Raw genomic sequence first — 58,212 nt, 5'->3', positions numbered from 1 at the left:
CTGTGTAAACACGGAGCCCCAAACATTAAAAGTAGCAACAGAAATTATGTGTTGTAACGTGCTTATGTATTAGAAAAAGTAAGAAATATCACAGTAGAGAGAAATCAGATCAAACGAGAGAGCTTCAAACACCAAACAATTTACCAACAGCGAAAACAGGAAGTGACGTTACCCAGAGCAACAGAGCATCCAATCAGCATCCAATCACAACACCCGGATCAGAGCCGGAATTAGCCTGTTTAGTTGTGCTCTTATCTGACCAGAGCAACCTCTTTACATTGCTTGTTGTGTCCCATGCATTACTTGTGGCAAACTGCAGAGAAAAATTATTTTAGCTTTCTTTCAATCGATTTCTTAATCTTGCTACTCTTCCATGGAGGCCTGAGTTGTCCTGTCAACAGATTCTCAAACCTGAGCTGAGGATCTTTGCAGCGCCTTCAGAGTGCCCAAAGATCTCTTGGTGACTTCTCTTACAGGTCCTTCTCAAAATATTAGCATATTGTGATAAAGTTCATTATTTTCCATAATGTCATGATGAAAATTTAACATTCATATATTTTAGATTCATTGCACACTAACTGAAATATTTCAGGTCTTTTATTGTCTTAATACGGATGATTTTGGCATACAGCTCATGAAATCCCAAAATTCCTATCTCACAAAATTAGCATATCATTAAAAGGGTCTCTAAACGAGCTATGAACCTAATCATCTGAATCAACGAGTTAACTCTAAACACCTGCAAAAGATTCCTGAGGCCTTTAAAACTCCCAGCCTGGTTCATCACTCAAAACCCCAATCATGGGTAAGACTGCCGACCTGACTGCTGTCCAGAAGGCCACTATTGACACCCTCAAGCAAGAGGGTAAGACACAGAAAGAAATTTCTGAACAAATAGGCTGTTCCCAGAGTGCTGTATCAAGGCACCTCAGTGGGAAGTCTGTGGGAAGGAAAAAGTGTGGCAGAAAACGCTGCACAACGAGAAGAGGTGACCGGACCCTGAGGAAGATTGTGGAGAAGGGCTGATTCCAGACCTCGGGGGACCTGCCGAAGCAGTGGACTGAGTCTGGAGTAGAAACATCCAGAGCCACCGTGCACAGGCGTGTGCAGGAAATGGGCTACAGGTGCCGCATTCCCCAGGTCAAGCCACTAATGAATGAACCAGAAACAGCGGCAGAAGCGCCTGACCTGGGCTACAGAGAAGCAGCACTGGACTGTTGCTTCCATCTGCTGAAAAGCTTTATGGAGATGAAGATTTCATTTTTCAGCACGACCTGGCACCTGCTCACAGTGCCAAAACCACTGGTAAATGGTTTACTGACCATGATATCACTGTGCTCAATTGGCCTGCCAACTCTCCTGACCTGAACCCCATAGAGAATCTGTGGGATATTGTGAAGAGAACGTTGAGAGACTCAAGACCCAACACTCTGGATGAGCTAATGGCCGCTATCAAAGCATCCTGGGCCTCCATAAGACCTCAGCAGTGCCACAGGCTGATTGCCTCCATGTCACGCCGCATTGAAGCAGTCATTTCTGCAAAAGGATTCCCGACCAAGTATTGAGTGCATAACTGTACATGATTATTTGAAGGTTGACATTTTTTGTAATAAAAACACTTTTCTTTTATTGGTCGGATGAAATATGCTAATTTTGTGAGATAGGAATTTTGGGTTTTCATGAGCTGTATGCCAAAATCATCCGTATTAAGACAATAAAAGACCTGAAATATTTCAGTTAGTGTGCAATGAATCTAAAATATATGAATGTTAAATTTTCATCATGACATTATGGAAAATAATTAACTTTATCACAATATGCTAATATTTTGAGAAGGACCTGTATTATGGTCCTCCTTGCCCCACCTGCCAATTTAGGGGGATGGCAATCTCTCGGTAGGTTTGCAGATGTGCCATACTCTCTCATTCTCAGGGGATGGATAGATCTTTATTTATCCCTGACCTGTTTGTTATGTTCCTTGGCCTTCACGGGTTAGGGTTCACTAAAGTTCACTATAAAACTTCAGACAAAAAGTTAAAACGTTCAAGGGGAAAGGCACTGTGTCTTGTCTTCCATTTGTGTTGGTTATGGTTGCATATTCCCAGTATTTAAAACCCCAAACACTTTACATATTGAGGATCCCCCAGTATGACCACAGCACACACCTGCAGACATCACAGTTCTGATGGAAGAACCTAAGGAGCCTTGACGGGTGCAACAATCAGTCAGATCTTAAACATGGCGGTGCTTGTGTGTGCAAGCATCTATGTACACCAGGAATAGGGTTCGGGTTGGGAAAACACTTACAGCTTAACACCATTCCTGCAAACCATCTGTCACCAACCCCCATAAACACACACAAATACACACTCTTGCACGCCACTCACATTCGCACACACGCTTGTTTGATGCATACCATGCACTGTCTGACTGCTTCAATGTTTGCCTCACTCTCTCTTGAACATACCGTGACATGCTCAGAAATGTTTATACTTATGTTTGCAAGGTCACATTGATATATTCTCTCACATGGCTGCTGTCACTGTCTTGTGATTACTGTGTGTGTCAACTCCGACAACTGCTTCTGTCAAACTGTGCTCAAAGACTGTTCAGAGGTGTGTATTTTTTCCTTTAAAAAGTCTCAGAAATGAAGTTTGTATTCTGTGATTTTCTGCGTACTTACTGAGAATAATAAATTAAAGTAGTCCACCTAAGTATCACGGTCTGAGGTTGTTTTGGACCAAAATGCAAACAGTCGCTTGGGCTCAGCATATTGAAAACAGATCTTCTTTAATTAAGGCTCGGAGATCAGCACTTACAAGGTCATAGGAGATTCACTGAAGAGAATTCACAAGTAGCATAATCCAAAGAGTTCGGGGAAAGACATGACAAACATGCTATGCATGAAATGAGGAACCAACGAAGAATAATTAGAGGAACCGAGTATATAAGCAGGGAGAGAAGGAGAGTGGACCAATGAGGGAGAAGCTGGGTTAATCAGAAGAGAAGTGGAAGCAGGTACGGGAACTGGCTGTGGAGACTGAGGGAATGAATGGTTACTATGGTGACAAGAACTAGGAAACACAGGGACACAAGGGAACAAAACTATAAGAAAACCACAGGGAAACTAGAATCTAAGTATAACATTATCTGATTAGGAAGAGCAGGGAAGCGAAGACCTAGAATTACTATAAACGACAACGTAAACAATAAGTGGAACTAAGCCTAGTGAGGAAACAAATAACTATAAATTATAACCTGTTGGAAGGAACTTAAACAGTAGAGACTAATACAGAGAACTATACTAGAAATAAGGCTGGGGAGAATTACTAATATAAAAGGGAAATGGACACTGAGTAAATAATAACTAAAGGGGATCTAAGGACAAGAGGAGGAACTACTAGCAAAGAGGAAAGGCAGAACAAAGTAAACAAAAGGAATCAATAAACACAGCTATTAAACCAATAGAAACATTAAACATACGCTAAACATAAATAGTAACTCTAGAGAGAACTAAATCTAAGGACATGTAAACAAGCACAAGAATCTAAGCAAATATAAACTTAATCAAGTAAACTACTAATCAAAGAAACAGGGATAACCTTTAACGGCAAAGTAAACAAAAACAAAGAACAAAATGGCAGATCCTGACATCAAGCAGGTAAATAAAAACAATGACAGTGATGACTCTGAACATCATAGTGCTCTCTTGCTTTCTATTGGCTGCTTTCTTCCATCTTGCTCAAAAACCCCTCCGTCATCCTGTCATCACTTCGTTTCTCCACCCTCTGCTGCACTTAGCTCACTCATGCTCAGCTCCGTATATGGAGGGGCCATCCAGCAGGGGAGCCAGAGGGTTAAACATACTCAGAATGTCAAACTACTACAACTAACCCACCAAAGGGTGTTGCACCGAGGCACAGAGGGCCACATATCGAGCGCATTTGTTCACCATCTCATTAACATAAGCATTTTTTTCTGACTGTTATAGCGTGAACTGAAATGACTGTCAGGTCTCTTTAATCAACAGTTTTAATACCAAATCTACAAAACATGTATGTGAACAGATGCTTGGAACATAGCGGTTGTGAAATACCAAAACATTTGAAATTAATATCTCGTGACCTCTGTGTTGGAATGGGGACCTGCCTCTTGCTTAAGGACGGCTGAGAGATATTTACCACCCACCCGCTACCCTGGATGGATGGATGGATGGATGGTAGTTTAATGGTCATAGTGGATTCCCAGGGCTTTTGGAAGAGAAATAGGCCCACAGCATCACTACTCTAGCATACATAACAGTGGACATGAGGTGCCTTTCCAAATATTCATCTTTTTTTCATGCCAAAACCACAGGGCGTGCTTCATACCAAAAGGCTCTAACTTTGTTTTATCTGACAAAAGCACAGAGTTCTAGTTAAAGTCCCTGTAGACCAGGGATGTCAAAGTCCAGTCCTCAAGGGTCGTTGCCCTGCAGTTTTTTCCCGGCTTTGCTCACAATCAACAGATTGGCATTTGTCAAACGGCTGTTGTGTGGACTCTTTAACCCCAAGATGACACTCTTTGTTGCAGTTAACAGTGATCTTTAGAGATTTATTTATCTTTCTTAACACCCTGCTCACTGAGTGGTAAAAAGAAAAATATGAGTCCCTTTCCAGTATTCCTTGTTACAGTTGTTTCAAACTAGTAAAACATGTACGTGAAAGGGCAGGTTTTGCCAAGTAGATATTTTTTTTTAGCTATTTCCTGACCTGCGATATCCCCTTGTCTTTTGTATTTTTTCATACCCCATAGAAACCAGAAGTCATTAGGTTTCTAGACGTTCTGATCAGTTTTACAAAAGTAGAGCATAGATTTAAAAATATCCCTTAATTGCGTACATTTTCTTGGACTTTTTAGGGGTGAAAAATTTGCTTTTTTTTTAACATTGGATATTTTCCTTCACAGAATAAATGTAATTAACATTGGATTTTTTAATTAGCAGGTGTTTTATGCACTAATTACTACTTAGTAGTCCTATAACCATTCCATCAAACCATATTAAAGATGTTATGGTCCAGTGATAACGTGCATGCATGTCTTGAGTCTTATTGGAACTGGTTCAATGCAAAGTCCAAGGATGTCATCGAAATTGGAAAAGGTTCCTCAGTAATTTATGATATCTTCTTGGACTGGAGGGAAGGATGACCAGGAGCACTCACCCAAGATCTGGTGACATAACAAGGCAACACGAGAGCATGGTGTGTGTCCTCAGTTTATGTTGTCAGAGACACACTTACTTCAAACACCCTTGGTTTGATTCCAACAGAGGATTTTTAGGGCATTTTGTGGGAAAAGGGATGAAGAGGTTGCACATGGTAGGTATTAAAGGTGGATGGAACAGGTAATAATTAGATTTAGGGGAATGTGTTTTAGGATGGCATGAGACTGTGTGAAGCTAGAGAGAACGGATTCAAGTGTCCATTCTATGGTTTTGGATTTGTAGATCAGAACTAAGAGCTGCCAGAAGGTTTGTGTTTACAGTGTGTGATGGAGAAGACCAAGGTGTTTATGGTCAAGTAAATACACCACCGAGAGACCACTGAAATATGTTGGTGTTTATGACATGGCTACAAGGAGAAAACCAGTGTTCTCCAACAAGAACACTACCAGCTGTCTGGTGTTTAATAAAGATGGGGTGGAAAAGCCAGAAGCACCCTGGAACATTATTTAGCAGTCAAAAAATTAGACTTTAAACCAACACAGACAGCATTTAGCAATGGTTTCATTAGTGTATCTAGTTGTGTATGATGGACTAAAGCACACAGTCATGCCCACAAAGACTACAAAGTACTGCATGAATGAGTATTTAGATGAGTGAATGCGTAAATATGAAGTAATTTTGATTATCAATCTGATTTAAATATCACTGTTCACATTCATCTACCATTTTTTCCATCGGTGCAACACGGTGGTAGTGTCATAGCTTGGGCAGCATCTGAATCCGATCAAAGCTGACATAGAAACGTCAATTTCTAAGTTCACAAAAAATAAATACAGTCAAATACACAAGAAAAAAGAAAGGGACACATTTCTAAGAGAGAGGCTCATTTGGAGAAACTGACCAGCATCTCTCCTTTATTGGCCTAGGTGACCTTTTCTGATTCTTAGAAAGGAAACAGAAATACCCAGAAGACAGTCAACAAATGCTTTTCTTATTCATGAAAAGATTAGCGTATAAAGGTGGATTAGTGAGACTACGACAGCACAATCATATCTGCAACTGGACATAACCTTCAAGCGTCAGAGCAACGTCTGCAGTGTTCCTCTCCTGCATGGTGTCACATTCTCAAAGCTTCCCGAAAGAACACCGAAGTTCTGCCGTTGTGTCATAGCTGTCTGACTACATGCCCGCTGCACTATTTATACCAGAGGAGCACAACTGCTGCTATAGGTACAGTTACAGTGAGGCACTTCATGCTGCAACTGCCCTGCCTCAGATAATTATACAGTACAATGCACACGCTATATCCTCACACACAAATATACTGATACTCATAGTGCTGATGCTATTGGCTCATTTTCCCTCCAAGTGCTTCCTGTATCGATCACACTGATGGCTGCCTCCCACAACAACCTGCCTGCCAACAAGCCCTCGCCTTTATTGGTTACATCAAGGGGAAACCATTCTACGTCCTGTTAGAAATCTTTTTGCAAAAACCAATTTCACAGTAAAAAGGAATGTGGAAAGTGTTTATCATGTAAAAACAAAGGAGGAAATAAGTCAAATGAGCCTCATAAGGAACAGAAACAAATGCTAAATATTTTTGGCTGCGGAGATCATATTAAGAAATAAAACTCATTTATTTTACCATCCTTAATTCAGTGTGAACCTAATTTTACTCAGTTTATCAATAAAATACAAGAGTTTGATGCCATGTCTTCCACTGAATGTGTTTAGTGATTTATGCAATTGGAAATACAGCAAAGAAAACCATGAAGTGGCAAATGGTTGGAATCCCTTTTCAGGCAAGAACATGAAAATAAAACTACATCAGTTCCTCTTAGGTGTTGCATCCTGATGGTAGAGAAAAAACAAAACAAAAGAGGGAGAGTTTAAAATGTTTGGATATTACAGTAATAACCATGTCCAAAATAAAATAAAATAAAAAGTTTCTGTATAATTTTAGATTTAAAAACATTTCATCTCACTGTTTCACTTTTAACTTAAACACAATACAACAGCTAAATATTCTGGGCAACAACGTTTCCTCTCTAACAGGAAAATTTTAATCTACACTGTAGTGTTTTGTTTTTGGTTTTTATGTTGTTTTTTTGAAGAATTACACCCATAAATACCATGTTCAATAACGCAATACAGTAGATAATTGGTCCTAAGTAGATGCACAATAGCAAGGAAACCATGCATAAAATCTGCCATAAGTAACAACCATTATAGACCTGTTTTAATACTGATGGGACCCTCCTCAATAATTAGTGGTAAAGATGTGGACAAAGCACTAAAAAAAATAAATTTTCATTGCAGTACATCATACTGATAATTTTTAGTAAACTGCATTTTATGAACAGTAATCTGCAAAATAATGAAACCCAACCCACCCTAAAAATAAATAAAACTGGACATTTTAAATTCAGATTTAAATTTTTACATTAATCATAGTGTCTAGCAACTTTTAATTATCTATGACTTGCTGTTCTGCTGTGATACAAAGTGACACAAATACCCTTATGTTTCTTGGCTCCTTTAGAAAATGAAAACGACCAGAGAACATCCCATTCAATTAAATGTTAGTAAATTGCTACAAGCAAATAACCACTCATTTAAACTTACTGATTAGGTTGATCAGTGCACCTAGAAACATTTTACAGTCTTTGACTTCCTGTTTCCCTGGGCTATAAATGTGACATGACACAGAGCCCTGTTTCTCTTAGCCAGTCTTCAAAATGGGAAAGATGAGAGATCATACCATTCAAGTTAGGGAAATGTGTGTTGATTTTCATAAGTCAGGAAATGGCAACAAGAAAACAGTTATTCATCCTACAATCCACAGTTAAATCAATAATTTAAATAATAAAAACAACTGGAACTGTGGCAAACACACCAGGATGATGGTCTTTTATTCCTGACACCACACACAGTGCAGTATGGTAAAGGAGGAGGAAAAGCAGCAAAGTTCACTATTAGAGAACTGTGGCATCTTGAGGTCCCTGATGTTCCATGACAACCATTAATAATTATCTACATGCCAACTATACTTTGGGAGGAATGCTTGGAAAAAGCCATTTCTGTCACACCATTATCAGCTTAAACCTGTGGAGTTTCCTAAACTCTACTAAGATTTTAAATGAAAATGTGTACATTGGTCAGATGAGCTAACATTGAGTTTTTAGCAACCTACACTCCAGGAGGGTCTGGTGTGAAATAAAATCATAAACATTTGGAAAATTACCTCATATGCCAAAACCCTTACAAAAATGATGTGAATCCCAATTATTATTTTTTCATCTGTGATTACTTTTTCTCCGACTCAACAATTGTACTAAAATTCTTTCTCCTTGAATTTTATCATTCTTACCACTTAAAGGTAAAGTGTACTTGGTACTGACTGGCATCACACCTCTACTGAGAAATTGACTAATATTTTTTTACCATGTTTAGCCTTTTGTATTTAAAATAATTAGCTGATGAAGTAAAAACATGATGTCTGAGCTTTCTGGTAAAGAAGGCATAGCTACAGATTGACATCCACAGGCCGCATTTATATTTGACCTTTGAATTAAATTATATAATGGGGTCAAACATTCCCCTGGGCAGGACGGTGGAGCTTGCGACCCATATAGGAGGCATTAGACGCCTACGTCCTGGGTTTGAGTCCCAACCCTGAATACCTGTGCTGCATGTCTTCCCCCTCTTTCCACCCCACTTCCTGTATGCCTACTTTGGAAAAATAACAAAAAAGCCCACTAGTGCTGAAAAAAACCAAAAAAAAACCTTGATGCTAGATGCTGAGGATCTTCTTGTGAAGAACCTTGAAGACCTTCAAGCTCCTGCAAGTGAATAAAACCATGTCATAGAAACATAAGAGTAAAAGCCCTTAATTCAAGACTAAAAGCAAAGCCACTACCAATGTTTACAACCTGGACCAGCAGCAAAGGCATGAAAGAGCTACTTAATAAAGGTCAAAATGAAGTCACTCATGTTAACCCAATTACTATTTAATAAAGGGTCTTGTTGGCTCATTTATTCTGCATTAAGGTTTCACCTCTTTCCATTCTTTCCAAGTAATCATTCCAAACTGTTTCAGGAACTGCCATCTGCTTGTACGCTGGCTCCAGTGGGTGCAACGTGTCCAGTGGCGGGTGGGCATGCATGCATTATCACTGCTTTGCTTTATTAGCATTAGAGCACAGCGCTCAGAACGAGCTGCAGCAACCCGATCTTTGCAGCGGATTGAGCGAAATGTCAGTGTGCCACCTTCATCTGTGCCGTCTAAGGACTGGGGCCTGTGACAGAACAATGGCTCAGAAAGTTAAGCAGGTTTAATGTGATCGTTAAATATGCAGTCATCTCCTATATTTTACCTTTCAAGGTTTAGTTGGTAATTGTCTGTAATAAATAAAGAGCTTCTAACAGTTTTGTTGACCCTGTAAGTTGTTGAGCTCTCCACAACAATCAGTCACTCAACCAGCATTAAGTTAATTGATCACAAAAGCCAAACTATACTCTCCAAGTGTCCGTTCTTGTCCTCTTGTGTGTTTGTGATTTGTGTAACCTTAAAGCTTCCTCTCTTTTCTCCAGCTGCTGAATTCACTAGAGCTGCCGTGGTACAACCTCTACTTATAAAATTGGACTGGATTCAACAAATTTAGCTAATTTTAGGCCCATTTCTAAACTTTCTTTTATGTCCAAAGCCCTTGAAAAGATAATGGAGTCAGTTAATCTTCTTTCTGGAGGAGCATTGCATTCTTGAGGTTTTTCAATCAAGTTTTAAAATTCTCCACAGCACTGAATTAGCTCTTTTGAAAGGTTTTAATAATATCTTTTCAGCTACACTGTGGCACGCTTGTGCTTTTAGATTTAATGGCTGCATTTGAAGCAGTGGATCATAATGTACTGCTTTCTCATTTAAAGTAATGGGTGGGAATCAGGGGCATTGCTCTGGAGTGGTTTAAGTCCTATTTAACAAATTCTGTGTGTCTTCTCTACTCCTTTTTCTTGAGGGGTTTCACAAGGCTTGGTTTGAGGGCCACTTCTTTTCTTCCTCTATCTGCTCCCACTTGGTTCTTGACTAAAGAAACATCGTATTTCATTCCATTGCTACGCAGATGACAGTCAGATTTATGTCCCTCAAAAAAGTCAAATGCATACTCTATTAATCTGCTTCTTAGGTGTCTTGAGGACATAAAGATCTCAATGTCACTTAACCTTTTGGCTTTTAACTGGCACATGTAAACGTGAGCACATTTCCCCTGTTTTTAAATCTTTAGCTTTTAATCTTTGAATGGCCTAGCCCCACCCTACCTTTCTGAGCCGCTGCATCCCTACAAATCTACCCGCTGTCTCAGCTCAGTGCTCTTGAGTGTGCCCAAAACAAGGCTTAAGCTCAGGAGTGATCTTGCTTTTCGTGCAACAGCTCAGAAACAGTGGAACAAATTGCCCCTCCATCTCAGGCAGGCCTCTTTATTGCCTGCTTTTAAAACTCTTTTTAAAATGAACCCATCCTTCATAGTTTTTAACACTTTGTGAAGCGTTTGTTTATTGTTTTTCATTTTGTTTTTCTTGTTTTTTAATTCTATAATTTCATAGTTTTATCAGATTGTATGTCTTGTTTTTGTTTTTTGTCTCTTGTTTTTAATTCACCCATGTTTTAATTGTATTTTTGTTTTGTGTAAGCTTTGTTTAATTTCTGACTCTGTACAGCACTTTGGTCTACTATGATGTTTCAAGGTGTTCTACAAATAAAGTTGGATTGGATTGGAAAGCTGAACTGATACATTAAGGAGTGTTTTTTTCCTCAATATATGAGGAGCCTCTTTGTGACCTACCCATTTAAATTAAAGCAGGGAGACATTATGAAAACAACATTCAGCACAGTCCGCCCTAAAGACCAAAATTGGGAGTTTCAACCACAAAAGTCAATTACTTTTATTAGGATTTTATGTGATAGAGCAACACAAATAAATGCATCAAAGAAAAGGGATATAGACTGTGCTGCAGATACAGTACATGTGATAGAGTGACATTTCTTTTGAGGAATGTCTCTACCAGCTTTGCACATCTAGACACTGAAAATGTTGCCCATTTTTCTGGCAGAATAGCTCAAGTTCAGTCAGAATGGATGAAGACTGTCTGTGAACATTAGTTCTTCATGACCAATAGGTCTGGTATTTGACTGGGCCCTTCCAACACAAAAATACACTTTGACCTAAACCATTTCATTGTAGCTCTGACTGTATACCCGTCCAGCCCTGCAGGAATGAGAAACTTTGTCTCAAATCTTTCGCAACCTCTAACAGGTCTTCTTTGAAGGTTGTCTTTTATTTAGCTCCATCTATCTTCCCATCTACTCTGAACTGTTTCCAAATTCCTGCTGAGGAAAATCAGCCACAAGGCATGACACTACTACCACTATGTTTCACAGTGGAGATGGTGTGTTTGAGGTGTTAGTACAAAATGTTTTCCATGTTTCCTACATGGCTTGAAGCAAATAGCCACCAAGACTACTTATGGCTTTCTTCCAGGAGTGGCCAGATTTGTGGGGTGCACAACTTATAGCTGTCCTCTCACCATATTCTTCCAACTGAGCTGTGGAAATCAGCAGCTCCTTCAAACTTAGGGCTTGAGGCAAATGCTAATTAATTTTCTCTAATGTTCTCTAATAAAACCTCCGTCTTTGGAGAAAAGCTGCATTTCTTATGAATTTAAATTCTACACAGATGTCCTTACAGGCTGAATACAAATGCATGTCAGACCTCAAATTTATATTTATAAAAACCATGAATCATTTTCTGTCTACTAGAAAATATTGCACTACCGTACTTTGTTTAGGTCTATGACATGAAATCCTAATAGGATACACTGAAGTTTGTGTTTTCAATGTGTCAAAGTGCAACAAAAAATGATTGATACTCTTGTAAGGCCCTGTAAATATATTGCAAGCTTTTCTCTAAGTGTCCATTCATTTGTTAACTGAGTGTCCATATGTCTGCAGACACGTGAGCCCACATGTGCCCATCAGTGTCCCTTCTTCTCTTCTTTGTTCCAACCGTTCATCCTCTCTTCATCACATCTTATTTCCAGCATGCCGGGTTGTGGACCCCTCTGCAGTTGTTGCCCTCACCCACCCTGCTCACCTCCCTCTGGCTATTCTTTGCCACGGGGCAATCCCTGCCCACCTATTTGGGACGTTCCCATCCAATGAGGAGTGAGAGCATGTGGAGCGAGCACCAATGAGACCAGTTTTTCATCTGTATAAAACTTTTCAGGAAAGTTTGCCGGATTGCACTTTCTGTCAGTCCAGGGCTCTAAGAGGAGAGGAGCAGCCCAGAAAGAGAGAGAGCAGCACAGGGGGGGGTCTCCAGTTTTTAATCCCAATCCCACACCCAAGAAAGTGGTGGGTGAATCAACTTTTTCTTTTTTTTTTATCTCAGTTCTCTCCCAGTTGAGCCTCTCAGGTTGATGTGTTTGTGTTTTTATTTCTTTTATCCCTTTCTCCTGAAGCCTCTCTGTTTCTGCCAAGGATGGAGAATGCACACACCAAAGAGTCGGCCGAAGTTCTGGCCTATTTTGGAGTCACAGAAGACACGGGCCTGCCGCCTGAGCAGGTGAAAAAGAACCTGGAAAAGTACGGCTACAACGGTGAGGGAGAGAAAGAGACCCATAGCTGCAGACAAGATTTTTCACTGAATTTGTCTTGGATTAGCATCGAAAGAGCAGAGATGGAGGGATAAAAAACAGAGGGAGATGTGGTTGAGGACTGACAGATCATGTTTAAAGAGCAGGTGCATTGTGGTGTCACGTTTCTGACCACTGCTATTGGTTATAAACTGTTGGGAATGTTATGAAAGTGTGTCAAATCAAAATTAAATCATTTTCAGATCCATCTCTCCAGTGTCAGGCAGTAAAATGCAATACAAAACTACAACAAACCCATTCTGATCAAGTTTAGTGAAGCCAAAATTTAGCATCAAAAGTCATTTTAGCTGCAAAACATGCAAATTAACATGTTCAGAATGATTAAAGGAAGTTAATTGTTGAACTGGGCATCTGCGGAAGCAATGGCCTTAGTAAAATATCTGATTGCTGCAGTTAATCACTCTGAACTTACAAAGGAAGTAAATGTGTGGTTTTCACTAATATTCTCTCTGCTCCTACCTACAGAGCTGCCAGCAGAGGAGGGTGAGTCCACCTAGACACCTCCTTTTCTCTCATCTGTGTCTGGATCGCATGTTCTGTCCATCAAAGAGCATCTCTCACTGTGAAGCCACCTGGACACATGTTTCCCCCTCACATCCTGTGATGACAGCTAATGCTGTCATTTGCTTAACACCTATCATTTGGCTAGCTGTGCTTCAGTGTGCCAGAGACGTGGAGTGACCCCGCACAGCTAATAATACATCATTACCCCACACGACGCTGCAGTGCATGCTGGGTGCATGGACGGCATATTTGTTGCATTTAACATAAAACAAGCACTGACATATTGTTATGAGTTAAAAACAAGGTAATACAACTTCAAGTGGGGGAACTTAATACACAAAACACATGCAGCCTTCTTTAAATGTATTCCCTCATCAGTTTTGCATGTACAAACACCCTAATTGGTAATGTATAAACCTATAAACACATACTCCATCAATGCATATTTAATTTAGTGTGTTTTCTGTTTACCAGGAAAGAGTATTTGGGAGTTGGTGGTGGAGCAGTTTGAGGACCTGTTGGTCAGAATCCTTCTTCTGGCTGCGTGCATCTCCTTTGTGAGTTTGTACATGTTTTTATTCACATCCCATGATGCATCTGTATCTACATGACTAATTGAAGACAGTTTACTATAATCTGGTCAAATGTATCACTTACAGCAATGTGTTGGACCTCAGGGTTTTGTAACAAAGAAGGCTTATGATCAAGTCCAAAACAGATCTAAGATTTCCAAGATAGGCTAAACACAGAAAAACTTAGTCCACTTATTCTCCTTATTCATGGTGGTTCTTATTATTTCAGCTAAATACCTGCAGAGAATAAATTTCTAAGGGGCTTACAATGACGATGCTACCCTACACATGTATTGGCAGTGCCGTTTTGTTTAGTTTTTTAATTAATCTTCTGTCACAGCAGCATAATCTCACACCAAAGGGTTCAGAAAAATCCCGTCTTTCATTTACGTCAATTTATTCAATGAAAAAACGAATACTTGTTTTTAACAGAATCGCAGTTGCCATACTTTAGCTTTTAAAGTTCATTTCTATTTGTAATCAACGACTTCCTGTTTCCCTGTGTTAGAAATATGACAGGAAACAAAGGCCCATTTCTCTTAAGCATTCTTCAAAATGGGAAAGACAAAAGAAAATGCCATTCAAATAAGCTGGATGTATGTATGTGTGAAATAATTCAGAAAATAGTAACAAGAAAATAGCTAAGCCTGCTCATATCTACAGTGAAAACAATAAATGAAAATGTCCAGACAACTACAAGTGGGACAAACAATGGTGGACAAGAAGCTAGGTTTGCTTAAAAACTCTGAATTTGGTTTAAAACAAGAAAAAAAATGAAGCAGGACATTTCAAATTTGCTCATAAATAAAACAACAAAACCCATGCATGCATGTAGGAGACTAAAGTTGGAATAACAATAAAATGTAGATGTCGGGATAATGATTTGTTTTCTGTCATTTAGGAGTAAGCATTTGTCACTGCAGAGGTTGTAGTCTCTCTCATTCGTTTCTCTTGGCAGTAACAAACTGCTGTCCCTGCAGAACAGCCTTAATCAGCTGCTCTAACACTAAGCTATGAAAGCTACCATAATGTGCTGACAGTGTATCACATGAAACAGGCATATATCATCATCATTCGTCTCATAAGGGCATCTATATACTAACTTCTTGCTCCTGCCAATAATGTTTTCAGGAGAAGTAATTTGCTGAAATGTTAATTTAATGCTAGCATGTTGGACAGCTAGGGAGCTGCAGCAGCCAATACAGTTGTTCTTTCACGGTGAAATTGTAAATGGTGAATAACAGACTGTTAGGAGAAATCCAAATGTGCTAGATAAAAAACATATGGATACAGTGTCAGATTTAGGAGGATTCTGGCACCCGGGCTAGGGAGACAGTTTTGTTGTCTTAGCCACTCTATTTTTTAATGTTTGTCACATTAAGATGGACTGATTGTTAGGAAACATTAAACCATAGTATATTATAAGCACGATTTAAAGAAATTTCTTTATTCAAACATAAAGAAAAAAAACTTAAATCTCATAGTTAATATGCCAGATTTGTTGGTGGAGCAACTGTTCAAAGCTCTGCTTGGTTGTGTATGACCACAAAAATGAGACATCATTAATAAAAATTAGCTGTGCAACTAGCTTGGGTTGCAGCTCACAGAATCAGAGACAGGAAAACAACAACTGGTATCAGAAGTTGAGTTTAATTAGGGATTCCAATACCAATTATTACAAAATGCCTTAATTTGAACTTCTTTTTCAGACTATGAAGGATCAGATCTGGATATCCTTACTTAGTAACCTTTGCACCAATTTAGACAATCAGACAATCAAAATGTAAAGGTAACAAACATCTCCACAGTATTTGGTGGAATGACCTGGATCAAGCTTCTCACAATAGTTTGCTAGAACTTTGTCCCAAACCTCCTCACAGAACTGTTGTAACTGGGTCAGGTTTGAAGACCACCTTATTTTCAGCTCTGCCCACACATTTCCAATGGAACTGAGATTAGGCTTTTTTGATGACCAACCAAAAACATTAACATAATTGCCTGACTTATTTTAATTTTCCAATGATGTCACACAATAAGGCAGTGTTTCTGCAGTTTTGCCTTTAAACAGATTTACAGGTGTGCCTCCAATTAACTCCAGGGTTATGAATTAAACTTTTGGCAGCTTACAAAGGCCTGACGCCATCATCTGGGCCTTCTCAAATGGTTTAAAGGTTTATTAATATAAAAACTTCACACTATGAAGAAAGTAATAATAAAAAAAAAGTCCTCAGTCATTATTCTGGCATTCAGCAAATCCTAACCGACCTAAAACAAGAAAAGTCTAATTTAATTTAACACTGACAAAAAATATGTTTTTTTACAGAGCGTATGTGAATATCTGATTTTAACTGTATGTTGTTTTTTTATTTTCTGCTGCTGTCACAGTTTCTAAAGATGCAGTGATCTTAATAGGGAACTTAAATGAATCGTGGAGAGAGGGGAAAAAAAATGAATAAAACATGTTGTCCAACATGATGAAAACTAATTATAAAACCAAGCTGCAGTTCTGAGCATTCAGCTCTCACTTGTTATCTTTGTGGTAAAGACAAACATAGACTCAGGCTACCAAATACAGCATGTGCATCACTAAGATATTAAATTACTTTTGGATATACTCTCACTGACACAAGGAATCGCTCTCTCCCTCTGTGCTGCTGTTCTCTCTGCCATGGTTTTATTAAGGACAGCGCATTGCACACATTGTCTTAATCCTCAGTCTCTTCCCTCCAGCCTTCGCTGTGGCCCTAGAAGGCCTGACAGTTGTGTGTGGGATGAAAAAAAGAGAGAGAGAGAAAGATAAAGAGGAACACAGAAAGTGAGTGGCAGTGTGTGCCAGTACATATGCATGGCACAAGCTTTATTTTAAGAAAGTCTCAAGCCAGGACGAGAAACTGTATCCTTGGACAAAGGTCAAGGATGGTTGGAACGAGGGATGACTTTCAGTAGCAAGAGAGACATAAAGACAAAGAGGAGGGCACAGAAGGAGGAATGGCTGGGGATTGGGTTGCACAATTGCATTGTTTGGTACAATGCCAAAGAGAGCAATTGATTGAGAGTCGTATACGGTTTCTAAAAAAGAGAACACTAAATACTGCAGATACATTGTCATCCTATTCATACACACAGGAATGGGATGTCACTGCGATGTGTTGACAGGCTCTGATGCTCACTCTGGAGATCCATTGTGTGTTTGGAGAGAAGCACTGTGAAGACAGACTTGAGGGAGGGAGCATTAAGGGCCCATTTTCAAATAAGATAGGTGAGAAAATATATGAGAAAGATAGAAGGCAAATGTAAACAGATGATAAGGCAAAGGGAAAATCTGAGCAAGACTACTTTTTCCTTCCCGGTTCGGCCCGTGCTCCATTGGCCTGCAACTAATCTCTGTCTATGTCAACACGGAACCTTTCCGAAACAGGCCTTCCTTTGTAAGGTGGGACTCCTGCTCACACAGGGGAGGCACGTGTTAAGCTATAGATTACAAGATGAGTCACGTGGTACCGTAGGGGAGACATTTCACACAGGATGACATAAGAGACAACTGCTATTTGATCCATCAAAGGATCATCCCTGAGATAAATTACTGCCTGTGTTAGGAAAACTATGGGTACCACGTTAGAATAGGTCTTCCCTATAAATAGTTAAAGAATTGGTTACTAACACAACCTTAAACACTTTATAAACCATTAATAAACAGGTATAGAACAGCAGGACAGAGAGCAATAGTGGTTTCTGGCCAAATGGTAGACTGCCTATTATGTGTAGTTACTTTCAACCTGTGTTTTTCATCATCTACAGCTTCTGCATTGAGTATTGTCACAGGAAGTATTTGTGAACATATGTAATTAGCATTAGAATTTCAATAAATTTTTTGGCCCAGCATTATGGGTAAAAAAAAGAAATTGTGATAGAGTGACAGACAAGAAACAAGCTAATATTTTTGAGAAAACTCCGTCTGGCTAACTGTTAGCCGCTAACAATGCTAAAGTTAGCATCTGCTTCTGAGCTTATCGGTGCCAAACTTCATTTGGTTATCTCAACAATAACAATAATAATACCGTATAACTAAAATATTATTTGTACAAACACAAAAGGGAGCAGGTTCAATGCTTTTATTAGCACCACGATCACCTTACAATCAGAAAAACATAAAAACCGCAATAGGCTACATGATTTGAATTTTCAACACTGGTTACAGATTCATTTAAAATAAACAGAGTGAAAGACAAGATCTGAAATATTTATAAGCATCATGAGAATATTGTTACTGGCTAATGGTTAGCTGACATCGCTAAAGTTAGCATCAAATCCGGGGCCTGCTATTGTTACACAATTAAAGTGTTATTTCATTGTTTTTAATGAGTCTACTCTTCATTTTGACATCTGTAGTTTACAATCTCTAATGATTTTTTTTTTGTTTTAAAGGGACTGTTTTCACAGTTTTTGTTGTTTTTTGTATTAGGACAAGCAAAGAATTGGAAAAGCACAAAGGACTCAATATAGGCCTAAAAGCTGTTCAAATCTTAACTGTCTAACTCGGTTGTGTCACCCATTTTGGAAGTAGACCCTTGTCTCTCATTGTTTTTCTAGCCCCAGTGAATAGAAAATCTTGGTTGACTAACTGAAAAATCCCAGTGACTGATCAATTTAAAAAAAACTTAAATAAAATAAAAATTATATTGTGCTTATGTTATCATTGGCTTATAGGGATTGTTGTGAATGCCAATAACTGTAAAAAAATAAATACTTCTAGATCTGGGATGTTTTTTCCTGCTAAATAAATAAACCAATTTAAATTTAAGGGCTTTTTTGTCAAAAATGTTAATAAATGTGTATGGGGTTTTACCTTACTTTTAACATTTTTTTTACCAGTAAAATAGACTTTGAGACTTTGAATTTACAAGTTGACAATGCAACATTGTAGTGAACTGCACAGTGTTGTAATGTAAAAATGTTTTTCATGGAAAGATATATCAACATAAAAACGGGAGAGATCTAATTTAAAGTGTATAATTTTAGGATTAGTCATTTAGGTTGATTATTTATTTTATCTAAATATGCCAAATACTCACTATTTTCTGCTAGACAATGATTTCCGGTTGTTTATATCAAAACTGTCCCATTGGTATGCAGCTTTCAGACTAACAGACTGCTGCTATTACAGTATTATATCTTGTATTCTAATGTACACTAACTCTCTGCATCTGCATGACACAGGTGTTGGCTTGGTTTGAGGAAGGGGAAGAAACAGTCACCGCCTTTGTCGAGCCCTTTGTCATCCTCCTCATCCTTATTGCTAATGCCATCGTAGGGGTGTGGCAGGTCAGTCGGCATGCATACACCAAGATAATTACACTCTGAAGGACACGTGGCAGCCCCTGTATGCTGTGTTTTACACGCACTTAAATAGATTCTCAAACTTAGCAACAGTCACGCACAATAAATCACACACATTGTCGACCTGTTCCGGCCTCCTGTCATTTACGGAGAGCGCACTCCCCTGTACCAGAAAGTTCAAGGGAAGCCAGAGTGAGATTTGTGACAACAGTGGAAGATCAAGAGGGTAAAGGTCAGAACAATGGGGTGATGAGCTGCAGCCTAAGCTGCCTAGAAGGCTTATTGACAGTCCTCACTCTGCAGTATACAGTAAGGCTTGAAGTGGGCATTTGATTTAGTGGGGGTGCATATTAACCCTGCAGAACTCATTTGGAAACTATGCACAAGGATTCACACATTGAGGGTATAGAGAGGGAGGACAGCTGGCATAAGTTGAGCTTTACACTTTGAGGCGGTTGGGAGTAGCCTTGGAAGAAAACCACCGACTGACATCAGTCTGTCTGTCCTCTATGTTTATCAGGCTGACGCAGCTTTCTCCGGACTACAATGCAGTGTGCTGGACACCAAGCAAGTGATTTCCAATGAATAAATTAGAAGGCACATTTCCAAAAGGCATGTGAGCAACTCCCCAAATGTATAGAGGAAGGTGCTCTGTTCAGATAACACTAAATTTGAACTTTTCAGCCACCAAGGAAAACGCCATGTCTGTCACAAACCTAACATATCCCATCACCCCAAGAACACAATCCCCAAAGTAAAACATGGTAGTGGCAGCATCATGCTGTGGGGATGTTATTCAGCAGCAGGGACTGGGAAACTGGTATGAGTTAAGGGGAAGTTAGATGGTGCTATATACAGGGATATTCTTGAGCAAAACCTGTGTCAGTCTGCCTGTGATTTAAGACTGGGATGGAGGTTCACCTTCAAGCAGGACAGTGGCCAGAAGCAAACTACTCAAGCAACACTCGAGTGGTTTAATGGGAAACATATATATGACATGGAATGGCCTAGTCAAAGTCCAGAACTCAGTCTAACTAAGAATCTGTGGTTAGACTTGAAGATCATTGTTTAGGTTGTATTTCTGTATACACCATCACCACAGTGAAACATGATGGGATCATCATGTTCTGGGTATTATTTGTTTAGCAGGGAAAAGGAAGTGGATCAGCATTAAAGGGGAGATGAATGGATCTAAATATTACTGGAAAAGAAAAAACCTGTTAGAGGTTGCACAGCCGACTATACAAAGAATAAAGATGTAGAGAGGTTAAAAACAGGGTTGGTTATTAAACATTATTCCAAGCTTTGAAAATCTCAAAGAACAGTTTTATTATGTGAAAAATGAGCGAGTATTACACAATGGCAAACCTACCAAGAAATGGCCATTCACCTAAACTGACAGGCTACACAAGGAGCGTGTTCATCAGAGAAGCAGCCAAGAGGCCCTTGGTAACTCTGGAGGAGCTGCAGAAATTTGCAACTCAGGTGGGACAATCTGAGTTTCAAAATCTTTTTCAGTTTGAAACAGATTTTGTTTCAAAATGAAGAAACACACTGTCACACAATGATGCACTGCTTTGTGTTGGTCATTCACAAAACATCCCATTGAAATACACATCACAGTAAAGCGTACACTGCATATGCCTCCGTTTTATTCAAAGGTTTAAACCAAATGATTGGACATTATCTTTAGATCAAGTGACTGATGGAGTAAGTCACTGTTGAATGCATGTACATTTTTGTTCCAGGAGCGGAATGCAGAAAGCGCCATAGAGGCCCTGAAGGAGTACGAGCCTGAGATGGGAAAGGTTTACCGGGCCGACAGGAAGAGCGTTCAGAGGATCAAGGCCAGGGAGATTGTCCCCGGAGATGTGGTTGAGGTTTCTGGTAAGACTTAATTTTTTTTCTTATAATACATTTTTCAGTATTTATGGCCTTGTCTAAGCTGATGGAAATGAACAGATTCACAAAATCAAACATTTTCTAGTGCAGTTCTGCATTTTTTGCCCTGTTCCAAAATTCTTTTAAAAGTGTTTTTTAATCTCAAAGTTCAAACGATGATATTTGAGACTGTTGCCAGTAGATGCTAAATGTGTGCTGAAAAGGATAATTACTAAGAATAAATGGTAAAACTAATCAAGGGGAACATGCAGAGGAAGACAAGGAACTCCTGACTTATTTGTAGCTTTATGTGGAAATTGTGGTTGTTGTCAGGGCAAAAATGTGTCTTCATATACAGGAAGAAAATCTGGACAGTGTTGTTGACATCTGTGTTGGTCTGTGATGTCACCTACAGCCCCAGCGATGTAAGACAAGCAGCTTTAGACTTATTTAAATGCATTTAAATGCATGAACATTTGTAGAAAAAATATAAAACTCTTCTTGCATTCATAGTTTGGAACCCATTGATATAGTTTTGATGGGTTTTTAAGTTCCAGTAGAGTTGGTGCAGATCAGGCCAAAGATCTTATTTTTACATAAAACAGGTAGATATGGATAAATTAAAAGCTCTTTCCTTGTTGTTTTACTAAAACTGTCATAAAAAAACAATCAAACTTCTTTAAAAAGTCTTTAGATATTTTTGTTTTTAGCTGGTGGTTGCATGTGTGAAAAAATTGACACCTTCCTTTTAAGGTAACCACAGAGAAAAAGGGGTGGAGATGCTTGATTATGAAAGCACTTGATATTGACCCAGTCCTCTGTCTCTCCCTGTCCACCTGTTCTTTTCCCCTCATGATCTCCCCAAGGTCTTGCTCTCCCTCTGCCTCTCACAGTGGTATCAGCTTTCAACAACAACACTATCCATCCAAAGTGCTAAGACCAGTCAATCACCCCTGCCCCCTTCATCCTGCATGCTGCTGTCAAATTGTTACCAAGCTTTGTGCTGTAAAGCTCCACAACAAATCGATAAAATTAAAATTAAAAACCTATGGACTAGTTACCTAACTAGTCCATAGGTTGTACTGTAAATAAAGTGTTTGTCTTTTTGTCTTTATCTTTGTCTTTATCTTTGTCTTTATCTGTGTTTGGTTGTGTGGAAAATAGTTGGTGACAAAGTTCCAGCTGACATCAGGATCATCTCCATCAAGTCCACAACACTGCGTGTGGACCAATCCATTCTGACTGGTATGCCTGTCAACAAAAATAATAGACAATAGAAATAAATCTTTTTGAAAGTTTTACTGATCACTCTACCTCATTATTGTGCTTCAGGAGAGTCTGTCAGTGTGATAAAGCACACTGACGCTGTTCCAGACCTGCGAGCTGTGAACCAGGACAAGAAGAACATGCTGTTCTCTGTAAGTCTCCTGCTCTTGAACTTCTTTACCATCTCTAGAGATGTCTACAGCATCCTCTACATATGAAAACCCCAAGTAGAGATGTGCAACAGGCTTCAAATTAATTAATTTCTCACGTTCATAATGATGATGTTAATGATGCCATACACACTAACAAAGTGCCCAGGGACTTTGGAATAATCATAATCATTAGTTTTAAACCAAAAGCACCTGATGTATTTTTTGCTGAAATCCTAGCCTCATCTGAGCAAAGTACACAGTTTCAGATAAAAGTCCCCATAGTGTTTAGTAAACTCCACACATTTACATTTATGATGGTAGGGCAGAAAAGGAAATTTTTTTGGAATCACTCATAAACAACGGGTTGTCATCTAGATAGCACCCAATAGTTACCATGGACATTTGCTGCTCTCTAACAGTGGCCTTTTGCAGAATCTCTTTTCCCTCACCGTCCTGCTTGCGGTGTGGTGGCAGAATAAACCTGGTTCCTTGCTCAGCTTTGTTCGTCACATTTCCTCTTGTTTTGAGCATTTTCATTATTGCCCTGACTTTAGATATGTGCATGTTTAAGTGAAAAGCTCTTGTAGCTGTTTGCTGCCTTACTTGAATGACATAGTGTCTGGTTTTTCCCATCTTGTCATACATATGTGTCCCGCAAGGTAACAGGAAGTTACAACTTACTAGTTCACGGTTCACACTTTTATCAAGTTTTAAAAGCAAAGTATGATAAATAAAAATACAATAAACAATATAAAAACAAAATTTCTTAATGTATTATGTTTGCCCTGCTAATTAAATGAGCAGAAATGAAAGGATTTAATTGGATTCTTCTAAGGTTTTCACTATTTTAGCTACTGTAATAAAATAGGAACTTATTTTAAGTCTTTTTAATCATCATTACCACAGGGGCCAACACATGTGGTACAAGCTGTATTTCTTTAAAATCTGACCACTCATTCCCATAATTTCTTTTTATTCCCACCATAATGTTAGACTCCTTACTCCACCTAATAATCATTGCAGAAGAATCATTGGCATTTTTTTTGGAAATCACAGTAATCAATGTTATTAAAATGTTCAAATGTAGATAGACTAATTATGATTGTTGATGTCTTAATGTTAATTCTGCTATTTTAGGTAATATTGTTTGATGAAAATATTTTGACTTGTTACAGTATTACAGTTTTGCTGTTTTAGGTTTTTTGTAGCATTTGGTTCCTCTGAGGATTAGCAGGTTAAATAAGGCCTATAATAGGATTTAATGAATGTCAAAATGAACTGAAATAATCTAACCGTTGCAAAGATATTGAAATTTTCTGAAACTCCTGTTCAGGGCACAAACATCGCTGCTGGTAAAGCTGTTGGCATCGCCATTGCCACTGGTGTCTCCACTGAGATCGGTAAGATACGTGACCAGATGGCAGCCACTGAGCAGGAGAAGACGCCTCTGCAACAGAAACTGGATGAGTTTGGAGAGCAGCTGTCCAAGGTGGGTAAGACTGGTGAACATGAACTAACGTATATCTTCTTTTTCTTTTCATCCTTTCCAACCTTCTTGAACACGTTTCTTCACCTCTTTTCCACACTCACCATTGCTCGGGACTGTTAACCCTAAGTAGTTAAAATCCTCCACCTTTTTTATCTCTGTGTTCTGTAACCTTACTGCTCCAGTGGCTTGCTCCGGCTAACCTTCATCTCTCTAGATTTTCCTCCACCTGTTCCTTGCTCTTACCAGAGATCACAATGTCATCTGCAAACATCCTTGTCCATGGAGATTCCTGTCTAACCTTGTCTGTTAACCTGTCCATCACCACAGCCAACAAGACCTGGCTCAGAACCAATCCTTGATGCAGTCCCACTTCCACCTTAAACTCCTCTGTCACACCTACAGCACACCTCACCACTGTGTCCCAGCTCTCAAACATGTCCCGCACCATTCTAACATTTTTCTCTGTTACTCCAGACCTTCTCATACAATACCACAGCTCTGCTCTCAGCACCCCGTCATTTGCTTTCTCTAGATCTACAAAAACATAATACAGCTCCCTCTGACCTTCTCTGTACTTCTCTAACAACATCCTCAACACAAATATTGCATCTGTAGTACTTTTTCTTGGCACAAACCCATACTGCTGCTCACAAATGCTCACTTCTGACCTAAGTCTAGCTTCCACCAGTCTTTCCCATAACATTTATTGTGTGACTTATCAACTTTATTCCTCTGTAGTTGCCACAACTCTGCACATCTCCCTTGTTCTTGAAAGAGGTACCAGCACACTTCTCCTCCATTCCTCAATCATCTTCTTGCTCTCTAAGATCTCATTGGACAGCCTAGTCAAAAACTTGACTGCTGTTTCTCCTAGACACTTCCATACCTCCATAAGTACATCATGGGGACCAACTGCCTTTCTGCTCTTCATCCTTTTCAATGCCTTCCTTAACTAATCCTGAACTAATGTATCTATGCCTTAAAAATAGGCTTTGTTCCATCCTCTCCTTGTTGCTGGTATGACAAGACTGAATTTCAGTGGTTAACATCCAAATACCAATTTCATGATAGAGTTCAAGTAGAGTTTTAAATATTTTTGGAAAATACAAAACTTTGACTAATGTTTGATGACGTATCATTTGCTTGACTCTCCCTTCAGGTCATCTCCCTCATTTGTGTGGCCGTGTGGATAATCAACATTGGCCATTTCAATGACCCAGTCCACGGGGGATCCTGGATCCGTGGTGCCATCTACTATTTCAAGATTGCTGTGGCTTTGGCTGTGGCTGCCATTCCTGAAGGTAAACCCCAGAGATTAGCTTCAGTTTCACTGACCCAGAGGGCTATGTAATGGTGTGTCAAACTCTTGGTTATATGGTGCCACCATGATCACCTCCCTGAAAGAGGGCTGAGTAGGTTTATTGTACTAGGATATTGCCTAATCTGCTTTTTTTCAATGCCACCTAAAAGCTTATAGTATAAATGTGCAAATGTGTTTACACTTCTACATTACTCTGTTATCCCTAAATAAAATTCAGTTGAATCAATTGCCTTTTTAAGTCATCTAATTATTAAACAGAGCTCACCTGAGCGTCAATTATTCTGAGTATAAATAAAGCTGTTTGGAAACTGCATGTAACCCAGAATACACCCTCCCAATGGTGGTGGCTACATTATGCTTTGGTGATGTTGGCCTTCAGCAGTGACAGGCCAGCCAGTCAGTTGATAGAAAGATGAATGGAGCAAAATACAAATCAATCCTGCAAGAAAACCTTGGATTTTCTCCCCCCGCCCCCATCAATAACCCCGTCCCAAGTGCTTCCAGAGTTCCGTGACCACTTTCCCTTTTCCATCACAGGCCTACCCGCTGTTATAACCACTTGTCTGGCACTGGGAACTCGTCGTATGGCCAAGAAGAACGCCATCGTCAGAAGCCTTCCCTCTGTGGAGACTCTGGGCTGCACCTCGGTTATCTGCTCGGACAAGACGGGCACTCTCACCACTAACCAGATGTGTGTAACCAAGGTCAGTTTGTGCTCATATCCACAAATACAGCTACATATAGTTTTAGTTTTCTCCATTTTTAGATATGCAAACTGTATTTTATACTTTTTTTCATTTCAGATGTTCATTATTGAAAAAGTTGAAGGCGACGTCATCACCCTTGGTCAGTTTGACATTTCAGGCTCAAAGTACACACCTGAAGGAGAAGTGTAAGTAAATGAAGAAATTACAGATTCACCATTTTGAATCATAGCTGTGTTGGAAAACATTTTTCTCTCTTAAGCACAAGAAACAACGCATTAGTGAAGCGCGGACAGTATGATGGATTGGTTGAGCTGGCGACCATCTGTGCCCTGTGCAATGACTCATCTCTGGACTACAACGAGGTCAGCAGAGCGTTCAGAGCTGTCTGAATGCTTTACAACACCAATGTTTATGTGGTGCAAGCAAGAGTGACGATGCTCTGATTCTGATCTCTGATTTTCCCTTTCCACTGTGCAGTCCAAGGGTATTTACGAGAAAGTGGGTGAGGCCACGGAGACAGCCTTGTGCTGTTTGGTGGAGAAGATGAACGTGTTCAACACCGAGGTGCGCGGCCTGTCGAAGGTCGAGAGGGCAAACGCTTGCTGTTCTGTAAGTCCATAACAGATCTTATGCAGCCTGCAATAAGTTGAAAAATTATCTGTTTTCTATAGAGAAGAAAAAAATCTAATGAACATATAAATAGGAGTTATTCATAGTTGCACTATGAATACTACTATATGCATAATAAAGCACCAGTCAGTCATTTTCTACCGCTTATTCCATAGTGGGTCACGGGAAGCTGGTGCCTATCTCCAGCAGTCTATGGGCGAGAGGCGGGGTACACCCTGGATAGGTCGCCAGTCCATCGCAGGGCAACACACAAACAACCATGCACACACTCATTCATACACCTAAGGGCAATTTAGAGAGACCAATTAACCTAGCAGGCATGTCTTTGGACTGTGGGAGGAAGCCGGAGTACCTGGTGAGAACCCATGCATGCACGGGGAGAACATGCAAACTTCCCCAGGCTGGGAATTGAACCCAGGACCTTCTTGCTGCAAGGCAACAGTGCTACCAACTGCACCAGCATGCAGCCCCATAAAGCACCAGATCTATGATTTTTTTTTACAGAGATTTTAAATTACTTTGTGAATTTTATGCACTCCAAAACTACTTTGGTCAACATGATTTCCATATAGTTGCTAGCAATTTCAAAGTCTCAAAATCCTTGTGTTTATCATAAAATGTTAAACTTAAGAAAAGCCCTGCTCAGCACAGAAAAAAGTATCTGCTGGCCTGCAGCAGATGTTTTTCATATACATACAACAATTTAGATATTTAAAACTGTAGTGATTTTGATCTTTTAGAGCCAACTTCACCAGTTTGTCTATCCACTTCATATCAGGTCATCAAACAGCTGATGAGGAAGGAATTCACCCTGGAGTTCTCCAGAGACAGAAAGTCCATGTCAGTATACTGCTCACCTGCAAAATCAGCCAAAGCTCCTGTGGGGAACAAGATGTTTGTCAAAGTGAGTGATAATACCTCTTAGAAACTAAGCTAAATAGAAGCATTTTATGATTACTGACACTTAAAACAAGAGCTTTGATCTATAGAAATCAAAAGGTATCGGAAACGTTTTAAAAACATGGCTGTGAACAAATTTAAATTAATGAGAGTCAAATGTTAATTTGAAGAATTAACAGTGTCTAAATAACCGATGCCTGGACACACATTTATGTACAGATGTGCAATAAATTTGTACATTTGGAGGAGGAAATACAGTAGGTTTTAGTTTGTGTCAGTTTATCTCATACGGAACATATCTTTAAAAAGAAGAAAAAAAATACAGCTCCTCCATATTTATTGGAACCACTGGAGAAGACGTGTAAAAAGCCTTAAAATAAACACATCATTTATATTATAATATATATATATATATATATAAATATATATATATATATATATATAATATATATATATATATATATATATATATATATATATATTGTAGTTATGAACAACTTCAAGGCAGTAGCTACTTTCTTGTAGCCATTTCTTGACTTAACATGAACGCATTTAGATTGCCTGAGCAGTATGTTCTCTTGTCTTTCCTATTTCTGAGTGACTAAAATAAATATATTTATACCTCAGAGAAACAGACGCCTTAATTATGGTTTACTGCTAAATTTTCCTAGACACTCTGATCAACTTGAATAGAAAGTATACATATATAATATTATATTAAAGGCATATTCCTAAACTTACACTCAGATCCATTCTTTCTGCAGAATTGAATATAGATTAAGATGGATTACAGAGGCATTTTAGGCTAAGTTCACTGTTTTAATGTAAATCTACTGACTGTGTCTTTATGTCGTCATCAGGGTGCTCCAGAAGGTGTCATAGAACGTTGCGCTTATGTCCGCGTAGGCACCAACCGCGTTCCTCTGACTGGCCCAGTCAAAGACCAGATCATGTCAGTCATCAAGGAGTGGGGCACTGGGCGTGATACCCTGCGATGTTTGGCACTCGCCACTCGCGACACACCTGTGAGGAAGGAAGAGATGAACCTGGAGGACTCCACAAAGTTTGCAAACTATGAAGTGAATTATCTTAATAAAAAAATTTAGAGAAATGTGTCTGTCTTGGCAAAATGTAGTGGATCATGTTTTCCTTTTTCCTTCCTTTCTGTAGACTGACTTGACCTTTGTTGGCTGTGTTGGCATGCTTGACCCTCCTCGCAAGGAGGTCATGAGCTCCATCGAGCTGTGCAGGGCTGCCGGCATCCGTGTCATCATGATCACTGGTCAGTCTAAGCAACACACCAATCCATTTGTGAAAGAATTGAGCAAACATTCGAAGAAAATAACAATTCTCATTACTGGTGTTTTCTTTTAGGAGACAATAAGGGTACGGCAGTGGCCATCTGCAGACGCATTGGCATCTTCACTGAGGAGGAGGATGTTACTGGTAAGGCCTTCACTGGCCGTGAGTTTGATGACCTCTCTCAGTATGATCAGAAGAAAGCAGTCCGAAAGGCTAGCTGCTTTGCCAGAGTGGAACCATCCCACAAATCCAAGATTGTTGAGTTCCTACAGGGCTTTGATGAGATTACCGCCATGGTGAGGAGAAATCCGCTCCACCTCTGATGAGGTAAATATGATTATATTGGGTAAATCTGGCGAAACTAACTCTTCTTCATTCCTTCTCCTCACCAAGACCGGAGACGGAGTGAACGATGCCCCAGCCTTGAAGAAGGCGGAGATTGGCATCGCCATGGGCTCTGGCACTGCCGTTGCCAAGTCTGCCTCTGAAATGGTCCTGGCTGACGACAACTTCTCTTCCATTGTGTCTGCTGTTGAGGAGGGCAGAGCCATTTACAACAACATGAAGCAGTTCATCCGCTACCTCATCTCCTCTAATGTAGGCGAAGTTGTCTGGTGAGCACATTGTTTTTCATTTAGAAAAATAACAATTAGATTTTATGAGATTAAGACTCGAGTGTGATACTTAGACTAGATGCACTTAAGTCGCACGAAGCCTCTAGACTTGACTTTGACTCACACTCTCAATTTTGCTTAGACTAGACTTTACTTAGACCAGTACTTTGTAAACGCTAGGCTTGACTTTGCCTCTAGGTCTAATGACTCTAGTTTAGACATAGACTCAATGCTCTAAAACCTTTAGGACTTGACATAAACTCATGTTCTAATGACCCTAGATTTTACTCTGACTCAACCTACTTCCAAAATAAACTATCGTCATTACAAAGACACTTCTGGCTTTACAAAATAAAATCCTTTCCTTTTAAATTATATTTAAAAAATCATACAATCTTGTGGCCCCATGTACGGAAGCTATAAATCTTTAACAGCCATTCAGGGTTTGTTTTCCAATTTTACTTCATGTCTTTCTCCCTTCTCTTTTGTACCATGATTAAAGGCCATTAAAACCACAAAATATTTTTTTTATTCAATATTTGCATCTTGGACTTGGAAAAAGGGATTTGTGAATGTCTCTTCTTTATATTAATGAGAAATAAACTCATAACTAAGACAGCTGTTAATTTCTCCTTTTCTTCCTCCTTCAGTATCTTCCTCACCGCTGCCTTGGGTCTGCCAGAGGCATTGATTCCTGTACAGCTTCTTTGGGTCAATCTTGTGACTGATGGTCTACCAGCCACTGCACTGGGCTTTAATCCCCCTGACCTGGACATCATGGGCAAAGCCCCCCGTTCCCCTAAAGAGCCCCTTATCTCAGGCTGGCTCTTCTTCAGATATCTGGCCATAGGAGGTAGATTCTTGAAGAGACATTGGCTTGCAGCCACTAAAATCAATGAATGTGTTTGGTTAAACTAGTAAATAGTCATTTTTCTGACTCTCTTACAAAAACAAAAATAGTTCATATTATCTAAAAATTGCTTTATTTGCTGATCTCAGTTTTAATGTCTGTTCTTCCAGGTTATGTCGGAGCTGCAACAGTGGCAGCAGCAGCTTGGTGGTTCCTGTACTGTGATGAAGGTCCAATGATCACCTTCTATCAACTGGTAAGTGTAAAAAAAAAAAATCTATTTACTGAGCAAGTTTTTAAAATACAAACAGAGCAATTATTTGTGAGCACATTACAACTTTGGAAGACCGGAACCAATCTTAAACTTCCTGTCAGGCGCACTTCATGCAATGCAGTGAGGAAAACGAGGACTTTGCCGGCATCCACTGTCACGTATTCGAGTCTGCTCCACCAATGACGATGGCCTTGTCTGTGCTGGTCACCATTGAAATGTGCAACGCTCTGAACAGGTGGGAACTTATGGCACAAGGTGATTTCTATACGCTTCGCATCAAAACATACAGTTGCATATATTTGCACAAACAAGTAGACGTTTACTATACGCAAATCAAACAAGAACAATGTATTTGCTCAGGGTAACTAATATTACTAGTTAATATATGGAGTTTCTCAAAAATAAACACAAAAACCTGTGTTGAATGGCTACTACTGTCTCAGAATTATCAACCCCTACATCAGACGTGGTTCCAGAGGAATTTAGCTGGGGCATAAACAATCTTTTTATATAACATAAATACATAAATAAACATGTATGTAACAAACAACCATGTTGTTTATTAATTAAAAAGAATAATGACTTAAACAGTGGCATGTAAGTGTGCATCAGTCACCAGAAAATGCTGAGTAATTATGCTCAGCTTAAACGTTACATATACATTGCATAAGTACATAAAAATTGCATATAAAATATATAAAACTAATCAGCACAGCCATCTAATCATTGCGTTTAAAACACATTAACTCCAGAAACCTGAAGGCAACTATACATGAACTTGTCCTGCAGACGTGGAAATGTTTTTGAAAAAATACTGACCATTTTTAACTTTTCTTTAAAACTCTTTTTTTTGCACAAACCTAAAATGCAAATTGAAAAAAAAAAAAGAGCTAGAAAAGTCAAAATGTCAATAACTGAGCTCACATATCTGTTGTGGCCCAGCTGCTCTTTGTGCACCAGGGATGCGATTTCGAAACCAGTTTAATTTCCTCATTCCAAAGACTGTCACTATTTTCACTGAATCTTCTAGCCAGGGTCTGTTTGGGTATCACGTAAAAGAAAAAGAGAAATGTCTAACAGGATCATTTTCAGAATCAGAATCAGCTTTATTGCCAAGTTCGTACATACAAACAAGGAATTTGACTCCGGTACACTTTGCTCTCTTGTTTTTGTTTTTTGCATTAAAGAGTATACATATATACAATATACACATATATAAATAAAAGGTGCATTTGCAACATCTGTATGCTGTTTTTTGGTACTCTGGTAAATGTTCAACAGAGAAACAGCCTGGGGGAAGAAACTGTCTCTGTAGCATTTTTAAGGCGCAAATGCCGGTGGTGGAGTGTCTGAAACCGCAGACTGCGAGGAGAGACCAGGAGCAGGAGCGTTTGCGGCTGCAGCGCCTGGTTTCACTTGCCTTGCTAACACTGTAGACGTATTAGCATCGTCCCTGCTTGTGCTACCTTGATCTTGGCTACTGCCGTTTAAGTGTCTTCTTTTTCGCCTTCAAAGGTCCCATTTAGTAGCCTGCAGCACCCTCTGCTGGTATTCTTGGGTCAATACATTACATAGTTGCAACTCAGTTTTCACGGGCGTTGTAATCCGTTTCACAGAACAGCTGGATTTATACTTATAATAAATTACACACTGATTAACTTCATTTACAAAGTAAGTAACTTTTGAAGGCTGGTGGCTGCACTCAATTTTATTTATGGTGTCAGTTTGAAGGAGGCTGAATACAAATGCACACAACCTTCAGATTTTTATTTTAAAAATTTGTGAAAATCATGTATTATTTTCCTTTTTTTGTCAAAATTATATAAATTTGTGTTAGTCTATTATATAAAATCCCCCAAAATACATTTCTAAAACCATTCAGCTTGTCTGAGAACCAGTCCCTGGTGCGGATGCCTCCCTGGAGCAACGGCTGGCTGATGGGCGCCATGAGCCTCTCCATGTCCCTCCACTTCATGATCATCTACGTCGACCCCCTGCCTGTAAGTCTCCACCTCAGCACCACCACAGAACTAGGAAGATCTCTCTTATTTGCCCTGTGATAGCTAAGTGAGCACAGCTCAGATAGATACTCTGCTGTGTGCCGTCATTTTAAACTAGAATTTGTTGGTCCTCCGCTTATCCACAGATGATCTTCAAGCTCACTCATCTGAATGTGGAGCAGTGGATGATGGTGCTGAAACTGTCCTTCCCGGTGATCCTTCTTGATGAGCTTCTGAAGTTTGTGGCTCGCACATATCTGGAAGGTGAGCTCAAAGAGGAACTTCTTCAGTAAAAGTCTTAACATTGTTTTTAGTTTTAAGCACCGTAATATTTTTTATTACATATTTTGAGCAAAAAAGAAATCAAAGGTGGTCATGAGGCAGCATCTGTGAGTAGGGTTAACATCTTCCCTTTATTCATTTCATTCTTAATTTCCTACCACCTTCTTTCCTGTTTTCTCTGATGATGTTGATCTAAGTTTCCTCTTCACTTCCTGTGCGCTCCACTTTCTTATTCCTTCTGGCAATGCAGCCTAAAACCCATCTCCTCTCCTCCCTACCCCTATAATAAAAAAAACAAGGTATTCTCCTGACTCACACCAGCTACACATTCTTTATTTGGTGCAGCCCATCTCATTTGTCTGAGTGGAATTAGGTTTAGTGGACCTAAACAAGTCTGCTCCGGAGTCCTGTTTTTCTAAAGCTAGCACATTATTTTGTTTTGTCCATTCAGGAAAAGTTTAAAGGTAAGCGTGGAAGAGAGAGCATCAGAAGCAAAGGGAGCACGGCGACACAGGATGGAGAGATAAAAATGCAGAATGCTCCAAATGAATGAAAGCTCGCCAAGTGGTGTGAAATCAACAGGACTGGCATCTGAAAATACACAAAAAAACTGCTAAAGTTTTGTTTTATTTCTGTGTATGTTCCGAAAATAATATATAGTTACGGTATTTTAAAGATATTCTGTTTATTCTATTCTTAAAGAATAAAGATCTGTACTAAAGATAACATGAACTGCAACTCTTATATATATATTTTTTTTCCCAGAATGCCATCTGCATGTACAGTAAAACTGCTAAGAGCTCTGAGCCAGAGACCTTAATTATATCCGTTTAATTGTGACCTTAATGCTTGAGAGAAATGATGTGACAACTTGTTTTTCATCTTCAGTGTGTATTAAAACAAAAAACAAAAGATGTTACACATTTCTATTTCACAACAAATACAACAATCTCATTTCATAATCCAGTTGTACATTTAAATTTAAAGGTTGTTATGGGTCACGAAGATATGCCTGCTAGGTCTATGCTTAATAGATCCATAATTACATATAATAACAAAATACATTAAAAATCCTCTATTTTGCATTGCTTTATAAATCCTCGCTGCACTGTGCTCGAGTGCAGTTTAGTGGTCCTTTTTCACTGAGAAATATTGCTTATTTATGCATAATAATTACTGCAGTGTTGCACAGATGAGTGTTTTGCTGGAGTTGTCAGTTTTATAAACAAATCAAGTTCAGATTTACATTATTACTGTACAGGAAGGAATGTGTTGCTAGAAGTCATTTAAAAAATGGTTCTTAATCACTAAGAAACCGTTTCATGTACTGACATCGAACTGTAGCCAGCGAAAACAGAAGTTCCAGTGTCTCAATACAAAAAGTGAATCAGCAGTGAATGATCTGGGGTGTCAGGTCAGCATGCGGACTTCTCTTGGCAATATGTTTGATGTTGGTCTTTGGTTTACATGTCTCTTCCACTAATGCTCACGAGACATCAGCCGGCTGAGAGCCAGCTTCACCGACACTCTCCCCCAGGATTTCCCTGACTTGTTCCAGGGTCTCCGCCTGTCGGATCAACTCCAGCTTCACCTGAGCGTGGAGAGAGATGTCGGACTGAATATCGGCATGTCACAGAGTGTGGGTGCGGTGGATCTGAGAGCTTGCGCCTGTCGCTGGACATTGATTCGTACTGTACCTGAAGCGACTGGGAGAGCTTGACGAAGTCCCGCTGCACAGCCTGGCTGGTGTCCACCTGGGAGCGAAGACTGATCACTTGGCTTCGAAGTTCCAGACACTGTTGGTGAAGCACGGCCTGAGATACACAGAGACGGGGACGTTAAACCCATGTGTCCTTTAAACACATGGTGGGAAACAGTTTTTCACAAAGAAAATCTGAATAGTGTGGTGTGATCTGAATAGTCTGATACACCTAAATAAAATCTAGTGTGATCAGCTGCCTTGAGAAATCACCAAATTAGTCAAATAAACAGCATCATGGAGACCAAGGAACACAGCAGACAGGTCAGGGATGACGTTGTGGAGATTAAAGCAAGGTTAGATTAGACAATATCCTAATCTGGGGACATCTCACTGAGGACTCCTCAATCCATCTTTTGAAAATGGAAAGTGTCTATCATGACACGGCCACCCAACCAAACTATTTAATCATTCATCGGAGAAGCAACCAAGAGGCCCCTGTTAACTCTGGGGGAGCTGCAGAGATTCACAGCTCAGGCGGACAATGAGCTAAACAATCCTGAGAAAGAAATGGCCACAAAAGACTTTGTAATGGGAGAGAGCTACCCTTTCCACCAGGACAATGACCCTAAGCTTTAATGGAATGGTTAAAATCAGGAGTCCCAAAATCCAGGGCCGGGATCCTGCAACATTTATGCATCTCTGTTTCAACACACCTCAATCCAATAATTAAGTCTATAGCAGGACTCACTAGCTGAGGAAGTAATTGAGCAATTCAGATAAAGCGTGTTGGATCACCATCAAAAAGTTGCAGGATGCCAGCCCTCAGGGACAGAGGTTTAAAACCTCAGATTTAAATCAAAGCATATTCACGCATAAGAATGGCCCAGTCAAAGTCCAGGCCTAAATCCAGCTGAAAATCTTCAACATGACTCAAAAACACATTCACAGACATTCTCCATCCAATCTGACCTCGGGCTACGTCCCAGTCTCCAGAAGTGCAAATCTGCACTTTTCAAGTTGCATTTGAAAAACATGTATCATTTTCCCTCTACTTAACAATAATGAACTAGTTTTCATTAGTCCATTACATGAAATCCCAATAAGATACACCAATGTTTGTGGTTGTAATGTGATAAAATGTGAAAAAGTTAAACGGGCGTTAACAGATTCTCCTACATCACACAGAACATTAATTTCACTTTCTTATCATATCTAGTATCATTTTCATATCAATTAGGTTATTCTTTATCATTAGGGTTTTTAATACTTTAATAACAAAGAGTGACTATGATAGAAATTTCTGCTACAAACTTAAACAATAAGGAATGGTTGATAAAATACCCCTACAGCTTTGCATCTCCAGCTCATCTCAGACTGAGCGCCATCAGCATAAATAGTCGTAGAGACTTCAATGATGTGACTAAATGGCTGCAACTGCATCAAAATAAGAGCTGTACTTCAGCTTTAAAAGCAAGTTTTATTTACTTTATCATGAGTGAGTGCTTTGTTGGTGCTCTGCAAATGAGTGAGCGCCACCCGCAGGGCTCCCAGTTCATTGCGGCAGGCAAGCAGCTCAGCCTGCTGCTGGTCCTTCTGAGCCTGGATCTTCTCCGTCTCCGTCCTCAGAGTGGAAAGCTGCACTGCGGAGACAATCACAAGCACAGCTCCATAAATGTACAATTATGAGACTGATAACCGCATGGATGGAGAATTCCAGGCAAACGAAATGTCATCTTTCAACAGGATCACAAGAACTGCTAATTGGTTTACCAGGCTAATAATAAAGCATGATGTTCACTCACCCCCTAAAACATCTAATGACAGTAGTTGCAATCAGCAGCATCCATGAAGCATGAAGGGAAACAAAGAAATGGTTTCAGCATGGTGAAGGTTAGCAGAATAATCTCAGTAAGAAACAGTATACACACCGTTCTCCTCCGTCCGACTGTCCAGCTGCTCCCTTAGATTGACAATCTCAATGCGAAGTCGCTCCTCACAGTGCGCCCCCTATAGGAATTGGATAAACAATAAGTTGTGGAGGGTCATCACTAATAAGGACCCTAACAGCAGAAACTTCCATCTGAGCTGTGGATATCTGCAGATCCTCCAGAGTAACCATGGGTGTCGAGGCTGCTTCTCTGGTTAATTCTGGTCTTAAATGGCTTGTCTCCCTGACCTTTCTGTTCCATGGTCTTCATAATGTTCACTAAAGAACCTCTGAGGCTTTTACATAACATCTGAGATTATATTACAAACAAGTGGATCCTGTTTACTAATCAGGTGACTTCTGAATACAGTTGATTTTCCTTAAAGGTATCAAAGGGGGGTATTTGTTGATCAAATCTAGTAGAAATCACAGTATGTCTTTTCATCTGTATGCAGATGACCTGCAAATATATCTACCGGTCACTCCAAGTTCTGCGCTCAGTTTAAACTCCATTTACAGCTGCCCTAAAGACATTAGGTGATGGCTCTCAAAACTTTCTCCACCTAAATAATGATAAACAGGAATGGATTTTGCTCCATGCCTCCAGTAAATCATGCTTTGTGTTACCCAGCCCGGGTCCTTCGCCCCCCCACTTCAATCAGGTAGTAAAAAAATCTAGGGGTGAAACTTGACTGTTGCTTAAAACTCGACAAACAGGTTGATTGTGTTGTGAAGACAAGCTTTTTTCAGCTTTGCCTGCTGTCTAAAGGAAAGCCATTCCTTAGCCGCAGCGAAGTGGAGAAGGTCATCCACGCCTTTGTCAGTTCTAGACCTGACGACTGTAATACTTTATCAGTCAGTATCAATCAGTCTTCCGTTTCCCGTTCACAACTGGTACAAAATTCTGCTGCTGACTAACTCATGTTAAAATGAACACGTCATTCCTATCCTTCTATCCCTGCACTGGCGTCCGGTTCAGATCAGGATACAGTTTAACCTTCTGCTGTTTGTTTTTAAAACCCTGAATGGCCTTGCACCGCCCTACCTAGCTGAACCCACCATCCCAGCAGAGCCTACTGGTTACCATCTGCTGGAGGTGCCTGGCTCTAGGCGTAAGCAGTGGTAGGACCGGTCTTTTTCAGGGGCTGGGCCAGCATCCTGGAATAATCTGGAATCTCTGACCTGTTTTCATTCAAAGCTTAACTTAAGACCTATTTATTTAAAAACGCTTTTGACATTTGATTTTTAGTGTATTAAATTTTCTTATTTTGACTTTTTTTTTATATAGTTTTCTGATTTAAAGCACCTTGACCAATGCAAGGTGCTATATAAATATAGTTTGATTAATTGATAATGTAACAAAATGTAAAAATATTCAAATGGTATTAACAGTTTTAAAGGTACAGCAGTTATCTGCTATAAAGCTGTCATGTTGCCTGCTGTACCAGCTCTTCATGCTTATGTGTATTATAGTCAAATCATAGTGTCAACCTAACTGTAAAATCAAAACTTTCATAAAACCTAAACAATTATTGCAGTAAAACCCTAATTTCAACATAGAATTTACCATAAACAAATCGTAGAATGTATTTCATCACTACATGAGGTTTTAAATTAACTGCAAACTTTCCTTAAAGCAGAAAAAACATTTTGTTTTATAATTTCAGACTTTCATGTAGTGAGACCTCCATAAGCCATACTATTATCCTTAGAAACTAAGTTTAAATAGATTATTTTTTTGAATAAAAAACTGATTCATCAGCCCTTCTGACTGAGGCGTTCTGTAAGTTAGCATCTAAAATGGTAGATTTACATGCTGGGAGCCCAAGAGGGATGATCCGGGATCTAGTAAACTCTCTTCAACGTCTTCTCCTTTCAGCCTGGACAGCTCAGAGCACATTTTCCGCTGAGACAGCGACAACTCCGCCTGGACCCAAAAAAACAAAGAAAACTGAGGATAAATACACAGGCATTTTATTCATGAAGTGCATGATGCTTTTTTCATGTCCACGAAGAAGATAATGCTGCAACATTCAGCAACTGTAACTTATAAAAATACTCATTTTCAGAAGGTTGGAGGCAAATCTGCATCTGGACATTGAGCCAGATCCATAATGCGCATCAGTTATTTCCATTATAATTATGTTTTTTTATGAGTTATGATGATAAATAACCACAAAACATCTCAAATCTCATGTATACATTATATAATTTATTAAGTGAAATCATAAAAAACAAGACTGAATTACTTTTTGCTGGCGAATAATATTTATTGGAGCCACATAGCTACATTGCTTTACAGCAGACTTACAAGCAGATTCTAGAAAGTTCCCCTAAAATCATAGATCACCAAAGTAGGCATGACACACTTCCTTGGCAAACAGTATATTTTTCCAATCACAATTAAAATACAAAAAGATTAAAATATAAAACAAAAAATGGCGAAAGAAAGAAATAACAAGCACCGTTTCTTTTTGCTTCCTTGTTGTGTTCTGATGAAGAAAAGACAATACGTTAATCACGCTGTAACTGAACAAAAATACTGGAGCCAGCAAATCAGTGGTGTTTCTTAAATAGCGGCCTTTAGCTCATCCAGAGTGTTGGGTCTTGAGTCTCTCAACGTTCTCTTCACAATATCCCACAGATTCTCTATGGGGTTCAGGTCAGGAGAGTTGGCAGGCCAATTGAGCACAGTGATACCATGGTCAGTAAACCATTTACCAGTGGTTTTGGCACTGTGAGCAGGTGCCAGGTCGTGCTGAAAAATGAAATCTTCATCTCCATAAAGCTTTTCAGCAGATGGAAGCATGAAGTGCTCCAAAATCTCCTGATAGCTAGCTGCATTGACCCTGCCCTTGATAAAACACAGTGGACCAACACCAGCAGCTGACACGGCACCCCAGACCATCACTGACTGTGGGTACTTGACACTGGACTTCTGGCATTTTGGCATTTCCTTCTCCCCAGTCTTCCTCCAGACTCTGGAGATTTCCGAATGACATGCAGAATTTGCTTTCATCCGAAAAAAGTACTTTGGACCACTGAGCAACAGTCCAGTGCTGCTTCTCTGTAGCCCAGGTCAGGCGCTTCTGCTGCTGTTTCTGATTCAAAAGTGGCTTGACCTGGGGAATGCGGCACCTGTAGCCCATTTCCTGCACACGCCTGTGCACGGTGGCTCTGGATGTTTCTACTCCAGACTCAGTCCACTGCTTCCGCAGGTCCCCCAAGGTCTAGAATCGGCCCTTCTCCACAATCTTCCTCAGGGTCCGGTCACCTCTTCTCGTTGTGCAGCATTTTCTGCCACACTTTTTCCTTCTCACAGACTTCCCACTGAGGTACCTTGATACAGCACTCTGGGAACAGCCTATTCGTTCAGAAATGTCTTTCTGTGTCTTACCCTCTTGCTTGAGGGTGTCAATAGTGGCCTTCTGGACAGCAGTCAGGTCAGCAGTCTTACCCATGATTGGGGTTTTGAGTGATGAACCAGGCTGGGAGTTTTAAAGGTCTCAGGAATCTTTTGCAGGTGTTTAGAGTTAACTTGTTGATTCAGATGATTAGGTTCATAGCTCGTTTATGCTGGATATGGCTCACTGCCCAGGGCGGCGCAACCTTAGGGGCACCAAGAGGACAAAAACAGGTCACCTGTTAATTGCCCCGGAGTTGGTTTCTGATTTGGAGCTCCTATTTCTAATTAAAGGGCTATTTCATAGTTATTTTAAACAATCGGGAATGCGTTTGATTACCTCTATGGCTACTTATCCTGCTTAAACCCAAAATGTATAACACAAAGTTGAACAGAGAGTCTTTGAAGCACAATTTAAGGTTTATGAAAACCTTATTCTATTGCTAAAGACAGAAAAAACTGCATTTCTAATGTTTTTTTAAAAATCTAAATCACAAAACTAATTCCAGCATCTTATGTAGTTCCCAATGCATCCTTCTAATAAGTTACATAGTATGAAAGTTACTCAGGAGCAAAATTTGGTTTGTCAGGGAACCAGGTTTGGTTGTGTGTGGTCCAGTAAGCAGAAGAAGGTGCAGAAAGAGTACTACAGGGTACTATTTACTCATGATGTGCCGCTGCAGCACAGTACTGAGATAAATATCTGGCCCACAGTAACTAAAGTCAACCTACAACAAAATCTACTATGTTATTACAATCAGTATCTAATTTGCCAATTTTGTAAGGATTTGATTAGGCTAAATTTTCAGATGTTCGTGTCACTCACCAGCCGGCTCTGGACGGCATTCTGTGATTGGCTGAAAGATTTCTGCAAATCCTGTAGGAGGGTCTCTGAAGTCTGGACCTGAGACTGGAGCAATGAGACCTGAACACCAACAAACACATCAACTTGTATTAAAATCTGCACATTTCACTGGTGAATGAATCTGATCAGGACTGGGGGCATCAGATGATTTTTTTTATTTTCTTTGAGGTCTGAGCTGCTGATTCCTATTTTCCTCCTAAGGACTGTTACACAGAAAGAGTCATTAATGTAACCTTGGCTGAATTCAACAATATGTTAAAAAAAATGTCCTGCAAGGGTCTACATTAAGGTCCTACTTTATAAGCCAACTGAACATTAAGCAATTTTTTTAATATATTATTTTATTATCCCTTATTTACTAAACTTGTTGGCCAAAACGTTTACATTTTCAGGAGGAAAAAGGTAATCAGATTTTTCAGTACTTTACCTGCATCAGTCAGTCCACCAATCAAAATTGGTGGACTGACTGATGCATCACTAATTAGGACAACCAATCAGTACAGTGTATCCCACCTGTTGGTGGGTGTGGTGGGTCTGTTTATCCAGCTCTCTCTCCAGCTCCTCCTTCTCCACCTGCAACCGGCTCACTTCCCCTCTCAGCTCTGACAACTGACCAAACACACCACAGATTTAAACCAAACCTCTGACCTGCTACCATCTTACAGCTGAGTTACTGATAGGCTGCTGTCTCTGGACCTGCGCATTGAGGGCATCCCAGTCACTGTGCGTAACAAGGCGGTGTCCAGCTGGCGGCAGGTAGATGGCTTCAGGAACTAGCGTTCCCGTGGAAACCAGCGACTCCGTGTCTTCCTGAGCGAGGAGCTTTCTGGGCAGAGATGGCGTGTCTAACGAGAATGAGAACAGCGAGGCAGAGTCACAGTTCTGCAGGGAAAAATAACCCTCCGCCGAACGAGGCGACCCTTCTTCTGCCACTGCCTCCAGCTCTGCTGGGCGACTTCGCGTTTGGTCCACCGATGAAGCCGCTTTATCCTCTCTCAAGCTGCTGACGACCGATGTTAGAGATTCATTAATGGAGAAATCTGCTTCGCCCCGACCCTTCCTGCTACTGGTCTAACAGGCACAGAAAACAAACAATGAGATTCAGTATAAAACACTTTACTTTTAATTTAAAGAGAGACCCAGAAGCAAACCGACCGTGTTGTGTCCACTGGTTCTCCTCCAGTCCACAGGCTGGGACTGCAGCACAGCTATCCTGGCTTCATACTGGGCTGCAGTCTCTGAAAATAGGGCATTTAAGTTTATAAACAAATCAATTCAATTCAATTCAGTTTTATTTATATAGCGCCAATTCACAACACATGTTGTCTCAAGGCACTTCACAACAGTCAGGTTCATACATTCCAATTAATCCTAATCATTGAACAGTGCAGTCAGAGTTAGTTATTTATTCAAATTGGATAAAAAGTTTTTCTATCCAAGGAAATCCAGCAGATTGCATCCAGTCAGTGACTTGCAGCATTCCCTCCTCCTGAATGAGCATGTAGAGACAGTGGACAGTCACTGGCGTTGACTTTGCAGCAATCCCTCATACTGAGCATGCATGTAGCAACAGCGGAGAGGAAAAACTCCCTTTTAACAGGAAGAAACCTCCAGCAGAACCAGGCTCAGTGTGAGCGGCCATCTGCCACGACCGACTGGGGGTTAGAGAGAACAGAGCAGAGACACAAAGACAACAAAGAAGCACTGATCCAGGAGTACTTTCTATGGGAAGGAAAAGTAAATGTTAATGGATGTAGCTCCTTTAGTCGTTTCACCTAGAAAGAAAGAACAGATAAACTTTGAGCCAGTTTTCAAGGTTAGAGTCTGAAAGAGAGCACATAGAGTTAGTCACAGTAGAAGCTCAGTCAATTGCCATGTCTAGGAGAGAGAAAGGGTTAAACACTAAAAGACAGGGCCATGTGGATCATCAGTAGAAGGTGAGCATTAAGTTGTTGCCAGCAGAAGCTTGGACGATTCCTCTCTCCAGAAAGGTGTCACAGGTAGACACAGAGCCAGGCCAGGTGTAGCTTCTAGGAAGAGAAAAGAGAGATAACATAAAGGTAGAAGCTGAAATAACCGCAAATAATGCAAAATTGGAGAGTAGTATAAGAATGTAGCGAAGAGGGTGAAAGTGGTCATTGTGTCCTCTAGCTGCTTAAGCCTATAGCAGCATAACTACACAGATAGTTTCATTTCAGATTATTTAGTTAAACGGCACTTATTTACAACAATATCGTCACAATACAGCCAATCTGATCTTTACATGCTAATAAAATTATTTAAAGCTAACCTCAAGTGTTCAATAACGTTTAAACAAAGATGAAGCCTTGAAACAGCTACCTTCAGAGAGCTGAGCAGAACCTTCAATAAACTGAAGATCTCACCATAGCACTCCAACCAGATTTAAGTCTGGACTTTGACTGGGCCATTGCAACACATTGATTATTTTCTTTTCCAGCCTTTCTGTCATAGATTAGCTGCTGTGTGTGGGATCACTGTCCTGATGATGAGCCAGTTTGGACCAAGCTTCAGCTGTTAAGACAGATAGACTCTGTCCTAAAGTCTCAGAAAGTCTTCAGAAATGTTTCAACAAGGACATGTTGGCGTTCCACTCTGGCTGCTGCAAAGACACTTTAGCGACATCTGGTCATTTTACTCCTTTGCTATTTTGTACGTTTGCAACTTTTTTAGGCATAAAAACAATCTGACTGCCCAGGTGTCAGTTCAGAACATTTCAACTGGTGAAGGAGCGATGGACCCAGAACCGACTTCAGCAACAGGAAGGCTGAACATAGTAAAGATGCTCCGTTTTATTTTTCTGCTCTTTCATCTTTGTCCTCTGGGAATCACGCTGGATTTGGAAATGTTGGCTTCCTTTCTGGAATCTCAAACTAAGGTACGATTCTAGAAAATTCACAGAAAGGCTGAAGTTTACAGTTTAACTGGGCTAAATGTGTTCAGTTTAATGTCTACTCTGTAATCACGTCCTTGATTTAAGTTAGTAAAACTCTGGAAAAATATCTTAAAGGGGACATATGCTTTTAAATCCTTCCTTAAATCATCCAGCTGTGGTCTATATAAAGTGGAAACTCAATGCTTTGGTCTGAACTCCTTGTTCTTGTAGCTCCTCAGGCTCCTCTTCTACCTGTTCTGAAGTGCGTCTGAGAGAAACTTGTTTTGGTGCCATCTCTTTAAATGCTGTTGAGGCACTTCACCCCACGCCCCCCTAGAGGTCAAAGAGCGTTCCACTTTAACCCGTTCAGCCATTTTTGTAGTTTGATAACAATTATCTAGTGCTGCAGAAACAAGGCAAAAACGCTGAAAACAATGCTAACCCATTGATGTAATAATATTAAAACCTGCAGTCTAGTTCTGCCCTCCAGGAGCTAAAAGCAGCACACATCGCTAACATCAGCAGAAGACCTGATGCTACTATCAGATACTATCAGAACAATGGCCAGGAAGTCACTTCAACACAATAAATTAATGTCTAAAATAAAGTTTGTTGTCATGTTAGCGTTATTTGCAGCTTCCCGCTTTGCAAAATTAGTCAGAAGGTCTAAGAAAGCAGGTTTCTGTCTATTCCCCAGGACTAGGATTTATTTAGAAAGTAAAAAATGTCAACCAGTTATCACTTTAGATTTGCCTCTAACTTAAGCTGTGTAAAGTCATATTACCATTTTTCTAAAACATATCTACATCATTGCAGCATTTTTACATCTGAAGCATTGTAGAAGCACAAGCCCAACACACACAGCTGCTGACCTCTGAGAGCCTCCTGCAGAGACTGGATCTCTCCATCACATTGTTTTTGCAGCTCGGCCAGTTCCTCCTGTTTGCTCAGCTCACAGATCGTTGCCACGCCCTGCCAGTGCTCGACTTGAGCCCGGCACTCGGCTAGCTGGGCTTGCAGGCTCGCCACTGAAAACAAGACAAACGTTTATCATTTATTACTTATTCCAGGATGTCTAAAGCAGCGTACGCAGCAACATGTGTTACATGCCTGGAGAAGATCTGAAATGTATGAATCTGTTACCGTAGTCGCGTAGTTTCACACTGAAAATTTTATTTTAATGTGTTATCTCATTTTTTATCATTCTAACATTTTTACTGTCTTATATTTTTATGCCATAATTGTTTCACCAGTGACTTAAAAAAAATACATGTTTTTCCCACCACATATACTTAAATTAATTTATTCTTTTTTGTATTGATTATGCTACTGGACTAAAATATCAATTCACTTCAAGGTTTTACAAGTTTATAGCAAGGTTCATTTTTCCAGCATTATTTAAAGCAGCTGTGTCCAAACTGCGGCCCGCGGGCCATTTAAAGTCCTTAGAATGCTTTTGTGCAGGCAGCGGATACAAAGAGGCACATTTAACATTTTTTAGGGTGAGATTTTCACTACCTGAATGAACTCCTTTTAAAATGGAAAAGTATTTATCTTTTCTAAACCACGCATCCAGCAACCTTTACTGAAAAGCACGAGTACCATCAGCTCTCTAAATGAGGCTATAGAAGATAAGCTTTCTTCTGCAGGGTGACCCATACTTGGGTCTTGCTGCTGATAATTGACAAACAAATTATAGAGAGACAACAGAAAAAAATCGATCCAAAACACACAAGCATGTCTTTCTTTTAAAAAGGGCAAATGCTTAAGATCCTCATTATCTTTCCAAAATCAGACGACTTTGTGTCATTAAAATATTTAATGTTTGGTTTATTATTGTGCTGTTACAAATACAAATCTTCACAATAAAGTAATTTTTGTGTTTAAAATTTTTATTTTAAAACTTAAAGCCCCGAGTACTTCCAATTTGACAATGTTGGCCCACATGGCAAAGATTTTGGACACCAGTACTTTAAACAGGATGCTATTATATGATAATGTCCTTCAAACCCATAATTACTTCACAACTATCATTAAAAAAAAACTCACGCATAAAAAGAACATTAAGATCAAAGTGAATGGAAAGACGAAAAAACAAAATCTTTCCAAAAGGAATATTTTTCTGACATAGAAGTGGTGATAAAGTCTCACTCAGCAGAACTAAAACAAAGCTGCACATGTTCTGATTTAATTAAGATCTATTTAAATTACATAAACCTTTCTGATTTAATTATACAGAAATTAGCATTTCATTAAGACCTAAAAACAGCCTCATTTTTAACTGTTGCAGATGGCAGACTGTAGTTAACCCTTTAAAAAATATACATTTAGGCTAATGTGGCACCACCATCATTGCAGGATGCATACGACCTCAATGTTAATTGAGTTAATGTTAAAGCTCTATTGAGTAAACATTAAATAAACTTACAGCAAAAAACAAATATTAGTGTAAGGTTTCAGTTTTCAGACCTGACAGCAGAGTTACTGTTTAGGAGGAAGTGCATTCAGTGAAATCTAGAATTTGACCTTGAAACCCACACATGAAGCAGGTGTCCCCTGGAAGGCCCAGAACAGGATTACAGATCTAAACAACAAGAGTGCAACTAGGTTCTCCTTTTGTTTAAAACACCTTCGCGTTATTAAAACAGGAGAGCAAACAACAACTATATTCAGTTATAAGAGCAGAGAAAGAAAAGTCCTTTACTGTGTTCATGATACTGAGCCCTGAACACATACAGCTGCTTCTCAAGGCTATTGAAAAGTTCATCTATCCCAAAGATGAAACTTATTTTCTGTTGATTAGTTTCACAGAATGATTTATTTAAACTTTTTTTTATCTCTTAATGCTGATGATCAAATCGGTGTCTCCATAAAGTTTGATACTAGCTTGAATCGCTCTACATTTTCCTGATTCATGCCTGCACTGACTTTGATTTTAATAAAAAAAAGAAGTGGACCAACACCTGCATCAGATATGGTTCCTTAAATCATCACTTGGAAACATCACACTGGTTCCCAAGCTGCTTAGATTGCCTACCTCTCCATTTTTCCTCCAGACCTTTATATACAAATGAAATGCAATATTTAATATCATCTGAAAAGAGGACTTTGGACTTCTTTTTTTATCCTTATCCCAGGTAAGATAGTTCAGATGTTGTCTCTGGTTCAGGTTTGGGTTAATACAAGGGATCTGACAATTGTAGCTGCCTGGATTCATCAGTTTTGGTGCGACTTTCCCCCAAACTCCTGAATGGGCTTCACAATCCTCCTATAAGTCCCGTTATCCCTGTTACCTGCGCATGCTTCTTTAAACCACACTTTTTCCTTCCACAAAATTTTCCATTATCATGCCTGAATACAGCACTCAGACAACAACCAGCTTCTTTAGCGGCCAGCCTGCTGGACGGCTGTCAAGTTAGAAGTCTGACTGTAGGCCACAACTAAACAATTTTTTAAGAAACAAAATGTCGGGCTTTCTTCAGCTGTAACCCATAATTATCAAAATGAGAAGAAATAAACACTTCCAGCAAGTGTCTAACTTTTATGAAAACTCTTAACATGCAACTAACTGCAAAAGGACTTTTATCTCAAATACCCAAAGACACTTAAGGACACTTGAGGTGTTTATCCTTTACTTGAGAGCTAATATTTCACAATAAGCAACATATAATCTGTGATATTATTTCAAGGACTTAAATCACTGCATTTATCTGATTGAATCAAAACAGCATAGCTTGTAAAATAGGATTAACGGCCACGTATAGAAATGCCAAAACTGTCCAAAAAAAAGGTTTTACATTTCCACTTCTCATTATTTAGTTTCTGATTCGCTTCTCTTTTTTTATCTGTGGGTTACTGGTTTAATAACTAATAGTTAATGTTACTTTGCAAAATATTATCTCTTACAGTCAATAATAAAGCAAGTACTTAAAAAAATATAATGAAAATACATATTTTGTACTGAAGTGAAATAATAGTGAAAAAAATAATAGTTAAAACTGGTATTATTGGAGGAGAAATGTTGGTAAGTTAGCTTAACGTGTTAGCTGTAGCTAGCAGTTGCAGTTCATTTTAACGGCCAATCAAGCTAACGTTTATCTGTTAACGTCAAACTGCTTCAGCTTTTCCTGGAAACTAGAAACAAGGTAGCATTAAGAACAAATAAAACCCCAGCTATAAATCTGACAGCACTGCAGGGCAGCATCACGTAAAGCAGAGTAAAGTTAATTAAACCTGTTGCTTTGACTACCTAGGTCTTCCTTCTCCGAGTTCATCTTCTCAGCAGCCAGCTCAAGAACAGGCAGGACATCGGCGAGAAGAAAAAAAAAACAACTTGGAAAAAAAATACCACTTTTAAGAGTTCCTAAAGTCTGTTTCAGTCATTTTGTAGGAAGGCGACGCTTTGGTGTGGAAACCATCAACACAGAAGCTCAGGAAACAACTTTCCCCGGTCTGAGCCTGCGGAAAATACGTCAACCTCCTTCCTGTTCACAAGGGCCTAACCCTGGATGCCAGGAAAGCAAACACTCGGAGAGACAAGGCAGGAAAAGAGTTTATCTCACTGGGGCCGTGATACAATGTTTACATATGTAAGAGTTTTCTGTGAGAGAATTTGTGTTAAATACTATTGGCTGTCCTTGGAGAAAATCTTCTAAATAAATGTATATGTTTAGCATTGTCTTTAGGGTAATCTGACAAAATGTACAAACCTATTATTATACATTTTTCAAATTAAAACCCAGACCTTTAAACACCCCCATTTTAAATCATGAAATATCATGATTAACCACATTTTTTGGGGTGTATATTTTACCGGTCAAACTCACAGCCCAATTACTGCCAAACTTGTAGAATCAAGAAATCAAGAGAACATGCCTGACAGCATGAAGTAGGCTAAAATAAAAGATCTTAAAAAAACAAATCATGATCCTATGTAAAGAAATTCAAGAACAGCTGAGAAACAGAGACATTGACACCTATCAGTCTGGTAAAGGGTACAAGCCCATTTCTAATAGTTTGGGCCTCCAGTGAACCACAGTGAGAACCATTATTCACAAATAGGAGAAAACACAGAATAGTGGTGAACCATCCCATGGCAACACAGACACACACACATATACCCAAGGACAATATATAGAGAGCAATTCATCTACAGTCATGTTTTTGGACTGTGGGGGTAAACTAAAGCACCCAGAGAAAACCCACATATTCACAGAGAACATGCAGTCCATGTAGAAAGAGCAACGGCTGGGATTCAAACCCCTGAACATCTTGCTGCAAGGCAACAGTGCCAATTACTGCGTCACCCAAACTAAAATTAAACAACCATTTTCATTTTAGAGGGAAGAAAAACTTTCTTGGAAACCTTTCCAAAAAAAGTCATACTCCAGTCTGTTTCTTCTTGTACTGTTATTAACTTGCTAACTAAGCCCTGTAGAGTCTGACATTTAGCCGTCATGGTTGAAACTTTCTCTAAACATTGCACAGTAAGAGCATGTGGGGAATTTGTTGGGACATCCACTCCTGGGAAGACTGGCAAACGTATTTTACTTGTAAAATATCTTTTTCTCAGGCCTTATATCCCTTTCAAGACTGATGGGCAGAAACAATTTCTTCTCTGTAGGTATTATTGAAATATTTCACCCATTCCTTCTTTGTTCAGACACAAGTTTGTTTTGGCTGCTACTTTCTCTCCTTAAACGCAGTGGAACATGGAAATACTTGTTTAATCTTTATTTTTCCTCTGATTGCATGTATTGGTGATTTATTTCAACCTGAGCTTGTTTGTTATAAAGTTTCAAACATTAACATCTCATTTTGATGGTCTAGCTGCTCTCCTAAAAAAAGCTTTCAAATCATTTGGCACTTTGTTAAAAGCAAATTGTTCATTTTTCTTTAGTTCTAAGGTTAGAAAAATGTATTTTTTTTAATCACTAATGTCATGAAGAACAGGTAAATCTTACATTTCTTTTTGTAATATTCATGACTTTGCTTTTCTTGTGCTTTCTTAGGTCTGATCATATCCTGTTCTTTGGAGCCACGTGCAACACATAAAACTAATTGATCAATTTAAAGGACAATTGTAAATACACAAAAAGTAGCAAACTCAAAAGAAACTGTAAAGAATGTTGAATATTTTAGTAATCTAGTTACTTTATATTACAGGGCAAAACAAAGCGTTTCAACAACTGCAATTGCAACAACTGCAATTGCAACAACTGCCTGAAATTCATTTAAATAGTATTTCTAACATACCATAAACTCTTCTTTAGACCTTCTTTCAACCACCAAAACAAATACTTTAACACAGTAATACAGTAAAACTTAATACATATGAATATTTGTAAAGTCATAGTAAAAAGTAAGCCATTGCTCACACAATAGCTGTACTCTGTTGGATGAGTACCGGTATTATCAAAGGTTTTATATACGTTTAGTCACAGAAGTTCTTGAATCTGTATTTCTTTGCTTCCATTTTAAGATTTAAAATAAAAGTTTTCATAAGATCACTGTACAAGGTTCTTCTGGGAAAGAGCTGAAAAGCCATTGTTTACTTTATCTTTGGGGTTGTTTGGAGAAAGCCAGAGTTCTCAATAGAAAATAATCCCGTGCACTTTTTTTCCACAAGCTCTGAGCACAGAGAGAAGGGTCGGTGTGATGGCTGAATAAGCTGACAGGTCACATTTTTACTGGGTTGCCAAAATTTTTATTCCCTAAAAGAATAAAGCGAATTTTATTTAGACCGTTATTACATTTTTATTAGTTCCATCCTTATAATTTTCTTTCTTAGGTCAAATATTTTGGGTACCCTTCAACAAGATTCTTGCAGGAATTTTGGCCCATTCCTCCTGACAACTGCAATAACTGAGTCAGGATTGTAGGTCACCTCACATACCCACACATTTTCAGCTCTGTTCGCAAATTTTCAATGAGACTGATGACCACTTCAAAGCATTAACTTTGTTGTCATTAAGCTACTTTGGAACCAATCTGGCAGGATGCTCAGGGTTATCGTGCAGATGGAAGACCCATCTGCCCCAAGCTTCACTTCCTGGATGTCTTGAACTCTCATGTAACAGGGTGTAGACCAACCTCAAAAATACATGAGGATGTTTCATTCCAAACATGGTTTCCATCTAATGGAGGTTTGTTTAGATTTATTGTTATAGTATGTGGCATTGAATCCCTGTCAGGTCTCATTTACCAAAGCCTTAAAATATTGTAACCCAATTTAAGGTTGCAAGAAACCTGCAGACATAAACAATGAGGTAAAATAAATGATAAAAACCAATAACCTGGTCTGTATGAACACACATATTGTTTTATCTATTGAACTGTTTATTTATTAATAAAATGATCACAATGTGGACAGGAAATGAAAAAGTCAAAATGCTCCCAGATGCAATTTCATGACTGCTGGCAAACAATCGGAACTGCAGGATTTTTAATTTGAATATTTTAACTAAATCACAAACATGTGGAGGAATAATACAAATAAGTGAATTAACACCATCAAAGTTCAAAATATTTACAAAGAGTCAAATCAGTGCAATATGTTGCTATAAATAATTTGGACTTCTTTGTATAATCAGTGGTTTAGATCTGAATTACTTGAAATGAGACAGAGGTACAGGACACAAGCATGAAAGTGCTCAGAAGAAAGAAGAAACCAGTAACAAGCTCATCTGATCTGCATGTAGTGTACCGTTTATAGAGCCGACATCATGTTAACAGTCTGTGACAAAGTCAAAAGCACCAGATCATGGAGCAGTTTTCTGAAATGAAGACACATCTTTTTAGCTGGTGTGAAATCTTGGCATATTGGTCCCAAGTGGGTTTTTTTTTTTTTTTTTTTTTACAAGTCCATGTCATGATCGCTGACGCTCTGCCGCAGATACTCTTTGTACAACTTTTTTTAGAAGGGATAAAAAATTTAAAAAAACAGACCATTAAAACCTAAAAGAGATCATTCGCTCCCAGGACCAGGTCGGAAGCAGATACCTTTTTGGTCTTCACCGCCTCCTGAATGTACTCGAGCTTCTCCTGGAGCTGCCGTTTCTGTTTGCTGGAGAGAGTCGGCTGAGTCCTGAAGAGAGTCGAGGGAGAAGTTTAGTTCATTGCACATTAAAATTACCCACAGCTTTGTGTTAGTCTAACATATAAATTCTCAGTAAAATATACTGAAGGTCTTGGTTGTAGCATGACAAAAATGTAAAAGAGTTCCAGGGGTGTGAATAGTTTTATGTGGCAGCACAGTTTGGCGTTCAGGAAAAAATCTAATGGAAATAATATACACATTATTTAGATTGGGATAAACCAGATGTTCTGATAACTACAAATTCAAGACACTCAGTTGTTTATGTTTGACTGGATGTTTTTCCAACTTGGCTGCTTTTTGAGTAATTTTTTTTTGTCATAATCAAACATGATATAAAAAAGGTTGTATAAGCAAGAAAAAACTACTCCATCCTAGCGTATTTCTTGGGAAGAAATACGCTGGGATGGAGCAAGAGAACAAAAACTAACAGACAGTAACCTAATTATATTTGATCAAACTGAAAGCACAGATGGTCTGAGGCCTCCTACCTGAAGGAGAAGCGTGCAATGATGAGCAGCAGGAAAGAGCGAAGGACCAGTCCACCACAGCAATAAAGCTGCTGCTCTCCAGACAGAGATTCAAATATTCTCACTATAGGAGCCTGAGCAACACAAGCAGCCATGATTTTTATCCAGACTTTAAAAACAACAGCAAAGCGGTTGATTTTTGCCCCTGGTTGGACGCTCACCAGATAGAGCGATAGTGTCTCTGTGCCCTGGCGGCCCAGAGCCATCACCAGTAGCTCCTGGGACAACGTCCCCAGCACCAGTAAGCCGAGCAGAGCCAGTGGGATGCAGAAACCCAGCAGGGTCAGGAAGCAGCTCTTGCAGTGGGCCCGTCTGTTCTCCAGACTGTTCTGCCTGTGGGATCAAATGATCAAGGTTCTGCTGCATCACATCTCACTTTTCCATCCTCAAATTTCACTGATTTTCCAGACATTTGAGTAAAAACAAAAAACTGACCATATATCTTTAGTACACATATTTGTTGTATATGTTCAGTTTTAATGTCATGTTTGTATTTTTGTTAATATTATATTATTGTAATTTAAATTATGTTTCATTTACAAGATATTTACCGTATTTTCCGCACTATAAGGCGCACTTAAAAACCTTTAATTTTTTTTTAAAATGACAGTGCACCTTGTAATCCGGAGCGCCTTATCTATGGATCAATTGGTTAATTGGTTGATCCATACTGGTTGTACACGGCGCTCTGTCAAAATGTTTCAGTACGACTGGTAAACTACAAAGCCGCACCTCTTGCAGCATTACGGCTACCGTAGTCAGGGGTGTCGCCGAAGTAATAGCGGTAAACACCTGTACTGTGCTTACTCCTAGTCCAACACCACTTGTGTGTGTATAACGTTTGAATGTACTGTTGCAGGAATTGCCTGAACTATATGTGATTAGAAGCTCAGTGTGTGGGGTGTATGTTTCGTGTGTGTGTATGGAAGATGTTGACATTACTCCTCCGGACAGAGGTGGCGCTGTGTGCTGCCGTAGCTGAGAATCAAGAGTGAAGGAGTGACGTCGGTATTATTGTGTGTGTGGGGTGGGTAGAGACGGCGACCGGAGCAGCGGTGTATGAGTCTGTAAGCCCTGTGTTTTTACGTGCTGCAAAGTCATTAAAAAGAACCCCGAATCTCGTCAACAACTCAGTGTTTTGATGCTGTTTCTTCATGCTCAACTCAGCAACGTATGAGTGAGGGAGTTAACCCCGAGGAAACTAGTAACTTCGGCCCTGGAGAAAGCGTCTCCCCTGTGTCATCAGACTACGGTCAGGGGACAGAAACAGGAAAGGTTAACAGTACTAACGCTTGATTTAGTGCATCAAACTGTTTCTTTTACGTGTTTACTGAATCAGGGAAAAGTTCCCTTTCACGTTTTAACTAACGTTGATTTCAACTTCAACTTCATAGACTCCAATGCATTCCTAACGTGCTGTTGGCTCTATTCAATAGATTTCTATGTAGAGGAGACCTTACCATGAGAGTGAATGGAGTTATCAGAACGCTGGTTTGTAGTGTATTAATAAAGTTTGACTGACTGACTTATCTGACTGTTTTGTTGACATTCTCTTTAGCACAGCTCCATCTAGTGGATGCATAACGCAACCCCAGTCAAACGTTTGACTGCAGTAGCTTCTATTCTATGCGCCTTATAATCCGGTGCGCCCTATATATGAAAAAAGTTCTAAAATAGGCCATTCATTGAAGGTGCGCCTTATAATCCGGTGCGCCTTATAGTGCGGAAAATACGGTACATTTGATACAAGGAGCAGTTGTAAAAAGCAGCCTGTTGGCTAACCCGGGTACATTTATATTTTATTTATTTACTTATTTATTGATGTCCACTGTCCCTTTTTAATTAGATAAAACAAATTATGCAAAAATATTCACCTAGTTGGGTTTCATTACACTACAACTCAGTTTGTAACATTTTGACACCTTTATTACTTTTTTGTTCCTAAACATTCAAGAAGGAGGCGTTTCGGTGCCTAAACCAACCCAGGTTTTAAACTCACACACAGATCCAGTCTATGGCTGACCTAAGAAGGTCTAAATGCCCCAAACAAATAAAATCTGCAAATTCACAATTTCTTTCATGCTCCACTTTCTTTCTCCATAACTTATCCAGGGCTGGAAAATGATAAAGCGGTGTGTAACCTGCTAATGAATCCCTTTTAATGTGAGTATTTATTAAAGTCAATAAATAAAATGTAACGGAAGAACTGGACCACCAATGTAATGCCAGAATTGAAAGAAAAACATTTTCTTGGCGTTTCAGATATCCAAACTCCAAAGATAGAAAGCCACAGAAATATCTTGTGAGATGTGTTTTTCACCTGTCATTCGTGAGTTTATCCGTGATGGCCTCGCCGATGAGCTCACAGTCCGTCTCCAGGGAGTTGAGAGTATTCTGGACCGTCTGGTTGATGGTTTTCTCGATGGTACGACAGACATCCTCAGCCTGGTTCACACAGCGACTGGGCTGGACATAGAAGCACAGAAATGAATGATTAGTGATTTTTTTCATGCATATTTGATGTGATCAGAGAGACATGAGGTCCTACCTTGTTTGGATTGGGAATGTAAATGGTGGGCATGTCAAAGCCACATTTGTTGAGTCCTGGTCTTTTGCAGAGCTCTTGCACAATCTGCATCATTACTCTCTAACATACATAAACAAAGCATCAATTAGTCAATCTGTAAGTCCTTTCCACTAGATCAACAAATCAAATCAATCATACGCATATCTTCTCCAAAACGTGACTGACAGACTGAAATTCAGAAGCTAAACCCAAGAAATTGTCATGTTCATTTTTTCAAATACATGTGCTTTGTCATACAGACTTGTTCCCTAGATAGAAAACAAATTATGTTGTAACAGGAGTATTCATGCACACATTTTCTCATATTTGGCCATATTACAGCCACAAAATCCAAAGAATTTTATTTGGATTTCATGTGATAGACCTATGCAAGGTTTTGCACAATTGTGCAGCATAAAGACTAATTATTTACAAGTCAGAGCAATCCAAAGCTTTTTTGAAGTTCCCTGATAAACAGAGTTCATCTGTGTGTAATAAAACCTGCAATATAAATCCAAATTCCTTGTTTTTGTGTGCAAACTTGGCAAATAAAGATGATTCTAGGACAAATAAAAAAGTGTTTGGGGTATGAATACTTTTGCAAGCACTTTAGCTCCACCAGTGTGGAGGAGCTCCTGGACAAATCTGTAGCTGAGTTTACCTGTCTGTCTGACTCTCCGCCAGCTTCATCTGCTTTGCTCAGATAAAAGCGCAGCCGATCGCCATGTTTTTCATTCAGGCATTCCACAATGTTGAGGGTGCGCTTGCACAGAGCCTGACCCATGGGGTCAAAGAAGATCAGGATAAGGTCACAAAAATCACCTGAAAGCAACAATATAACGTCATTAGTTTCCACAACATTTAGAATCACCTTTGCAAAAAAGGGGTCAAATTAATACATTCTTATTACAGGTAAATAAATTTCAGACAAATAAAATGCAGGCATCCCTGGTAAAGAGATGAAAAGCCTCGGAATAGTTTTATCCTTTATTTCAGTAGCATGATATCACTAGGGCTGCAAATAACAATTATTTTGCAAATTGATGAATCTGTTGACTATTTTTTTGAATAATCGATTAATAATCGTTTACCCCAAAAGTGCTTAAGAGGAAATTTCTTACAGAATTTCAACTAGGTGAAGCTAAATCTATGCCAACTGAGGAGTTCTGGATAGAGCATATTTATAGACAAAGGTTTTTCATCTTAAATGGAAAATGTAAATAAATTAGTTCACAATTTTGGCCTAATTACTGAGTGGTTTGTGCTTTCAGTAAATATCATGTTTCAGAGTCTGTATACTCCAGTTAACGATTATTTGATTACTAATCACACTACGATTAATTTTTTCCGCCCTGGATCTTACAATAAACCCTCTCTTTAAATACATTGATTAAGTGGGAAATATCTCATTTATTATATTTCTAACAATTCCTATAAAATAGCATAATATAATAATTTAGACTTATTTAAATTCAACAGAAGTCACACAGAATTGACTGAGCAGCTGCTTAAAATGGGAAAGACAAGAAAACATGAGGTTTAAATAAGCTAGACATTTTTAATGCTCATAAGTGAGCAATAGACTATCAGAAGAAAGTTATTCACCTAAACCTGCCCATATCCTCAATCTAAACAATACATAAAATCTTCTAAACACAGGTTTCCTACAGATTTTTCCAGACTTTTCCAGACTCAATTTTCCATTTTAAGAAAGAAGGACAAAAGGTAGGATGAAATGAAGAAAGATTGGTAGAAAGAAGAAAAAGACAAAACTGGACGAAAGGACACGAGGGGAGGGCAAAATGTAGGACACGGATGAAAGGACAGAAAAAAAGGAAAGACTAGGTGTAAAAGAATGGTACAAAGGACAGAAAACAAATTAGGCAAAAGATAATAGAGGGAGGAAAAAGAAGACTGAAGAATATAAGGATGGACACAAAGAAAGAAGGATGGAAGCAATATGCAATATGATGGAAATATGTTTCAATCCTTATTCTACTTGGAAAACACTGAAATCTAATTGCATACTTTTCAAAACTGCGGAGGAGCATTAACCTAAACAAAGCTCTGCAATATTTGCTAGGAAAGAAGACATCTTTTAAACAAAGATCTATTTTGTCTAAACTCTTGTGTACAACGTCCCTTCCAGCATGTTTTATTCTGTGAATCAGTCACTAGCAGCCTCTGCCACAAACAGAAGACAAGACAGTACACAAAGACTGATAGAACAACGTTATGAAGGACAACGGCCACCTGCTGAGGTAAGGATGAAGCATGGAGAAAAGAAATGACCCCGAGAGCGACTTCTACATCACAACAAGTAGCGCCTATCCTGATTCAACAGGACAATGGGTGGAACCACCCTTAACCCCAACAAAGAACCCCAAACCATGGAAGATGGCTGTAAAATCTCTGTGGTAATATGTGTCAGAAAACTGTAATTGGGAAGTGTTCACTAAATTATTTCAATTTTTCCAAAAGTGAGTTGGCAGGATATAGGGTGGAGAAAGGAGTGAGGACATGCAGTACATGTCAGTGGGCCAGGACTCGAACCTGGAACCTCGAATCAAATTGAATTTAAAATTCTCCTCCTCACATATAAAGCCCTTAATGATCTAGCTCCGTCATACATCAGAGATCTGATTGGTCCATACGTTCCTAACAGAGCACTTCATTCTCAGACTGCAGGTTTATTAGTGGTTCCTAGAGTCTCTAGAAGTAGAATGGGAGGCAGATCCTTTAGTTATCAGGCTCCTCTCCTGAGGAACCAGCTCCCAGTTTTAGTCCGTGAGGCAGACACCCTGTCTACTTTTAAGACTAGGCTTAAAACTTTCCTGTTTGATAAAGCTTATAGTTAGAGTGGCTTAGGTTATCCTGAGCTATCTCTGTAGTTATGCTGCTATAGGCTTAGGCTGCTGGAGGACATAACGACCACTTTCACCCTCTTCGTTACATTTTCACACTACTCTCCAATTTTGCATTATTAGCGGTTATTTCAGATTCTACCTTTATGTTATCTTTTCTCTTCCTAGAAGCTACACCTGGCCTGACTCTGTGTCTACCTGTGACACCTTTCTGGAGAGGGGCATCGTCCAAGCTTCTGCTGGCAACAACTTAATGCTCACCCTCTACCGATGATCCACATAGCCCTGTCTTTCAGTGTTTAACCCTTTCTCTCTCCTAGACATGGAAATTGACTGAACTTTTACTGTGACTAATTATATGTTCTCTCTT

At 39.3% G+C, this 58,212-nt stretch overlaps 2 protein-coding genes across 3 annotated transcripts; one reads left to right on the top strand and one right to left on the bottom strand.

Moving 5' to 3' along the window:
• The first annotated feature begins 12,499 nt into the window (after positions 1-12,499).
• On the top strand, positions 12,500-33,723 carry LOC124863366 (sarcoplasmic/endoplasmic reticulum calcium ATPase 1-like). Of its 2 annotated transcripts, none has more exons than XM_047357717.1 (25): positions 12,500-12,614; positions 12,722-12,859; positions 13,382-13,399; positions 13,895-13,977; positions 19,210-19,314; positions 21,078-21,216; positions 22,375-22,455; positions 22,543-22,628; positions 23,962-24,117; positions 25,277-25,418; positions 25,976-26,142; positions 26,242-26,330; positions 26,405-26,507; positions 26,623-26,754; positions 27,554-27,679; positions 28,536-28,754; positions 28,846-28,957; positions 29,050-29,273; positions 29,371-29,591; positions 30,242-30,444; positions 30,612-30,697; positions 30,817-30,950; positions 32,598-32,715; positions 32,862-32,979; positions 33,449-33,723. In XM_047357717.1, the coding sequence occupies exons 2-25, from the start codon at positions 12,742-12,744 to the stop codon at positions 33,457-33,459; spliced, it is 2,991 nt and encodes a 996-aa protein (XP_047213673.1). In that variant the 5' UTR covers positions 12,500-12,614; positions 12,722-12,741; the 3' UTR covers positions 33,460-33,723. The 2 variants fall into 2 exon arrangements, with proteins under 2 accessions (XP_047213673.1, XP_047213674.1); XM_047357718.1 differs by having other exon boundaries at positions 12,543-12,614; positions 12,741-12,859.
• A 145-nt stretch (positions 33,724-33,868) lies between these two features.
• On the bottom strand, positions 33,869-48,345 carry LOC124863367 (rab GTPase-binding effector protein 2-like). The gene is made up of 12 exons (XM_047357719.1): positions 48,037-48,345; positions 44,660-44,815; positions 42,050-42,132; positions 41,591-41,965; positions 41,408-41,503; positions 40,856-40,954; positions 38,440-38,553; positions 36,628-36,706; positions 36,502-36,513; positions 36,185-36,339; positions 34,695-34,811; positions 33,869-34,588 (listed from the first exon to the last, which is right to left on the bottom strand). Exons 1-12 carry the CDS (start codon positions 48,059-48,061, stop codon positions 34,484-34,486), a joined length of 1,416 nt encoding a protein of 471 aa, XP_047213675.1. The 5' UTR covers positions 48,062-48,345; the 3' UTR covers positions 33,869-34,483.
• Positions 48,346-58,212: the final 9,867 nt, after the last annotated feature.

This window comes from Girardinichthys multiradiatus, chromosome X, assembly GCF_021462225.1.
Source record: "Girardinichthys multiradiatus isolate DD_20200921_A chromosome X, DD_fGirMul_XY1, whole genome shotgun sequence".
NCBI lineage: Eukaryota > Metazoa > Chordata > Actinopteri > Cyprinodontiformes > Goodeidae > Girardinichthys > Girardinichthys multiradiatus.
This window is presented reverse-complemented; position numbering and strand designations above follow the sequence as displayed.

What these genes read in the sequence shown, in the direction of transcription:
- LOC124863366 (XM_047357717.1), top strand. Translation starts at nt 12,742, where the DNA reads ATGGAGAATGCACACACCAAAGAGTCGGCCGAAGTTCTGGCCTATTTT. An exon ending in GGACCAATCCATTCTGACTG is followed by an intron (nt 22,456 to 22,542) that starts GTATGCCTGTCA and finishes ATTGTGCTTCAG; the next exon opens with GAGAGTCTGTCAGTGTGATA. An exon ending in TGATCACCTTCTATCAACTG is followed by an intron (nt 30,698 to 30,816) that starts GTAAGTGTAAAA and finishes ACTTCCTGTCAG; the next exon opens with GCGCACTTCATGCAATGCAG.
- LOC124863367 (XM_047357719.1), bottom strand. Translation starts at nt 48,061, where the DNA reads ATGAACTCGGAGAAGGAAGACCTAG. An exon ending in GGGATGCCCTCAATGCGCAG is followed by an intron (nt 41,504 to 41,590) that starts GTCCAGAGACAG and finishes GTGTTTGGTCAG; the next exon opens with TTGTCAGAGCTGAGAGGGGA. An exon ending in ATGCCGTCCAGAGCCGGCTG is followed by an intron (nt 38,554 to 40,855) that starts GTGAGTGACACG and finishes TTTTGGGTCCAG; the next exon opens with GCGGAGTTGTCGCTGTCTCA.